The sequence below is a fragment of the Peromyscus leucopus genome, chromosome 8b (genome assembly GCF_004664715.2).
Source record: "Peromyscus leucopus breed LL Stock chromosome 8b, UCI_PerLeu_2.1, whole genome shotgun sequence".
Lineage (NCBI taxonomy): Eukaryota > Metazoa > Chordata > Mammalia > Rodentia > Cricetidae > Peromyscus > Peromyscus leucopus.
Window position 1 is genome coordinate 34,068,058 of NC_051086.1, and position 52,715 is coordinate 34,120,772.

Below are 52,715 nucleotides of genomic sequence, written 5' to 3' on the forward strand. Positions count from 1 at the left end.
GTTTTAGTGGCATAAAAAAAACAATGTTTTATTTTGACATTTTCATACGTAGATGTGATTGAACTTTGCTCTTATTGGCTCCTCCCCCTACCCTATTCACGCCTTCTTTCTGTCTCACCCTAGTTCCTTTCTTCTCTCCCAGTGGGGCAGAATTCTCAGAAGATATTCTCAGAATTCTCACAAGCTCATCAGTACTTGTAAGCATTCAATATCATTAGGCATCAAGGAAATTCAAGTTAAAACCCCACGGAGATTCCGCCTCACTCCATAGTTCTCTTTTTTGAGAGTCTGGTAGGTAGGTTCTGACACTGAGTCCCGGCCTCTTTATTAAGAGACTATGGCATCCTCCATCTCGTTGCTCATTATAGATCTGTTTATATTGTTTAGAGTCTCTTGATTTAATTTTGGCAGGCCACGTGTATCTAGGAATTTATCCATCTCTTTTACATTTTCCAGGTTTTGGGAAAAGGTTTTCAAATATTCCCTAACGACTCAGAGGATTTTATTGGTATGCGTTGTAACAGCCTTTCTTTATCTCTAATCTCATTAGTTTGGATCTTGTTCCCCTTTCTTTTGGTTAGTTTGTCTAAAGGTTTATGGTTTTTAAATTATTTTTCCAGTGAACCAATTGTTTCATTGATTTTTTTTTGAGTGTTCTTTTATTAGCCACTCAATTGATTTCCACCCTGATCTTTATTATTTCCTTCTGTCTACTATTTTTGGTTTGACTTACTTTTTTTTTAACGACCGTGAGATACATCATGTTACTTATTTGAACTATATAGGAAAATATATAGTTCCAGCTTTATTCTAATATTTTGCTTTTGTTGTTGAAACTGAAGCTACCCTAAACTACGCTTTTGGTAAAGGAGTCAGGGAGTATGCATACAGTTTTTATCTTACATCACCTTTCTTCCTCTCCTGCCTTACAACTTTCGTTGCACACAGCCCTAGGCAGTGATCCTCTCGTGGAACAGCCATCGCATGCACATAAAGTTCCTGCACAAGAGGGGATGCAGGGGGAAATGCTCGGATGCAAAATTGTTCTTCAATATCTTTCTGGGTGGTTGGATTTGGATTCCACAGCGTCTCTGAAGCCTTTAGTTTGGGGGCTATTGTACCACTCTGCAAGTGTAGTGGTGCAAAAATGAACACATATCAAGGTGTAAATAGTACCCCTGGAGCTTCAGTGAACTACTCTCCTCATTTTCCAAAGACCAGTGCTACTTCAGGCTACATAACCATGTCACTCGCCCTATTCGTGAGTCTCTTCTTTGATTGGCCCAGAATTTACTTCAACATCTTAATCATGGCCAGCTTAATCCTGAGTTTAAGAAATTTCCTTTGTTTATTTTCTATCTGAGAGAATCATCATTTTACTTCTTATCAAAAATTATTCTTTAGCAATAAACCACAGAGACATTTGTGCTGCTCAAATAATAAAACAAAACGCCCAAACAACTCCACTTCCTGTGTGTTTCCAGGAGGGCTGAGGGGTCACATGCTAGCAACAAAAACAGGATGGACGCAATCCACTTGGAAGTCGTCTGTGAATTATTAATCTTGAAACGGCAACAAGGAATTAGCACCTATGGCCCTCACCTTATTTCTAGAAAGGGAAAGACTTCTGTGTGCATGCTCATAGTTTTGGTGATCATAAATAAACTGTGGGCACAGTTACTTATGATGACTGGCGTTGTTAATGGGCAAGATCACTAAGTCAGGAAACTACTATAAATTATTTTTATATTCAAGTTTAGGACAAATTCACAGACAGATACCCCACACAGAACAAAGCACCTCTGTGTACACACCCTGAATCTCCTTCCTGGTACTGGAGCTTACTCTTCTTGTGTGGTCTTATTATTTTCCTTAATGTATATGTACTATAACAAACAATGCCATGATCATTTTTAACTTTAAAAAAAAAGTTGCATGTTTTAAAACTATATAATGATATGACAGATTGAAGTTTTTTTTTTTTTTTTTTAAAGAAACTTCTCCCTAGGAGACTTTTATAATTTAGATACACGCACATATATAAAATATATAAAATCCCCATTTGGGTTACAAATAGCAGATATATGTATCTACATAATTTATAAAGTGCCTTTAAGCCATGTCTTTTGTAAAAAGCAAAAGAACTTTCTTGGCTAGATGTGCTGGTGCACGCTTATAACCCCATCCCTGGGGAGGGAGGACTGAAACAGGAGGACTGAGAGTTCCAGGCCTGTCTGGGCTGCACAGCAAGTTCAAGGCCAGCCTGTGACAAATGATGAGACCGCAGCTCAATAAAGAAAGTCTAAACCAAACACCAACTTTGCTGAGAGACACAGAAGTCTGAAACAAATGACACGACACACCTTGTGTTTGGTTACAAGACCTTTAAAAGTTACCCAGGATTCTCACATTTCGGCTGTTGAACACTCTGGTTCTGGTACTAGAACAGAGAAAGGACTTGGTGGCTGCAGCTGTCCCATACACACACGAGAACCTGGCGCACAAAAATGTACACCCTTACAAAGCAATAGGGCAAAGTTACACCATCAAAGAGATGATACAGGAGTGACCCGCTAGCTGATCCAGGGTAAGCATGCACGGGACTATTTTACCGCGCATAGTAAATTTCAGGGGATTCAAAGCATCATGTTTTTATCCAAATGATGAAGAAACATTGGAGAAGCCAGGAAAGGCCACGAGTTCATCAGCTGGGCTCTTCTATAAAGCCTGAAATACAGAAAATGAACCAAACGGCTGTTTTCTAAATTCTACCAGTTCTATAAAACGGGCACAATTCTAGACATTTAAAACAAAAGTTAAGTCATTACATATGACAGGTGTCTAGGGAGTTGTTGTTTAGCTTTCTTAGGAAACTCTCGTTGAAAAAGGCAGAAAACAAGTAATGAACAGTCAAAAGGAGTTTCCACAGGTACAGGCAGTATCCACAGCATTCTCAGGAACCAGTAGAAAATGGCTACATCAGCCCACAGATACACTCAGGCTACAGAGAGAGGAAACAATGTAAATTTCCAATAAGCTCAAAACCTTTAGCTCTCACTAGAAATAAAGGAAACTTTAAAGATGAGTAAAAGTGACGTCATTCTCAATTGCCAAAAATGGTAAAAAACAAAAAACTCACTGACGACAATGGTACACGACTAATATCACTTTGAGACAGAGCCTGTGTAGCTGCGCTTCCTGTGAGTTCGAGCCAGCTGGCCTCGAACTCACAGAGATCCGCCTGCCTCTGCTCCGAGTGCTGGATAAAGTGTCGCCACACACGCCCGCAGTGATTAAAATTCTCTTTTTGTCAGACAATCTCTGTGTAGCACACCTCCAACTCACGTAACCAGCTCCTCGAACTCACAGAGATCGGCCTGCCTCTAATATTTTTGATGGACTCAGGACCAGCGGAGCCATCCTTAGCATCTGTGTGGGACTGGTTCTAGGCCCTTCCTCAGAGACCCAGATCTAAGAATGCTCAAGTATTTGCATACTATTTGCATAATCTATGCAATTCCCTCATGTGCATTTCTATCATAGCCAACCTGCAGGCCAAGGGCCTCCAGAGTCAGCTGGGAAAGCCTCCCAATACGTTTGTAGATACGTCATCTCACCAGTACCAAAAGGTTGGACACCCCTGCTGTTAGACTAAATTGCTAATACTGATAATAAAAATCTGTACATACTCAGAACACATGTACCTATTTTGGAATCTTTGGATTTGTTTTTGACACAAGGTCTCACTATGTGTCCCAGCATGGCATGAAACTCACTGTGTAGTTCAGACTGCCCTTCAACTGGAGACCCTCCCAAATACTGAAAGTATAAGCACCACCCACTATATCTGGCTGAGAATATTTCGGATTTGTAACTTGTTGAAGTGTCAGCTGCAGAACTGTGCATCTAGAATGTAACTTCAAAATCTTTCCCGAAGTTTGTCAGGCATAATGAGATAATCATCTAGATGTATCCTATAGGAGTTTTGACTGCAGGCATTTCTGATACATAAGCAAATATACAAGCATCATGATTATCCATCTGTGGAGGCCTGTTTTCTAAATGTCCTTCCATGATCCCACCAATAGTGAGTTACAAATGAAACAAGTCCAAGCTACACAAAAGAGACATGGTATCACCAACTAGGTGAGGCTATATTGTATTTCTTTGGGAAGGGGCTAAGACTAAGGTACCAAAAAAAAAAAAAAAAAAAAATCCTTTCCTGGGAATGACCTCTTAAGAGCCTCAGGTGGTTTGTCTGTGGACAAGTTTGCCTCAGGTCATGCGGTTTCTTTGTCACAATGTTTAAACCTGCAGCTGATTTTAAAGCTGAGTTGAGGCAGATGCTGCGGCTCCTGCAGACCAAGCTAGTCACAGCCATGTGCTCTGCTTCAGGCATTCCTTGATGTTCAGATTAGCAAAGGTGTTTTGGAGACGAGAAAAACTAAGAGAGGGAAACTTAAAGGAAGGAGGCTAAGTCTCTCTCTCTCTCTCTCTCTCTCTCTCTCTCTCTCTCTCACACACACACACACACACACACACACACACACACACACACACACACACCACACCACACCACACCACAAGCTGCATGCCTGCTGAAATGGAAAAGAAGTCAGGAGATGGTTTCAGAGCAACTGGAGTAAATTCAGCCTCCGTTCAGGTTCTCCTACCGAGATCTCAATGAATGAAGCTTCAAGTTCTCTTTTGATCATCCCTCGCCAACAGCATCCACTGGTCCCATCAACACTGCCCTCCTGTCACCTCTGTTGGAGTTGTTCAGCTTGTCTCTCCTACCGGTTAACCTCCTCATAGTCTCTTAACCCCTTACCCTGTTGACAGTTCATCAAGAGCCCCGCTTTTCCCATTTCCAGTCTTGAACTGCCCTTCACCACATTTCCAACTTCACTCTTAGGATGAAAAGAGAGCCCCGATTTTCTTGCATTTCGTGAAGTTTATGGATAGAGGGTGACCTTGTCACCACTTAGTTCCAGGGTTTTGGTGTCTCAAGACTGAGGGGAAACATGGGTGGGGGTGGGGGGCAGGGCAGATGACCAGGGGTTGGGTGTAAGGTGGGGTACCAGTCCTCAGGCTGGGGAGGGAGAGTGAACGGGGCACCTGTGGAGGGTGGGGAGGAGAGAGTGTGGTTGTAGGGGTGAGGGAAGCAGGCCACTGGGGGAGGTGGTGTTGTGTAGGGGTAGGGATAAGCGGAGGACTCTGGCAAGAAGCCAGAGAAGGAGGCGGGAGATAGACGGGCTAGCGGCTGGAGCAGCGCCCGCTCTTGCTTCCGTTCCTTAGCTCTGCGGTTCTGGAACCAGACCTGCGGAGAGGGAAGAGAAGTCACATCAGCGCTCTTGTCCTGAATGGGAGACTTCAGGACTATGAGGCTCGTGGAAATGTAAGGCAGTCTTAGAGGCAAGATTGCACACGTGTGTGAACAGTTAGAGTTGCCTGTTTGTTGGAGTTTGTGTCCACATGAAAGGCTGGGGGGTGGGTCTGGACTTCCTTTTTGTTTGTGTGGCATTGGGGATCAGCATGCAGGCATTGTGTATGCTTGGCAAGAGCTCTCCTCCTGCCCTACACCTCCATCTGAATGAGCTTAGAGCTGGGGTCAGGTGCACCTGAGGTCATGCCGACTGGTGGGTGGAACCTATTGAACTATGGTTGAACTATATTAACTATGTTGAATAGTTAAGTTCGGGTTAAAAGTCCCCCAAGCACCCAGGAAATGTTTGTTTCTTCCCCGAGTACCTTAGGGCATCATCACCTGGATTCTGGCTTCACTGAGGCCAGTGTCTTGGGCAAGTCCCTCTCGGGCCCAGATGTCTGGGTACTGGTTCTTCCCAAAGGCTGACTCCAGCTGTTCCAGCTGTGCTGGGTTGAAGGTGGTGCGGTGACGACGCCGGGAGTGGGGACGGCCCCTCTGCGGGCAAAGCTTAGGTCTCCCCAGTCCCGGACCAGAGAGTCTCCCAAAAGCCTCAGGGCTCGTGTCTGTGGAGGGAGGGGAATGGAGGGAGACCCACTTAGGAATGGGACCACCCAGCTATCCTTGGACCACTGGTGCTAGGCCCCGCATTCTGTGTAGTTCCTGAGATGGTGCTTCCTTGTGGGACGCCCTGTTTCCACAAGAGCTCTTTAAGGTTTCAAAACCACCGCTTCTGCCTCCAGCCTCTGCCACTGCTCTGGTTACGTGCCCCCGGTGTGCGCTTCACCTCCGGCCCATATGTGACCCACGGGGCGAACCTTGAGGGTCTTCCCTTTGCTGACTACCAAGGACTGCTTTGCTTGCCACTCACCCATGCACCTCCTTCATACACCCCTCCTTCTCCTCACCCACCCCTGCTCAGGAGGATGAAGGGTGCCCCCCCCCCTTACATGCAGACAACACGTTCTCCCCTCTGGGTTGTACTTCTTGACATGCCGCTTACCTCTGCCCTGGCCCTGCCACCAGCCTGCAGGAACTTGAGCTCGTGGGAAAGGCTTGCCTCTCCTCCCCAAAGGCTCCCTAAGCCCTCATATTAATTAGTCTAAGAGCTACCAGGGAAGAGAGAACAGCGAGGGAAGAGGAGACACCTGGGAAGATGGGCGCTAAGGGAAGGAGGGGTCTGGAGCGGAGAGACCCATCGGGGGGGGGGGGGGGGACGCGAGAGGGGGGGAACCAAGGGTGTGGCTCCCACTCGGCACCCAGTGTCCTCAGACAGGCCCTGAACTGCCCTCTCTGGAGGAGAACCCCGACCCCTTCAGCTCCCTCCTTCCAAGAAGGAAGCACCTTGGGCAAGAACAAGGCTTTCGCTTTGCCTCTGCCCTGGGCGCCTGTTCCGTAGCTCCCTCAGGCAGGGGCCCCACTTCCCAACCTGTAAAGCGAAAGACTTCTACTCTCTCACTTCCTAAGGTTCCCCAAAGTCTTGACAAGCCCCAATTCTGCTTCCCATCTCTCAGCCTTCCGTGGGACAAACCATTGCCCCAAAGCCAATCAGGTTTTGAGACCCACATCTGCTGCTCCCTCGGGGACCCAAGCCAACCCTGGGGATTCACTCACCTACTGTGGAGATCAGGGTCCCAGAGGTCACCTGCGGCTCAGGCAGCGGTCCGCCACAGGTGCGACCCTTCCTTTGTTTCTCCTGCTGGTTCCTTCTTTGAGCTTCCATGACTAGCCACCCAAACCAAAGATGGGCTAGCCTGCTGTCCTCCAGTCTCTGTCTCCCTGTAGTCTTTCTCTCTGTCTGTCCTGTCTTGTCTTCTGACCTTTCTTCTCTATCTTCTAGCTTTTTCTGGGTCTCTCCCTTACTGTGTGTGTGTGTGTGTGTGTGTGTGTGTGTGTGTGTGTGTGTGTGTGTAGCTAGATACCTGTCCACTCACTGTTTTCCCCTTTTTCCTAATCCCCCATCCTTCCTCCGGATTGACACCTCATCCTCTCTCTCTTGACTTTGGCCAGTTTTCTGCCTGTCTCTACTTCCCTCTCCCTGAGGCCGTTCTGTTTTCTCTTCGCCCTCCACTTTCTCACGCTACCTGTCTTTCTCCCTCCGTCTTGGAGAAGCAACCTCCTCCTGGCCCCATGGGCCTGTCCAATCATTTCTTGGTCACCAGAGCCCCCTGGCTTGGGGGAGGATCACAAGCCGGATGAGGGACGGTGCTCTGTCAGAGGGTCCAGGGGCTGAGGCCAAGAGCTCATATTCCCAGGGGACCAGATTCTTTTGTCCTGTTAAATCCCCCTTCTGGGAGCAGGCAGGGGACAGAGGAGAAGACATTCCCAGCAAGGCACCCCTCCTCAGCACCTCCCCTCCAGGGAGGGGGAAATGGAGAGAAAGATATTGGGGCCAGGAACAAGGCCTGACATCTCGGCATGTGAGTGATGCTCAAAAGACCTGTTTCCAGGGAACTCTGGGGCTGAAAAGTCACAACTGTGTCCTCTTGGATACCTTGACACCCTAGGACAGTAGGACACTCCAAGACACACTGAAGCCTGAGGACCTTCATGCTCTACAAGGTGACTCCTGGCATTGGCTCCCACACCTGCTGGCCTCTCCCTGACCCAAGTTCACCCCTGAATTCACTCAGCCATGAATGAGTGGCTTCACTCACAGCTAAGTCCCCACACATCAGAGTTCTCAATTACTCTCTGATTTCCTCACTCCGCTTTCATCTTCTCACTCAGAGCCCTCGGGGCATCATCATGACCTGTCGAAGTGACCTAGACCTTGAGGAAACGGTGATCCTCCAGAGCAACTCAGTTTCAAGTGCATCCTGCCCAACCCAGACCTCAGGTCTTACCTTGGAATAAATTCAGAACCCCAGAGACTTTCATTATGAATCTTCAAGGAAACTTGGACTCTCTGAGAGGTCAGGACAAGTTGATGCTTCCAGTACTGACTCTTGAGGTGATTTTGACTGTGGAAGTCCATTCTGGTACCCTTAAGATGTCCTCACCAAAAGATAAGGGCAACCTGACATCTTAGGGACAGACATTAGGGACACATTGAAACTGGGGGACTCTTTGCTATCCAGGATTTTCCATCCACACTATACGATTCCCACCCACACCCCTCCATAAAGTCCTGGCTTCTCAGGGCACCTAATTGATGACAGATGAGTCCCTTCAGAACTCACTGTCATTATAAGCCACTCTGATTCCCAAGGTCAGACTAAGTCCTCAAATACATCTCTTAAAACCATCATGACTACTCAAAACAGGATCGAGGTCCTTTTTAAAGATTAGTTAACTTATTATCATTATTGTTTGTGTGTGTGTGTGTGTGTGTGTGTGTGTGTGTGTGTGTGTGTGTGTGCAGATGCAGTGGTATATACATGGAGGTCAGAGGATAATTTGTGGGGAGCGGACTCTCTTCTTTTAACCTGTGAGTCTGAGGGATCAAATTCAGACCTTCAAGCTCAGCAACAAGTATCCTAACCCACCGAGCCATCTCACGGGCCCCAGTCCTCAGAGTCTCACACTTACAATATGGTCCAGAGAGCCACAGCAGCAGCACACAAGAGCTTTTCAGGGTCAATATCTTGGGCCTCACCTTTCTACTGCATCAGAACCTGTGACCTAACAAGACCCACAGCAGAACTGAGGGGACTCTGCTCCTGCAAAGAGCACTTTGTCCCCGTGGATCCCCGGTCCCTGGTTCAAATCCTGCTACAGGTACTTCCCCACCCACCTCAGTCAGTGGAAGGAACTTCGTGGATTTTAGTGATGACTGGTCTCAGGGTTGAGAATACAAATCTTCACTCTACTTGTCTCTCAAAGACTTTGTAGAGAGGGGGGCTAAATTTCCATTGCCATTAAATTTTTTTAAATTACTTTGAAAAATGATGTGGTCTTATGAAGACTAATTAGGAAGGAATTCAACATATACCATGAGGCTAAAAGGAAGACTTTTAAAAAAAATCACAGTTGTCATCTCTAAGTGAAAGATAAGCTTTATGGGGGCCGGGGAGATGGCTCAGCAGTTAAGAGCACTGGCTGCTCTTGCAGAGGACCCAGTTTGATCCTAGGGACCCACATGGCAGTGCATAATCACCTATAACTCCAGTGCCAGGAGATATAACGCCATCTTCTGGCCGGTATGGGTACTACAGACACATGTGGTACACAGATATACACAAAACATTCATACACATAAAGATTAAAATAAAACAAATCTCAAAAAATATGTTTTATAATGGAAAAAAGTGTTTACAAGGGAACTGCTAATTTAGCCTTTCAGGTTTCCTTGGAAAACCCACAGTGGAATGCAAAAAGCTTGTTCACTTTTTCTCTAGAAGCTTCTGGTTTTCTATGCCGGGGGATAGATGAACTGTTACAGAGATTAAAACACAGAACTGGCTTTCTATTTTTAGTCATTAGTTTCTCAGTATAAATTGGTAAATTGAACCTTAATCCTGAAGGCTTAGGGGTATTCAGAAGAAAGCCAAAGTAATTAGCAGAGTGTATAGAGCAAGGCTGCTGTGACGTTCTGTGACATTCAATTTCATCAGCTTTACAATGGACACAGGGCTGGGGACCTGTGGTGTGATATGGGCCTGAGAGGACAGTGAGGGTAAGACCCAGTGCAGGAACAGTCTCGTGTGCAGCTTTGCCCTGGAGAATGAGCAGAGCCGGCCATACCTCAAAGGCAGGCAAGTCAGGCCCCTGGTTTTGCTTAATGCTCAGCAGCTGGATTCCCAGCAGAAGTGAGAGTGGGGGGGCCTGGCAGGGGGCCCTGGCAGGGGGGACTCAAGGATAGGCAGCTTAAAAGAGACCCAGGCTTCCCCTACTATGAAGAGGAGCTGGCTTTCATCAAAGCTACAGATTCCATCCCCTGGGAAGAATGCTTCCCCAACAAGAGCCCCACCTCTGCCAGGAGCCCCTTTGAATCCTGCAGAGAAGACCAAGACTAATTTGGCTCTAAATTTTGGAACCTTTCCTTAAATTCGGTATGGCCACCCCATGATACCATGAGACTAAGTGATTGCCTCCTTCAGAGAACTCAGTCCAAGAATACAGTTTGGCAAACAGATATTTATATAAGATTGAATCGGTTTTATAAATATGTACTTGATAGAAATAAACAAACACTGGATATACTGTGGAATCATAGGCTTATGAAATAATAAAGACACAGAGGGCTGAGAACACAGCTCAGTTGGTAGAGCTCTTGTCTTGCATTCACGAAGGCCTGGGTTTCATCCCCAGTACCATGTAAAACCAAGTGTGGTGCTCATGCCTATCATGCCCGTCCTGGAGGGATGGAGGCAGGAAAGTCAGCAGTTCTAGGTCACCCTTGGCTATCTATGTTGTGAGTTTGAGAACAGCTCAGGCTGTGTGAGATCCTGTCTAAAACGGTAAAAGAAAAAAAAAGCTTTGATGTCATGAAACTGAACTTTGTTCACCTTCTGCAAATTCATATTTCTCAGATGGAGACAAATTCAGAAAAACGAAGTCGAATGTCCAAGTCTGAACACCGAACTGTCCTTTTCATCTTGGAGTATCTCCGCGTCCAGGGTGCCTAAGAACAAAGGATGGTTAGCATGTGTGCCTCTAATGAGGAGCTGTGGGGAGTCAGCCCTAGGGGCCCTCAAGGTTGGCAACTGGAATCACACCGCCCCATCCTCAAAGATCTCATAGTTTCCAGGGAGGGAACGTCTATTTATTGGTTCTCATTCTTCTAACTCTGACCCGGGAAAGACCAATGCCTTATAGGGTGTTCCCGGTGAGAAAAATTTCCCTCAGTTCTCAGCCTCGGCTGTGAATTTTCATCATCCGGCATAAGCAGGGAGTGGACAGGGACGAGAGGATCTGGCAGTAGCAGAAAGCATCAGATGAGAGGAGAAGTTACGGAGCCGCCATCTCCAAAGCGCACAGGTTCACACAAGCACGTGGAGTGACAGCAGGTAGCACAGCCCATCCAATCCCTCTACATCCAATCAAGTTCAAGCAGGTGGGTGGTGGCGGGGTGGAAGGCGGGGTGGAAGACTGGGTGGTGTCTGTTAGCATGACTGACTGTGTCCCAGCATTCCCTGCTTCAGGATACACTGTTCACTGCGTTCACTGCAGATCTGTGCGAGCTCGCTTCCAAAATGGACGGAGAAAAAAAGCTCTGGGAAGGGATCAGATGGCAGATGTGGCATTCTAAAATGCTTGTCCAGAAGCTCAGAGCCAATAGCCATCCTTCTTTCACCCCAAAAGACAGACACTGTTGAATGTCTAGCCATTCAGCCCTTATCTCTACCACATGTCTACGCACTGTGCTCTGTGGTTGTATAACATTGTATCTCAAGCGAAAGAAAGAAGGAAGGCAGGCAGGCAGGCAGGACAGGACAGACGAAGCTATTTTAGTGTGCCTCTCTAGACATAGCATCTGGAATATTTATAGCAGATTTTCCTGCATTTGACCTTACCTACCATTCACAGATAATAGGAACCCACCCCTGTTGCTCAAAATTTAAATGGTCTTTTAATAAAAACCAGGGCCAATGCTGAAAGACTAGACAGCAAAGGAACAAGCCACTAGAGAAACGTCTCACCACTACCAACTCCTCAGGCCAAATGGAAGGCGAGATCCTCTGTCTTCTCACGCCTTCTATACCCTTCTCCACCCAGCCGTTTCACTTCCTTCCTAGTGCTGGGATTAAAAGCATCTGTGCTTCCCCAGTACTGGTAGCAAAGGCATGAGATCTCAAGTACTGGGATTAAAGGCGTGTTAAAGGTGTGTGCCACCACTGCCCTGCCTCTGTTTTTCTCTTAGACTGAGCCAATCTCATATAGTCCAGGGTGGCTTTGAACTCACAGAGATCCAGATGGATCTCTGCCTCCCGAGTGCTAGGATTAAAGGTGTGTGCCACCACTGCCTAGCCTCTATGTCTAATCTAGTAGCTGGCTCTGTCCTCTCATCCTCAGGCAAGCTTTATTTGCTACACACCCCACCCTGCCCTCCTGATTCTTCCACCTTTGGCCACCGTTTCCATGACAGGAAACAGCCTGTTATAAAGAACCCACTACGTACACAGGCCACAAGGACAAAGGCTGCACGGGCATCCCATGAGCATCTCTTGACGCGGCACCTGCCCCCACTCCTACATTCTGCGGTAATGTCCCGAGAGTGCCTTTGTGCCGTTCTGCAGGGCTGTCTCCATGCTCTCTAATCTGGTACAAATCGGTGAGGAACTGTCTAAGAGAGCAGCAACTTTGCACTTGCTTTAGAATTTAACCCTCAAAATGCCAGGGCACCCCCTGTCTGTCTCCATATTAGCATATCTTATCATCGATCTCCTGAAAGTATTGCTTACAACATTCTCTGCCCAGCCAATCAGTCCTGAAACACCTCTCCTTCCCCTCCTCATCCTTTTTGCTCTCATCAGAAAGCCTATCCCTCCCCCGTGCTACCTACCATCCAAACGCTGACTAACCCCGCGATTGCAGCTACAGCCTTTTATTCAGTGTTTTCTGTGTATAAGGGTTTGTTAATTTCCCAGTATGCTTCATCACCTTGCTTCCTGGCAATTTCCCCTCTTCCTTCTAAATGTAGAACCAGGTACCACATTTAACTGAAGGGGAGGGGCAACACGTGTCGGCCTGGGAAGAGTGGTGTTAGTGAGACATTGGTAGTGAGTAGGCTTTTCCCGGCTGGAAAGACAAACTGGGTATTTGGACAGCTCATCAAATAGGGGAATGTTTGCAGTAGCAACATGGCCTAATTCAAGGTGTTTTAAATGTGGAAAGATAGAACATTGGAAAGGGGAGTGCCCAAGGAACAATTCAACTGCCTTTGAACCCCTAAAACATCTGCCCTCCCTCATTGTAGGAAAGGCTTTCACGGGAGGAAGAACTGCAGAGCCTTAAGTGACAAAGAAGGCAACCCCCTGCCGCCTTTAAACTCCACAGGAGGCAGCCCTCAGGCCCACCTTTAAGAGGGAAAGGCCCAGGAGTCCACTGGATCATTAACATACTTGAAAATTCTCACCCCAAACTTTCAATTAAAATTGACAATAAAAATTTCAAATGTTTGGTAGACACAGGGGCAGACAAAACTATCCTAAGACAAGCTGAGGTCCCCACATTTGACCCTCCTACCTGAACCGCAACTAATGGAGGTCTCTCCCAAGCATTTATTACCCAGACTTATACAGATGAGAGGACCCAGATGAAACGCATGGGACCATTAGACCCCTAGTGGCCGATGCAACCACTAACTTACTAGGAAGAGATGTCCTAGAAGACTTAAATGTGGTCCTTGCTACTGGGGAAAAAAAGGAGAATGTCTCCAAATAAAAGATTATCAGAAATATTGAGATCAAAGAACCCCCAGTCCTAAGGCTCACTGTTGAATACCTCACTCCCTGCCTGTCCATTTCACTGCTCTGAATCTCCTCCAGGACTCTTGTATGAAGTGAGGATCATTATTTCTTACACTTTAACTCTTCCCATGCTCTTTCTTTTTTCCTTTTGGGACTGACATTTAAAGTGACATTGGTTAAGTCACTACTCGACTGGAGACAGCAATCAGAAGCCTCAAGGATTTCAAATAGCAAAGAACAGCAAGTTAGAAAAATAGTTTATAAAAGTAATATGTAGTCAGCTCTGCCATCCTCAAACAACTGAAGTAAGAATGACTGTCAGGAATAATACAGTGTGTAACTACATCCCAGAGACATGCCAAAGGAAATTAGAATTGTTTCTTAAAACAGCGCATCATGTAGCTCAGGGTGTTCCTGAATCTGATTTGGGGATGACCTTGAACTTCTGATCCTTCTGCCTCTATCTCTCCAGTGTTGGGGTTACAAGTGTCTTTCACCTGATTTTTGTGGCTCTGTGCATCAGACCCAGGGCTTTGTGCATGTTAGGCAAGCACTCGAAAGTTAGCAGTATTATTCCCATTTCTACTGTGATAAAATTAGATGAAAAGAACAATTTCCAGGGAAAAGGAAAACTATCAAAAAGTGCCCAACTAAATAAAAAAAACCAACTTATTCACTCTACTAGTGGAATTTTAATTATATCTTCTAAAGTCAAAACCTCAGACTTGAATGATTCTGTTGACATTAATAATGCTATTTCACAAACTGAGAAAATGCAGTAGCACAAAAGCTTCTGATACATATATGAGGCCAGTATAATCTTAATACTGTAAATTTAAATACTACAAGAAATCAAACCACAGAATCACCAATATCATCAGCATTAATATGGACTAAAGGAAAAAAAAATTAAAGAATGGAGCCTATATCAGGGGCACCATTCATTAGAGGAACTAGTCAATTACCAAAGCTATCTATGTAATGGATGGTATTAGGATCATAGGAATGGATGCGGGAAAGGAATGTAACAAGAGAAAAATGCATAATTTTAGAAATCCCTGATACATTCCAAATCAAAGGCCTCCTCCACGGAACAAAGAGTCTTTACTGAACACATAGAGCTAGAGCTAGGAACACAGCTCAGTGGTACGGTGCTTGCCTGGCACACCCAAGGCTCCAGGTTCAATTCCCAGCACCACAAAAGAAAAGACAACAACCGTCTAAACAACAGCCACAAAGTACAGGGCTAAACTTATCTAAGATGAAATATTGAATATGCCTCAAGGGAAAGTGATGTCCACAGCTCTGCTCCTATAAAACGTTGGAGTAGAAATATTAGCCAGTGCAACAAGGCAAGAAAAGATACCCACATGAAAAGAAAAAAATTAAAATCTCATCCTGTCTATGGATAATGTGACTTCCTATAACACCTTAATTTTTTTTTAATACTTCAAAGAAAAAAAACCATAAACTTTACCAAATATCTAATTCTGTAGTTAGGCAGGTATCCTCCTTTAGTTTCTGTTGCTGTGATAAGCACCATTGTTGGAGCCAGCCGAAGTTTCCTAGTGGTTTTACCCAGCAGGACTGCATAAGAGGATGACTGGACCATGGGCCTGAGTACCAGGTGTTTGAAAGGGTCTACACTTGGCTGTATCTAGCAAGGGGGAGGTCTTTTGCCTCATCCCATGGCATTGTTATAAAAAGCCCTTTTGAATAAAGTTCTGGGCTGGTGAGTTTTGACCCAGGCCCTCCCGAGGCTATCCTGTGTGTCTGTCTTCCTCTCATCATCTAGGTATCTCTTTCTATCTAAACATTCCCACTTCTCCCTGCTCAAGAGTATCCTGGTCATAAAAGTGGGGGCTAGTCCCCCCCACACCATGACCAAAAGCAACTTGAGGATGAAAGAGTATATTTCATCTTATGGGTTAGAGTCCATCATTAAGGGAAGCTAAGGCAGGAACTCATGGCAGGACCCTGGAACAGAAAAGGAAGCAGAGGCCACAGAGGACTGCCACCTGCTGGCTTATTCAGCTTGCGCAGTTTCATCTGCCTAGGATGGTGTCCATGAATCTATGAACAATTGGGAAAATGTCATACAGGCATGCTCTCAGCTCCTTCTGATCTGGGCAGTTCTTCTGTTGAGATTTCCCCTTCCCAGATGACTCTGGGTTGTTTCAAATGACAGCTGAAGCTAACTATACCAGACCATGGCAGGACATAAATCAAAACTCAACATTCATCATCGTGCTATACAAGCAACGGTGAGCAACTGGAAATCCATAGTTTCTTACGTGATTCATTACAATAGCATAAAATTATTTGAGCTGGTGTAGTGGTGCAAGCCTTTAATCTGCACTTGGGAAGTAGAGGCAGGAGGATCTCTGGAGTTCAGGACAGTCTGGTCTACATAGCAAATTTCAGGCCAGCCAAGTCTAAACAGTGACACTGTATCTCAAAAAAAAAATTAAAATATTAAATCTAACATAACCCATGCAAAGTCTATATCCAAAAAAACCCCCAAAAAACAAAAAACAAACTAATAAAAAGGAAACCTGAAAAATGGAAGAAAAGAGGAAGACTTGAAAACCCCTTATCTACAGGAAATCAGTGGTTCTTAAGACAGCATACAGATTTCCCACAAGCCAAATCACATTACACAGAAGAATTTGTTTTTCAAGAGACAGAAAAACTGATATTACTTTTGCTGTGGGAACTAATATTGCACAACTTGAAAAAGAACAGGGCTGGGGGATTCCTATCATGGTATCTCATGATTTACTAGAATGTCACAAAGGGTTAACAAAAGCATAGACACGTAGATCAATGGGACACATTTAATTCACCTGTATGCCCACTCACACATGACCAATGGACATGAGGCAAAGCTGCCCAAGCAATTCAATGGAAGAATATAATTTTTCCACAAATAGTCATGATAATTAAATAACCATATTAAAATCACGCAACACAGCTTAGCTTCACATTATATACAAAGTTAACTCAAAGTGAAACAGATATAAGAAGAAAAGTAAAACAGGTATAAGAAGAAAAGTTAAAAGGATACATTTCTAGGAGAAAAAAATATATATATATATATGACCTGAAAGTAGATGAAGACTACTTGAGGGAGGGGAAATTAGCAAGAAGTTAAGACCGGGATATAGAGGACGATAAGGGAGTGGACATGAGCAAAGTATGGTGATATAGTTTGTAGCTGTTGCTACAAAATCTTTGCCTAATCCAAAATTTTAAAAAAATGTATTTCTATTTTTTCTCCTAGAAATGTATCTTTTTAACTTTTCTTCTTATATCTGTTTTACTTTTCTTCATATATATATATATATATGATATATATCAAAATGAAAGCAATTATTTCACTAAAACTAATAAATTAATAAAGCAAACAATTAAAAACATCCAAGGGTAAAAACCTCTGTAGGTCCAGTTTCCAAATCTGGGAAGGATATAAACAACCAGTTCTTAGTACGTGCCCCTAATGAGGACTTCTGAGGGCTCAGCCCAAGGGGCACTCTAACTTGGCAGCGATCTTTATGGAAAGCTGGATCTCAAGGGATGGAGGATCTGCTTATTAGTTCCCAACCATCCAAGCTTGACCAGAGGGAGCCACGTGTTTCTCCGGCGAGGAAAGGCCCCTTGGTTTTCAACCCTAACTGTGACTTTCTGTCCTCCAGGGTAAAGCACAGAATCAGCAGAGATGGGGACTCTGGGAAGGCCCTGAAGGCAGCAGAGAAAGGCAGGTGAGAGGGTGGGGAAGCAGTGAGGGAGAGCACCTTCACCTCCAACAGCACATGAATCCAAACACATGAAATGATACTGAGGAAAACGAAGACAGACCTACCGAGTTCCTCGGCATCTGACCAGGCTCGAAGGAGAAAAAGCCCGCTCTCCCTCATACATGCCAGCCTTTTTCTTACTCCCTGCCGAGAGTGAGAAAACACACCCAGGGCAGAAACAGAAAGGTACAAATTGCTAAACAGAGCACACAGCTACCAGCAAGCATGGCTAGAAGCCTAGAGCCCAGAGCCTCACTTCCCTATACCCCTGGATATTTCAGGCACACAAGGCAGCCTTATTCATCCTCTCATCTCCATGTTTGTGCCCATTATTTGCCCCCTTTTACCCTCTTTAGTGCCAACTATTCAACATAGTGTCCCAGAGTTGGGCCACTTAGACATCCTGCCCATCCCCACAGAGGGGTGTTACTTGCACCCAGACCCGGGGATTAAGCAGACTTGATTTTATGGTCCAGGATCACAAACAATGACACAGATATGCCAGGTGTCTCATATAGATACCCACTAGCCCAGCTCATAAGAGATAATGGATGAAGTCAGAGTCAATGTACTGAAGTCACACAGAAGCACTGTCTCCCCACCAGGAGGCTGCGGAGGTGGGGGTAGTGGTGGTGGTGCAGAATTCCATTACAGGGGATGCCCAAAGAACATACAATTGTTGAGAGGAGTTAGGTACATGATGTGCTGTGGTGTGTGACTTTCTATGGAGGGCCAACTTGCTTAGGGTTTAAACCATGAAACGATAATATATTTTTCAGCAACAGCCTCCTACAGCCAGTCCGTATATCAACAGATGCTGTGCCAAGAGCATCCAGGCTAGTGTCAGTCCCACATGATTTTCAAACACAAGAACCCCCCACCCCTTGAAATCCTGCTACCCCTCTCTATCTCTGAAACCACTATGGGATCTGTCCAGAAGACCAGAAGGTAATGTATACTGAACCAATACCCTCCTGTGTGGGGTGATGCCACCCATCACTCCCTCATGCCTCAAGTTCTTTTAAAAAACATTCTCATAGTGTTTATTTGTATGTAAGAGCATGTGTGCACATGCCATAGTACACATGTGGAGGTCAGAGAACAACATGTAGGAGCTGGGTCTCTGTCTAACACATGGGTCCCGCTGATTGAACTCAGGTCACTGGGCTTGATGGTAGACACTTTACCCACTGAGTCTTCTCCCTGGCCTTCATCCCTCATATTCTAAAGAGGGCTAGCCATGTTCCAGCTTTTTCTATTACTCCTCACCTTGTCTCAGGTCTGGGTATTAATCCCAGCTAGATGACTTCACAGTTCAGCACCGTGGCTTAATTTCCCTGGTATGACTCCCTTCAGCGGTCGAATCATTACTTCCTGAGCATCTCCACACAAGCCAATCCTCTCAAAATGTTCACTAGAGCACCCTCTGTCCCAGCAGGCAGACCGGATCACACACAGTCATCCCTCTCACTTCCCTTTCCCAGGCCTTTGGTCACCGAGGGAACAGCTCCCCTCTCTCCCTATTTAAGTACCCCGAATCTTCACAGAGACGCAGCAGACACGGTTTTCAGCTGCCTCCCTTGACTGTGCTGGTTTCTTCATCCTGAAGTTTATTTTTAGATGTGAGTTGGCTCTTTTTCAGTCTGTGAATCTCTTTCTTCCAATAGAAAAACATCCCAGTTGCTTGAGTATCTGCACCGTCCTTTTCTGACAGCAGGAAGGAGAACTATGCCTCTCAGGCAGCTCAGTGCATCCCAACAGCTGATGGAGGACAACTGAAGGGCAGGTAAGACTCCGAACAAAACTGTTCATCTGGCCTCTTGAACTCCACAAAGAGAAAATTAGAAAAAGCCACAGATAAAATCTTCAGGATTCTAGTGTGGCATCAGATATAGGATTTACCTCTGGGTTAAATTTTTAATAAATGATAGTCATTTAAAGCATAGCATAAAGAAAACAACAACAGCCCCACAACACGACACTTCCACTGATTTAAAGCTATCGCTTTCACCAGCTCTGTGAATGTGGATAAATCACCTCATCGCCTCAAGCCTCAGGTGTTTCACCTATAAAGTGCAATATAATTCCACAATTATTAGGCGAAGGGAAGTTTTGCACAGGAAAGAGCCTATATATGCAAGCAGGAGTGAACAAGAACACAACTATTGTAATCAAACCCTATTAAAATTAACTAGGCTCTTCTGTAAAATTGCTCAGCGGGACCACTCAGTTTTAGTAAATTCTCAACCAACAGTTCAGCTCTCCCAAATTTATGATCTTTTTGCTTAAGTGTTGACATCCAATCTTACCTTGAAATGGAACTTTCTTCCCCAAAGATATGGACAAAAAGAACCAGACATCAGCCACAGAATTCCTCCTCCTGGGACTTGCTGGGCAGTCAAAGCAAGAAGAGGTCGTCTTTGGGCTGTTCTTGGGGATGTACTTGGTCACCATCTCTGGGAACCTTCTCATCATCCTGGCCATCAGCTGTGACCCTCATCTCCACACACCCATGTACTTCTTCTTGGCCAACCTCTCCAGTGTTGACATCTGCTTTTCCTCAGTCACCATCCCCAAGGCACTGGTGAATCATGTTTTGGGAAGCAAGTCCATCTCTTACGCGGAGTGTATGACTCAGATCTATTTCTTCATCACATTCATCAACATGGATGGCTTCCTGCTGAGTGTGATGGCCTATGACCGCTATGTGGCCATTTGTCACCCACTCCACTACACCCTGATGATGAGGCCCAGACTCTGTGTCCTCCTGGTGGTCATATCATGGGTCATCACAAACCTGCATGCTCTCTTGCACACTCTGCTCATGGTTCGCCTCACCTTCTGTTCCCACAATGCTGTACAACATTTCTTCTGTGACCCCTACCCTATCCTGAAGCTCTCTTGTTCTGACACCTTTATCAATGACATCACAGCCTTCACTGTAGGTGGGCTGACTTCTATCACACCATTCACATGTATCACTGTTTCATATGCCTATATCCTCTCCAATGTACTGAAGTTTCCATCCATTCAGGGAATAAGAAAAGCCCTGTCCACATGCGGGTCTCACCTCACTGTGGTCTGCCTCTTCTATGGAGCAATCCTGGGGGTCTATATGCACCCTTCATCTACATATTCGGTACAAGACACAGTGGCCACTGCCTTTTTCACAGTGGTGACACCCATGGTCAATCCCTTCATCTACAGCCTGAGGAATCATGATGTCAAAGGAGCCCTAAGGAAACTCATATTTAGGAGATTCATTTCATCAAAATTCTACAGCTAGACAATTTTAGGACAGAGAAGACTAATTATGGAGCAACTGAGGCTGCAGTAAGTATAATCTTCATTGTTGTATTTCTTACTGGCGTCATATGTTCATGTTGCTGTCTTTAAATACGACACTGATGAATGCTCATAACTATAAAATTATGAATTTATTGTCTACATATAGAATGCATCCTGTGACCTTTATTTTAGAGATAAACGTGAGAGAAGTTTAGGTGAGTCTGTTTGCTGAGCTCATGTGACACCTCAATGTGCTTTTCATGGTTGTGTCTAGCAGTATTAGAAAATGCTAGTAGGTACAAGGACTTTGGGCTCATACCATCTGAAGGTCACATGCAATAATGAAGCTTTACAAATGATCTTTGCAGCATAATGTTGAATGAAATATATGATAATACTTACTGAATTATTATAATATGTTACAGATTATCTCTGCATCAGATTTTTTTTTTGTTTTGAGACAGGGTTTCACTATGTAACTCTGGCTGCCCTGGAACTCACTATGTAGATGAGGCTGGCCTTGAACTCAAAGAGATCTGCCTGCCTCTGCCTCCTGAGTATTGGGACTTGAGGTGTGTGCCTCCATACCTGGTTTATCTCTGCCCCATCTTATTTAAGGCTCGCACATCCTTGTGATATAATACTCCCATCTACAGCTCAAGGAAATTGAATCAGAAAGAAATTAACCTGCCCAGGCCCACAGAATCACTAATGATCCTTAGAAGTATCCAAGACCTTATTGAAATAGAGAAATAAACTTCCAAATGCTGGGAAGCATGAAGAGAATAGACAAACATGTCCTATTTTGTTCCTGCCACCAGCCTGGAGTGAAAGAATACATGGTAGTTGCTTCTGCAGGAGCCTCAACTGTTGAGCAGTCTGCTATCAGACATCAGTTCTGTCTCCATTTCTGGTCCTTTGATGAGCTGTATAACAAGCCATCCATGAAGATAGGGGGCCAAGAATACATCCTAGGAACACTCCCTGGGTCCATGAAGAGCTTCTGAGGCGGGCACTTGGATGACTGTGAAGGACAATATGCTTGGCTCTTGCTTTCAATCACCTCAATGATTACTTAATAAATGAATACTTTTTTTAAATGTTTGTGTGTGGTGTGCCAGCACAGAGTGTGACTTTAATATGTAATCACTGTGATCACAGTCTCCAGATTTCATGATATTCATCCAGATGTAACTGGTCAGCATGCTGGGTATCAGCATGGAGGTCTGACAAAGGTACTTGGATTTCGGTTCTTCCAGACTCGCTTAGCAATAGCTTCCACCATGAGGAGCTCCTCTTCTGCTGCCAGCACTCCTGGGATGCACCCCTCTCTCTCCCTGCCAGACAATTTCATGAAGAATTAATTCACCATTTAGAGACAGCTCTTTAGTTGCCATACAGAGTTCCCAGGGAGCCAGTTTAATGCCAGCTTTCCTTACATTTCCCCTCACATTCCTACATTCATACAACACAAAGCCAGGTGTGGAGGCCCATGCATGTGATCCCAACACATAGAACACTGAGGCAGGAGGATGCAAGTTCATTGCCAGCCTGAGCTCCGAGGCTCTGGATTTTACCTCTAGGGCTGGAAGGGAAGAAGCTGTAAATAATAAAATACCAGCAAAAAAGTCTGTCAGGAACCATAAAGATTGGTACTAAATTTTCATGGAAATGGATGTTTATAGTCTATTCTGATATAACACAAACTATTCAATACATATAACGTTTTTGTAACCAATTTAGTGAGTATGCAAAAAGTTTGGTTGATTTGAATAGAAAAGTTCAGAATTAGAACCAGGTGTAATAAAAGTGGGTTAGAAATCTCTAAGGGTTGACATCCTGCCTCAAACAGTAGGTAAAACAGAATTCCAATCACACTAACCAATTTAGAACTCCATATCCTGCTTCAACAATGACAAAACCCAGCGTCACTTCATGAGAAATGGCCGTAGTTCTTTGGTAAGAGGGTGGCAGGCATGAGCCACCCACCTTTCTCCATTGCTCAGCCCTACTATATTCGCAGGGATAGCAGTCCACTTGCCCAGTGGGGCTGGCTGATGTCACAGAGGCCATGGGAATGCTGTTCTACCAAAATCTGGGGCTCAGTGCTTTGGCTGGTCTGGTGGATCCCTGAGGGAAGGCTGTAGGTAACTACTTTGTCCCCCACATAAGATGCAGAGACTCCCCTCCCTGAGTGGCATTCATTAGGAAGCTTAATGTGACAGCAACGTTTCTCTATTATTTCTTCCAATTCGTAACAAGGGCCTTGTCAGTCCACTAGAAGAAAGATTTGCTGCTGCACTAACTGCAGAGAAAGTGGACCAGCTCCTTCGAGGACTACACATAATTAGGGCTTCAATGCATACATGCACACACACATGAACGCATGCACACATGGACATAAATGTTACACACTGAAGAGGCCTGATGGTCACCAATCAATCAACTAGCTTGGAAAATTAACAAGTGGACAGGTCCACTCTAAAACAAGCAGAAATATTAATCACACCCATAAGTCAGGAGGGTTAGCCTAATACCACTAACACAACATAGTACTCAGACACAGATTTGTTTTTGAGACAGGGTCTCACTATGTACATCAGGCTAGCCTGGAACTAACAGAGATCTTCTTGCCTCTGTCTCCCAAGTGCTTGGATTTAAAGGTGTGCTATACCATGACTGGAAGAAATAGATCTTTAATAAAAAGTATATCCTAATGAATCTCAAGTTAGCCTTATCACAAGTCAGTTGTTATAATTTCAAGACAGCCACTAAGAAAGTAACTTAAAATAAACAGTGTAAGAGAGAAGAAAGAATCTTAACTGGCATGCTACAACTAACTTCTAAAAATATGACATTGATGAAAGATATTATGAGGAAAAAAACCTATAAAAGTTTATATTTATATTTCAATACCTAATGGCATGAGTAAATGATTTTTGATCAGTAACCACAGTCAATGTAAGTGGATTAAGTGCTCATATTAAAAGGTAGAGGTTAGCCTAGTGGGTAAAAATATGATTCACTTGAATATGTATGTCATATATGAGGGAACTTAAAAGATAGAGGAGATATGGAATAACTCTAACAGGTTTGTTATTGCCTTGAAAACAACTTTTAAAACTAGATAAGAGTATCTAGTGAAACTCTATCAGTGATCTGAAGGGAAAGGATGGAAACACATAAACCATACAAACATCAAAATTATAAAAAAAAAGCCGGGCGGTAGTGGCGGCGCACGCCTTTAATCCCAGCACTTGGGAGGCAGAGCCAGGAGGATCTCTGTGAGTTCAAGGCCAGCCTGGGCTACCAAGTGAGCTCCAGGAAAGGCACAAAGCTATGCAGAGAAACCCTGTCTTGAAAAAACAAAACAAAACAAAAAAATTATATTAAAAAAAAACATAATTAGGTTAATGTAAGGATGAAATACACTTTGAGAATACTTCCTAGCATAAAAGGGACATTTCTGTTCATAAGAAAGACAGTGCAATCTGAAAATGTATGTGCATTCAAAATAAAGCTCAACATTCATGTGAAATAAAAATTGGCAGAAATAAAACTCTCTCAGGAATTGTACACATAACTTAAAAGGCCAGCGAACTGAAAAAGAACTGAGCACATTATTACCCAATTCATTATCACTTGACATTAAAGTGTATTGTACTTTGAAGCAGACACAGATCACGTGACATTCCCAGGCTCGGGCAAGGTGGATGGCTCAGAGGGGAAGAGCACTTGCTCTGCATGCCTGAGGACTGGTTAGAATCTCCACATCCCCACACCTCACATAAACAGCAGATACGGCTGTGAATGTCTATAACCCCAGGGTAGTGAGATGGTGGTAAGCGGATCCCAATGGCATGCTGGCCAGCAAACCCAGCAGAAATGGCAAGCCTCTGGTTGAGTGAAAGACCTTGTCTCAAGGAAATGACCTAGAGATTTATAAAAGAAGGCACTGGACATCCTGCTGTGGCTTCTGCATGTGCATATGCAAAAGCGCATACCTGGATACACATAAGTGTTTGCAACACACACATACAGAGCTCACAGATTATGATTTTTGACCAAAACAAAAGTCAATCAAGAAGAAATACCAATAACATATCTAGAAAGTAATCCCAAATATTGGAAATCAAACAAAACACTTCTAAACCATGCATGAGACAAATGGTGCTTTATAGTAGCATTGCCAGGGATCCCAAACAAACCCAAGAGAGCTGCCAGAGGTCTGAGAAGGAGAGTTTCTCCTCACATACCACATGTCAATGGGGTCTTATTATTCTCAGTCTCCAACCAATGAAATGACACCCCCCTTGTTTCTGAACACGTGACAGGACCATACTTCCAACAAAAATCTCTGTGTTCAATGACTACAACAAAGGCAAGAGCAGGAGCAGGAGCAGTAGAGAAGTATCGTTTGAATTATTAGGTGGATGGGAGTGCCCCACCAGCCCTGGCAATGCGCTTAAGACATAGTCTTCCCCTCCTAACCTGCACAGGATGTGAGGACAGAAATCTGAATCTCCCTGTGCTCAGAGATGAGATCTGTACCGACTTTTCTGATGCTGTAATGAGACACAAAGGCCAAAGGCAACTTAGAGAAGCAGCAGTTTATTTTGTCTTCCAGTTCAGGAGGGAGAGTCCTTAGAGCCATGAAGGCCCAGCATGGCAGTGAGAACAGGAGGTTGGCTGATCTCATGTTCATCCACACACAGGAGGCAGCAAAGAGAACAGGAAGTGGGGTGAGGCTAGAAACCCTCAAAGCATGTCCCCTGTGATGCACTTCCTTCAGCAAGACTGTACCTCCTAAGGTTTCCCACACAGCACCACCAGCTGGTGACCATGGGTTCAAATCCAAGAGGCCATTTCTCATTCAAGTCACAGCATGATCACTACCACTTACTTCTATGCACTTCTTTCTTGACCCTAACTTGTAAACAAGAGTGAGCCAGACATACAAAAGGAATGTCACAGGATTTCCCAAAGGGTCCTGGGACCTGAAACAAACCTCTGAATGCTCAATGAAGAAGTCTGGGAATGCATAGACTCTTGGAAACTAGCTTAGTTCTCTTTATAGTCAGTGTTCTCCTTCCTGAAACATAGAAGTTGCCATGAAACTGTGAAGCGTTTATCTAATTGTTCTTTATCAATAAAAAAATCGGGAGTCAGATAGCAGGGTAAGAACCTGAATGATCAGAGAAGTGATGGAGAAGCCACCAGTGACCTCCTTAATCCAAAAGGGCTGAGATCCTCTCTCTGCCCCGCCTCACTACTTCCTGTCTCCTATCTGTCCTCAGTCCCCCAGACCTCTATTGTTAATTTTGGTCAGCTAGTGGCTAGCTTGGCCCTCTAACTCAAAGCAAACTTTATTATCAGAATGTGATCAAAATATCACACAATAAAACTGACTGTGATTAACTCTGCCTCTTGCATCTCATGTAGCTTCTCTCACTGGCATGACATATGGATGGCAACCCTATGAGCTCCTCACCATTGCTGCCTTAATGGATCATCACCAAAACCTACTTGTGGTGATATTTTATTTGTGCTCTAATAAATAAAACTTATCTGGGGATCAGAGGACAGAGCCAGACACTAGATTAGACATAGAGGCCAGACAGTGGTGGCACACATACCTTTAATCCTATCACTCTGGAGGCAGAGATCCTCTGGATCTCTGTGAGTTCAAGGCCACACTGGGAACAGAGCCAAGCATGGTAGCACGCACGCCCTTAATCCCAGGAAGTGATGGCAGGAAGCAGAAAGATACATATCAGGAAATAGAGGCTTTTAGCAATAGTTCAATTAAGATCTTTTGGGTGAGGACTCAGAGGCTTTCAGTCTGAGGAAACAAGAGCTCTTGAGACTCTCTTGGGCTGAGGATTTCCTAGAGGTAAGATGAGGCTGGCTTGCTCTCTGATCTTTCAGCTTTCACCCCAATTCCTGGCTCTGGGTATTTTTAATAATAAGACCATTTAGCAATTTGTGTTACACCCACTGAAAGTTACTGATGATGTGACTGAAGAATGAGTGAAAAATCCATCTGGAAGAGAGAAAAGGGTGATAGGATCAGTGATGCTAATGTCTGTGGTGGGTAGGTCTAGGCAACAGGAATATGAGCCATGAAGGTGTGTCAACAAACATCCTTCTGACCACTTCAACTGCAACTGATGACAGAGAAGATATCATGCACCTGTATTTAAAAAGATTTTAAGGAAGAAATGTGGTTGGAAAAATGTTCCATCACCTACTTAGTGTCCTGACATGATATCCCTGATGCTTTAGAAATGCATTTCCATTGTGTTCTCTTGAGGATGCTGGAGTGTATACCACTGGTTACACAGGAGGACAACTCTTCGTCTTGATCTTCCCTGGGCTCATAGTCCAGACACATGAAGCTCAGAAGTGGAGCCCTAGCTATAATCACCTCTGTATTGTTTTGTGCTCAGTGATCAGTGCTCAGTGGCATCAGTGGGAGATGCATTTGTCCTCCTGGGTCTTAGGGGGCACATGTGAGAAGGTTTATGAACCATGAACATTGGGTGGAACTTGTAAATAAGGCACATCAGAGTAGAGGAAAGTAAGTCCCGTATGGTCTAAATCCCAGACCCCAGGCTGGAAGGGGCTCCAGTGCAGGGAAGATGCTGCCCTGGTTACTGTGGACCAGATTGCAAGCTTGGTACAGCTACACCAGTGAGGAGATATTGTGGCTGGGTTCAAGTAAGCCTCTGCTCTCAAGGATGGCAAGGGCTCCAATGTGAAACAGAAAACAGGTAGAGGGAGACCCCTCAGATAGGGACCTGATATGTTATAAAGAATAAAATGGTCCTGAATTTGACCCCATTATTAAAGGCTCAGATGCCAATGAAGAAATGGCCTGAGCAATGCTGCATGGGACACAGCTGAAACCAGATGAGTTTCACCACACAAACAGTTTCAGGATGGCCACATTCACTGTGAGGCTTACTGTTAGCTGTCAGCTTGTCAATCTAGAGTCCCCTGGGAAGGGTTTTTCACTGAGGGATTGTGTAGATTAGGTTGGCCCATGAGTGTGTTTGTGTTGGGTTATCTTGAGGTGGGAAAATCTGCTCATGATGAGAGGCAACTGTTCCCTAGGCAGATGATACTAGATTGCATGAGAGTAGAGAAAGGGATTCTCCTCTCTCTCTCTCTCTCTCTCTCTCTCTCTCTCTCTCTCTCTCTCTCTCTCTCTCTCACACACACACACACACACACACACACACACACACACACACACGCCATCTAGTTATCTGAATCAGCAAGTCAGAGACATTGTCTCAAAAGACAGGATGGAAAGCACCTGAAAAACAACACAAAAGGCTAGCTAGCTTCTGGCCCACACATGCGCAGATGTACACAGTCACACAGACACTGATACAGATACACACTTACAACTCACACACAAATACTAATGATAGAAAGCCAGGGCTGATGTCTGACGTTTGTCCTGTTAACAACTCAACATGTATTATACATTGTAAGTTTTAGCTTCAGTCCCTTGTGACTTTACTGTGTGTACTGTAGACACCTGTGGTACTGGGATCATATTGTAAGTGAATTGACATCTTCTCCATACACACTAAAAGAAAACTCACAGTGAAAAGGAGTGAGGATTTTAATTGAGTGATAATGGAAATTAATCACAGAGACACATGTGAAATGTTTACAGGGAGAATGTGTCCTTTTAAATGCTTACATTAATAAAAATACAAAACTGAATATGTACTTATGCAGGAACTAAGTTTGTTCCCACTCTTATTTCTTTGGCCCAAGCAGACAGAATGCAAACACTGAGCACTGAGCACATACCCCTAATGAGGACCTCTGAGGAATCAGCCCTTGGGATACCCCAGGGTGACAACAAACCTCTCACCCTCTTGGAAGTCCTGATCTCCAGGGACAGAACCTGCATCTCTTCGTTTTCTCTCCAACACCTAGGCTTCACCAAAGACAGCCAGACATCTCACTTAGATGTCCTTGTGAGGAGAACGCCCTCAGTTGTCACCCTACGTTGTGAATTTCCCCTCATCCAAGTCCAGGATGGGAGCAGTAGAGACCTGGATTCTATGAGAGCCTTGGAGAGCAGCAGGTGAGATGGCTGGGGACACAGGCTAGGGACCAGTCCATCCAACAGCACTGATGCCCAGAGACACCTCCATAAGGAATGGCATTGGGAGGGGGCACCCTCAAACCTTTCTGAAGCTAGCCAAGTTCATAGGGAAATTTTGTCCTACAAGTGGATAAGGAGGAGACATCTAGAGTTAGTGATGCTGTGAGAACAGGCTCCTATCAGTCTTTACTGGAAAGAGATTCCCTCTCAGACATGCAAGCTTGTCCTATTCCATGCCAAATTTCCTGTTTATGACAGTTTCTTCTCTGTGTTCATTGACTGTGACCCGTGAGTCCATAACAAAGGGGTCTGAGACTTAAGCTACTTTGGATGCTATTCTGAGCCCCATATGGGGAACTGGGCAAGTCTAGGAACCACTCAGTTTTAATTGTACAGTCCATGGATCCAAGCTCAGGGACACAGCTACATCAGAGATTTCTGATGAAGTCCTTCGCACGGCTCACAAGAGGCTGGTGGATGAAAGCAGATGTCAACTTGCTTAATTCCTCAAACCAAGCATCACTGTTGATGATAGCAGCTCTGTCTCTCTACAAGGAAGCTGCAACGGAGGCTGCCTTCTCCCTGAGAGCATGCCTGCCACATATCCAGTCAGAGTGGGCGCAATTAAGGGTGTGACATGTCTGAACACACTGCTTTTCCAAGGAAGTGCAGTTTGCTGAAGTATCACTATCTCTTTCCCGCAGGAAACGTGCCTATGCTGAGCCACCTCCTGTCACAAGTGCTTCAGTAGGAGAGCACAGGAGATTTTCACCTTGTTTTAGAATGTGATCTTAGCACCAATTTCAAGTTTGAATGCAGATCCCCTTCAAACTGCATTTCCTCCCTCTCTTCGTCTCTGCTCTGGGAACTCTGTCCTCAGTCTGGCACTCTTACATCTGTCTGACTTACACGAAGGAATGCTGTCTGTCCTTAGGACCCACCAGTCTGCTTTCTTACATTTGTCTTGGCAGCAGGGGTCGAACATCCTCCTTCGCCCCTCAGCATGTGCTGCAGCCATAAGCCAGCAACACTGCAGGACCGTTGTCTAGGTTACTCTACCCCTGGTCCAACCCTGTGGGTCTAGGAGTTACTCTAGGTTTTTTTTTTTTTAAGCATTTTTTGGGGGGCTTGAGAGACAGCTCAGTTAAAGGCACTTACTGCTCTTATGGGAAACTGGAACTGGGTTCCCAGCACCTACATGATATGTGGTCCACATGGTGACTCACAGTCATTCATAACTCCAGTTCCAGGGAATCCAATGCCTCTTTCCTACCCTGCCAGCAGAACACTTATACACAAAACATATGAATGAATAATCTAATGACTATTTTAACGACTTCTTATCTCAGCACTTTCTCCTTAATTTCAACAATTAGTGCCCCCTAGGACTAGTCACCACACCTAGAGCAGGCACCATCTATAGCCAGTCCCACCAGATACTCCTTGTATCCCTCTCTAACCCAACAGTCAGGTCTTATCACATAGAGTGGTGGTTCTCACCTTCCTGAGGCTGTGACCCTTTAATACAGTTCTTCATGTTGTGGCGACCCCCAATGATAACATTATTTTCATTGCCACTTCATTACTGTAATTTTGCTGCTGTTAATGAATTGTAGTGTAAATGTCTGGTATGCAGAATGTCTGACATGCAGCCTCCAAGGGGACATGACAGACAGGGTGAGAACAACTGACCCGATGCCTCTGCCTCTTTGTTTGCCTTTGATCAGGTAGGCAAGCAGTACTCTGCTTTCCTGGGCAAGCACCTTGAATTCTCCCAGGAGCATTGCAGCCCAGATGTCTCACCTGACCCACCCATCCACTCTGCAGAAATGCTTTGTCAGAGTGTGCATGACTTTGAGATAGACTGATTAGATTTTTTTTCCTTAGCACTTGGTAATTGCTTTTCATCTCAGAAAAACACTCTGCTATACTTGAAGCAGGCTTTCTTCTCTGACTTCAGGGAGGAGGTGGGTAAGGCTCACATTGGGGCCCTTGCATGAGCTCAGTGACAGATATAATGCTAAACCACCAGGCAGGTCTCTCAGAGTCCACATACTTCCCAACTCTCTGAAAGTAGGAAAGAGTAAAAAACTTGGAGATGATAATATAATCAATACAGCACTTGCTCCTTAGTTAAAGTTTCCATGATGAAAGCTATTAACATGTAGACTAAAGAAAAAAAAAAGCACTAAGCTTGACTTGAACTTTTTATTCACTTGGTTCCATGAATGGAGTTAAATGACCTAAAGGTCCCATCCTAAATTTCATCATCTATAAAGTAAATTCATCACCTCAATTATTAGACAAAGGTAAATATTGTGTAGGAAATGTCCTGTGTGTGGAACTTAGCAGCAGGAATGTAGTTCAGAAAGTAGGGGCACTAGAATAGCACCCTGCTGAATTTATCAGGGGTTTTATTGCAAGATTCTACAATATTGGAAGTGTGTTCGTATTTATTCATCACCAACCAGGAAACCATTGCACAACAGAAACTGTTTTTGCCTAAATGGTGGCAAACGATCTTACTGAATGATGATACTTCCTTTCCCCAGATATGGGTGAAGATAATGAAACTATGATCACAGAATTCCTCCTCCTGGGTCTCTCTGGAAAGTCAGAGCAAGAAGAGGTTGTCTTTGGAATGTTCTTGTGGATGTACTTGGTCACCATCTCTGGGAACCTTCTCATCATCCTGGCCATCAGCTGTGACCCTCATCTTCACACACCCATGTACTTCTTCCTGGCCAACCTCTCCACTGTTGACATCTGCTTTTCCTCAGTCACCATCCCCAAGGCTCTGGTGAATCACGTTTTGGGAAGCAAGTCCATCTCTTACACGGAGTGTATGGTCCAGATCTATTTCTTCATCACATTCATCAACATGGACGGCTTCCTGCTGAGTGTGATGGCCTATGACCGCTATGTGGCCATTTGTCACCCACTCCACTACACCCTGATGATGAGGCCCAGACTCTGTGTCCTCCTGGTGGTCATATCATGGGTCATCACAAACCTGCATGCTCTCTTGCACACTCTGCTCATGGTTCGGCTCACCTTCTGTTCCCACAATGCAGTGCACCACTTCTTCTGTGACCCCTACCCTATCCTGAAACTCTCTTGTGCTGACACCTTTATCAACGACCTGATGGTCTTCACCGTGGGAGGGGTGATATTCCTGACACCATTTTCATGCATTGTTATTTCCTATGTTTACATTTTCTCTAATGTCCTGAAGATGCCGTCTGCCCGTGGGATCAAGAAAGCTCTATCCACATGCGGGTCTCACCTCACCGTGGTCTCTCTCTTCTATGGTGCAATCCTGGGGGTCTATATGCGTCCTTCATCCTCGTATTCACTACAGGACACGGTGGCCACTGTCATCTTCACAGTGGTGACACCGCTGGTCAATCCCTTCATCTACAGCCTGAGGAATCGTGACATGAAAGGAGCCCTGAGGAAGACAATTCTCAGATGCTAAAATGTGAATTATTTAGAGCTGAGAGGACTCCTGGACACCACGAATCTGTTCATCTCTACAGAGAAAAGCACGTGCCTATTGGTATAGAATTAATGCACAGCTTTTCCTGTGACTAATGACAAATGATCATGGTTGTATTTGTAAATTTGAAGCTGGCAGATGCTCATTTTAATAAAAGCAGTAATTTGTCTTCTCTGGAAAGGGCTTATTGTGAGGAGCACATTTCTCAGACAGAAACACTGGGATAACTGTGTTGCTGTGCTTTGAGATGGTCCCTCCCAGTCTGTCCGACGCCTGCTCCCACAGAGAACTGGTGCTTCTCCAGCACTTTAGAGCTGACATCCCTTCTCTGACCTCTCTCTGGCCTCTGATGAGGAGCATCTAGTCCACCTGCAGGTGGGAAAATGGCAAGTTTTTTTCTGCCCGAGGCTTAAGCATGTCTTCTACATTTCACAGCTCAGAATGTACCCTTTGCAGACCCTCTCATGGGCACCAGTCTGGAACTGGTACCACCCAGGAATGGATACTGGAAGCTGCAGACAGTAAGCAAAACTATCTTTACAGGCAGAGCATATGGTGGCATAATAAAGATTTTTAAAGAAAACAACGTAAGACTAAGTCAAATGTTGTATAGTATTATTTTAAGATGTGTTACATTTGTTTGTGCTATGGAACATCTGTTTAATGATGCAAAGATGAGCTTCATTCTTTTTTTTTTTTTTTTTTTTTTTGGTTTTTCGAGACAGGGTTTCTCTGTGTAGCTTTGCGCCTTTCCTGGGACTCACTTGGTAGCCCAGGCTGGCCTGGAACTCACAGAGATCCGCCTGGCTCTGCTTCCCGAGTGCTGGGATTAAAGGCGTGTGCCACCACCGCCCGGCAAGCTTCATTCTTTTATGTTGTATTTGTTTAACTCTGTGAAGCTGTGTTACTTTTCCTGTCTAAAATACCTGATTAGTCCAATAAAGAGCTGAACGGCAACTAGCAAGGTAGGAGAAAGGGTAGGTGTGACTGGCAAGCAGAGAGAATGAATAGGAAGAGAAATCTGAGAGACAGAATTAAGGAAGAGCAAGAGAACAAGGAGAGGAGAATGCTAGGGGCCAGCCACCAAGCCACCCCGCCACCCAGCCAGCCACGGAGTGAAAGTAAGAGTGAAAGTAAGATATACAGAAGTAAGAAAGGGAAAAAGCCCAGAGGCAGAAGGTAGATGGGATAATTTAAGTTAAGGAAAGCTGGCTAGAGATAAGCCAAGCTGAGGCCAGGTATTCATAAGAAAGAATAAGCCTCCATGTATGATTTATTTGGGGACCAGGTGGCAGCCTCCCCCAAAGAGTAAAAGAGCCAAAAGAATAAAAAATAAACAAACTGCAATCAAATGTAGAAATGATCCAGCAAGTTATGAGGATTTGCAATTAACAAATAGTTATCAATAGCCTTCATATGCATGGACAATGTCCATTTACAAGATAGAGTGGGCAAAGAGATCACACTTGTGATAAGAACACACTTGTGGAACACACAAGAATACAGTTAACAGTAAACATGAGCAGCTTAAGGATACTGTAAAGCATAGAGACAGAATTGCACAAGGGAATGCTTCTTCCTAATAAACCATCGATTCTAACATTGCAGAGATGAAGTTGTCTGTTTTTCTCTAACTGAAGAGCTGTAAATGATAATAGAAATACAAGACAATTTTATCTGGCTATAAGCGTTAGCACTAGAGTTGCATAGAAACAGATATATGTCTCTATTTATATATAAATCCTCATTATAAACTTCTGTAATCAAGCCAGAGAACAGTCCAAACACTCCACAGACTAGAGCATGAAGTACAGAATCAGACACTTGTGCACAGTGATGGGCAGGAACTTATGGGATTGGTCACCTCACATGGCAACCTCAAAGCAAAGAGCCAGTGATAATTAGCTGTTTCAGAGCTCCAGAGCCTGCTCACAGCGTGACAGTAACCTGGGGCTCTCTGGTGAAAGCTGTAGCTCTTTGGTGAGAAAGGCCTTGGCATCCGTGAAACACTCTCCCCAATTTCTAAGCATGGAGAACAGTCTACTTTCTGAAACTGCTGGTGCTAGAGGTGGCCCTGGGCTTTTGTCTATGGGATTTAGCAGGTGGATATTGTGGAATATTAGTTTAAGATGTGTTACATTTGTTTATGCTGTGGAATATTTGTTTCCTGCTGCAACGATGTGTTGCATTCTTTTATGTTGCATTTGCTTAACTTTGTAAAGCTGTGTTACTTTCCCTGCCTAAAACACCTGATTGACCTAATAAAGAACCAAAGGGCCAATAGCGAGGCAGGAGAGAGAAATAGGCAGGGTTGCTAGGCAGAAAGAATAAACAAGAGGAGAAATCTGGGTTCAAGAGGAGAGCAAGGAGCAAGAGAAGTTGGAGAGGAGGATGCCAGGGGCCAGACACTCAGCCACACAGCCAGCCACGGAGTAAGAAGGAAAGAAACATATACAGGATAAAGAAAGGTAAAAACCCCAGAGGCAAAATGTAGTTAAAGAGAAACAGGATAACTTAAGTTAGAAAAGCTGTCCAGAAACAAGTCAAGCTAAAGCCAGGCATTCGTAAGTAAGAATAAGTCTCCCTGTATTTATTTGGAAGCGGGGTGATTGGCCCCCAAAGAGTAAAAAAACAGACAAAACCAAAAAAACTACAGGTGTAGGTTTTGACTGATCTGGAGGACCCCTGAGAGAAGGGCAAGGATGTTAGCTTCACTAGAACCAAGAGCGACAATGACTTATCGGAACACGAGAGGATTATCAGCTTTCCCCCTGTTCCAGTGTTTGCAATCAGACACTTAAGGAAGTCAAAGGGAGGGTCCTCCACCAGGGAGGGCTTTTTCCAATCAATCAATCAATCAAACCCCAAACCTTGCACCAGCAAACATTATATATAAGACGAAAGAAAGACTAAACCATCTCTCCTCTGAACCTGGGGACAAGGTTAGAAGTATGTTCTTACCAAGTCATTTCATCTTTGCACTGGAGTCCTATAATGGTGCAAGAACAAGAAGATGTAGAGATTGAAATGAAAAATAAAAACACTGAAAGCATTTGCTGGATACAGAAAATGCCAAGGGACATGCCAAAAGATAACCAAAGCAAGCAAACAAACACAGAAAACCCACAAAGGAAAATATGGCCAAGTTTTAAAGATCACAGTGTGTAATGTCAATACTCAAAGCTAAATTGTTTTTCTATATGCCAACAATGAAATTTGGAGTCAATATTTTTTGAAGTACACTTTATAATAGTATCGTATACAAAGCCAGTCCTGGTTGTGTTTCAAATCCAAATGAAACCCCAATTTCCCAAACTCTAAAAGGCTGTCCATATATGCAGATATGAGCTCAAGCTGGACTACAGTGTTTCTGGTAGTTAGATAAAAGCCAGCATTCCTCAGGAATTTGTGAAGTCAGTTCTCATCTGCTGAAAGCTGTAATTTCCTTTATGTCTAGCTGAAGGGTCATATGACTCCCCGTGGTACCTATCAGCATATCAAAGCTGTGCTGACTGCCAGGCCCCCTTGGTATCACAAGTACTTGTTACCCATGTCCATGCTGGCATCCTGGCCCTCTCACCTCCTCTACCCCAAACTCCCTCCAGCTCAGGGGCTTCCCTCCCCACAGCTCCTCATCCCTCTTATAACTCAGAGATCCTCCCAGCCTCACTATTTTCTGCTCTGGCTAGTCTCACTATGTTTCTCTGTTCTGTTTCTGGTTGTTCTCTCTTCCCTCACAGACAGCCCTGGCCATGCCCAGTCTGTTTCTTTCTCTGTCTGCTCTGAACTCTTCCCGATACTCTGGCTCTCCTCTCTCAGATCAGCAATAGAAACCTGGCTTCCCTTTACCCACACCATGGCGTGGTCATGTTTGCACCATTTTTTGCTGTGCCGCCTGTATAGAGTGAGATCTTTAATCCCAGCTCTTGGAAGCCTAGACAAAAGGATGTGATTTCCAGGTATTCATGGGCTATGTGGTGAGACCCTGTCAGAAAAGAGAAAAGAAAGAGAAAAAATAAAAAAAAATGTATGCAATGCTTTATTTTTTAAGACTTTTTTTAAGAATTACATTTCTCTGTCTGTCTGTCTGTCTCTCTTTCTCTCTCTCTCTCTCTCTCTCTCTTTCTCTGTGTGCGTGTGTGCGTGTTTGTGTGCATGTGTGCTATGGTGTACATGTGAAGGTCAGAGGGAAACTTTTAGGAGTGAGTTCTCTACTCTGGCTGTGTATATTCTAGGGTACAAACTCACACTTAGTGTCAAGTGTCTTTACTTTCTGAGCAATCATGTTGCCCCTACAAGTCATTTTGTGTTTTGTTTTGTGTTTGACAAGCTGAAAGAAGAAAAAGAAGAGTCGAATGGTTAGAGAAATACATGGTATTGAAAGTTCAGAGGAAATAAATTATTTTTAAAAACACTGAATGTATTTATTGCTGTCAAATCAAATACTTTAAACTTTTTTTAAAATAGATGAGCTTAGTCTAACAGTTATATGAATAGGGAATGAGTAGACTAGCAGAGTCATTCAGAGAAAACAACGACAGATAAAGATTAATATTGGGCACCTTACTGGTTGCCATGAAATCTTTTTGTAAAAACCTTTCATCAAGTTGAGAAGCCCTTTGATTTGGATTGGTTGAGAAGTTTTATGCTAATTAATATTTTTACAATTTTTTCAAGTGCTTTTCCTGCATCATTTCTATTCTTGTTATAGAAGCCACTGCTGTAGGGTTTGGTAACTGATTAATACTTGACAGAGGGCTCCAATTTTGTTTTTGGGCCAAACCTAAAATAATGATGTCTTTATTTGGTTTTTAGTGTTATTTCTAGTAATGTATTCATTAGATTTGGGCATCAAGTTTCTGTTCACCTTAACTCTACTGTTACTTGACAAACTTTTACATTGTATTGTTTGTGATACATAATATTTATATATTGTGATACTACGTTTTATATATATATACATATATATATATACATATACATTTGTAAGCACCATCTTATCAGACATGATGAAATATAAATAATTAACCAAGGATAGAGCCCTAGCAGTGAGCACCTGTTCAAGAACTGACTTTTTGAGAATCCGAATTTTCAGTGCCCAGACGGAATACAGAGTGAGAACACTTCGTCCTTGTCTCTAATTAGAACCTCTGAGAAATCCACCCTGGGGGAACACAAACTTGGCAGCCACCTTCATGCAGGCACCATCTCCAGGGATGGAGAATCAACATATTCACTCCCAACCATCCAAGCTTGACCTGAGAGAGCCACATGCCTCATTCTAAATGTTCTCTTCTAGGGAGGAAAGGTCCTTCCTTTCTCAGCTTCAAGTGTGGATTTCTCAAAACTCAGCCTCAAACATGGCAAGAGCAGAGACAGAACTTACCTGAAGACACCTGACAGCAGCCCAGAGCACCCAGGTAAGGTGGCTGAGGGAGCAGCAGAGGGCACCCCCACATCAGGCAGACTCCCAAGGACTTGAGCACGTGGGTTGACAGAGAAAGAACTTCATTCAGTCCCTCTGCCTCTGACCAAGTTCAAAGGAGGAAAAGCATCTCACTCCTACATGTCCATGCCTTGTCCTCCATGAGGTGCTCAGCACTAAGACATAGTGGAAGCCGCAAAGTGGGCAGAGCAAGCAGAAGGACATAATGGAGGTTAGTGTGTTAGGAGCTGTACTGCGGGCTGTTACAAAGCCTGTTCAGAAGCAGGGGTGGGGGGCAGAGAGGGAGTGAGGGAAAGAGAGAGACAGAGAGAGAAACACAGAGTGACACACACACACACACACACACACACAGAGAGAGAGAGAGAGAGACAGAGACAGAGACAGAGACAGAGATAGGGACAGGGAGAAACAGAGACAGAGAAAGTCATTATTGTACCCTGGTCTTCATATTTGTTCTCTGCCCATCCCCTGGCGTGTCCCGGTGTATAATGAAGGTGTCTCAGACTGTGGCGGCTTGGATGCTACTGGAACCAGCCGTGGACTGTTGACTCCAGCTGGATTCCAGAGACAATGCCGCCTTTAAGGTGCAGGGTCTCCAACACCCAGTGATGCAGACAAAGCTGCACATCTGGCATCTCAGACACTCTGGACACATCCACAACTCCCGGAAACCAATGCAGCAAAACAGACACACATTAGGATATATACATACACACACATACACATACACACACACACACACACACACACACACACACACACACACACACACACATATATATCCCGGAGGTTCTTTTTTTTTTACAGTCATAGCAACAGAATTCTGTCTTTAAACAGAAGCTTAAGGGGAAGTGGAATTGAAATCCAAAAGTTAGAGTTGAAAGCCAAACAAAGGGGCATCCATGCATGACCTACCATGATGCACTGGTGTCCCGTGGAAGCCGTACACCTAGGGCTTAAACCATGATGTTAGTATTATTTCCAGCAACTGACCATTCCAGTGCCTACCATCTCTTAATGAACAGCGTAAGAAAGTATGGAATAACTACAGCTTAATGCTCTCAGGACTGAGCCTTAACTGTGGTCTTGCCCCACAGAAACAAGTTGTCTTTACATCCCTTGGTGCATCTTTTTCTATTTCTTTGATAGGAAACTATCTGGCTTCTAGAACACTAACATCTACAGTCAAAAGATACTTTTGTTGGTCCCTATGAACTATTGATCATTCTGTCTCATCTCTGCTTCTGCAGTCCACTGACCCTGTGACCCATTGGAAGCTTATTCTAGGTTTTTAAATTCTCATTTCACCATGAAAGCACTGGGATAGAAGACATGTCTATGGTGCGGAGTTTTATGTGGGTTCTGGGGATTTGAACTCAGGACTTCACACTTACATGGCACATGCTTTACCCACTGAGCCATCTCCCCAGGCCTCCTTCTAGATTTTACTGTTGTTGTTACATTGTTCTACATCCATTGTAACGTTCAGGAAGTTAACTTGGATTTCACAAGTCAGCTCTATGCTCCATTTCCCTCTCACATTATAGTGGCCTCACTGTGTCTACCATACAGGCATCCTATAAACAACATTATCAGTTCCCATGTCCTGTTCTGTCCTAGCAGCCAGGCTGTTTCACATGACAGTTGCCACCTCTCTTCTCTTTCCCTGGGCCTTTGATCACCCCCAGGGTGACTCTCCTCCCTTTCTCAGCTTAAATTGCCTGGCATCCCTCCATGGGCACTGCAGTCCAGATGTGATCCTGACCTCCTGGCCATGGTGATTTCTTAGCCTTGGGATTGTCTTTTGAGATGCCCATGAATCTTCATTTTATCCACCTGTAAAACCTTTTTTCTCCAATAGGAAACCATTGCACTTAGACTCTGTATGCGCCCCCCTCTTCTAAGTGCAGAAAGGAGGGTACACTGCACACAGGAGTCTGGCCCATAGCACAGGTGAGCAGACAAACAGCTGTGAGCTGTGGAGAAAACATCTTAGTATCTAACAGAATGTGAAGACACAACAGCCAGTCAAAGCCTACTGGCCTTCTCAGTTGTGAGGAAATAGAAAAGCCACAGCACAACCTCTGGGTGTATAATATATGACACTTAGTAGTGACTTTTCATTTGATTACAATTTAATCAATGGTAGCTAATATAACATAAAAATTGTTGGGGACATTATACCTGCCTATCCTCTCAGCCATCTGGAAGTTGACGCAGGAGGATTACTTACACTCAGAAATTCCTGATCAGAAAAAAGAACATGTAGGAAAAAGTGTGGTTGTGTGTTGTGTTACATAATATCTATGTGCATGTTTGTGTATGTATGTGTGTTGTGCATGGTGTGTGTGTGTTCATGCACCTATGTGTGGTTATGTTTGTGTATGTGTGAGCGTGCATGCCCATGTGTGTCTATGTGTAACATAGAGAACAAGACCATTAGCTTGTTTTGAACTCTCACTGACATCAATCAGCAATTTTTGATAAAGCATCTAGTTGCCCACTCCTCAGTTTCTTCATATATACAGTGAAATGCTGTACATCAATTCCTAGACTGCGTTAATTCTTGTATAAAATGCACATATATATGTCACTAGGAAACAAGAGCAGAGTCAATAAAATCATAGATTTTAGAATTCAATTCTTTAACAATGGCCCACTCGTTGCTATAAAAGTACATTGTAAGTCATTTTATTAGCAGTTAATTCTCAAATAATAAGCAAAATTTTCAAAAGTTCATAACAGTTTTCTTCAAGTGTTGGTGAATGATTTCACTATATGGGTCTCACTCTCTTTCCAAAGACATGGACGGTGACAATCAGACAATCACTACAGAATTCCTCCTCCTGGGACTCTCTGAAGAGTCAGACCAAGAAGAGGTTGTCTTTGGGCTGTTCTTGGGGATGTACATAGTCACCATCTCTGGGAACCTTCTCATCATCCTGGCCATCAGCTGTGACCCTCATCTCCACACACCCATGTACTTCTTCCTGGCCAACCTCTCTACTGTTGACATCTGCTTTTCCTCAGTCTCTGTCCCCAAGGCTCTGGTGAATCACATGGTGGGAAGCAAGTCCATCTCTTACACAGAGTGTATGGTCCAGATGTACTTCATGTTCATATTTGGCAACATGGACAGCTTCCTGCTGAGTGTGATGGCCTATGACCGCTATGTGGCCATTTGTCACCCACTCCACTACACCATGATGATGAGGCCCAGACTCTGTGTCCTCCTGGTGGTCATATCATGGGTCATCACAAACCTGAATGCTCTCTTGCACATTCTTCTCATGGTTCAACTCACCTTCTGTTCCCACAATGAAGTGCACCACTTCTTTTGTGACCCCTACCTTGTCCTGAAACTCTCTTGTTCTGACACCTTTATCAATGACGTCACAGCCTTCACTGAGGGTGCAGTGATATTTATTACACCATTTGTATGCATTGTTGTTTCCTATGCCTACATCTACTCTAAGGTCTTGAAGATGCCCTCTGCCCATGGAAAAAGGAAAGCCCTATCCACATGTGGGTCTCACCTCACTGTGGTCTGCTTATTCTACGGGACGATCCTAGGAGTTTATATGCACCCTATTTCCTCCTATTCACTACAGGATGCAGTGGCCTCTGTCCTCTTCACAGTGGTGACACCCATGGCCAATCCCTTCATCTATAGCCTGAGGAATCGTGACATCAAAGGAGCCCTAAGGAAGATAATTCTCAGATCCTAGAATCTGAAATTTCTAGAGCTAAGAGGACTCCTAGTCGTCATGCATTTTTTCATTTTTATAAACAGACACTCAGACTGGTCTAGTGCTAACATGACCTTGCCTTGGATTAGTGATAGATGATGGTGATTATGCTTTTGATTTGGATGCTGACTAATATTCTCTGTCACACACTTTGAAACTTATCTCTGTGGTGATATTTGTAATCTAAGTAATAAAGCTTGTCTGAAGATCAGAGAACAGAACCAGCCGCAGAGTTAAACATAGAGGTGAGGCTGTGGTGACACACATTTTTAATCCTGGCACTCTGGAGGCAGAGACCTGTCTGGATCTCTGTGAGTTCATGGCCAAGCTGAGATTGATCCAGTCTAGGAGAGAAACAGAACCAGGCAGTAGTGGCACCCACATTTAACTCCAGTTTTGGGAAGCACACATGCCATTAATCCTAGCACTAGGAAGGTTAAGATGGGAAGTGAAGTGGCCGGGCAGAGAAAGGCGAATAAAGAGTGAGGAGACAGGAGCTAGAGAGCCTTTCCAGCTGATGATTTAGGGACATTGGGTCAGAGGATTCATGGAGTTGGCAAGGTGAGAAGTGGGTGTGGTTTGTTCCTTTGTCTCTCTGATCTTTCAGCACTTACCCTAATATCTGGTTCCAGGTTTTTATGTAAGACCATTTAGGATCTGTACAACATATCTCTTCAAAGGGATGATTCGAAGACTCTTATTTCACAGACAAGAAAGATTGAGAAAATTTGGAATCATTCTGAACTGGGATGTGTCCCGGCTGCCACAGTGATCAGGGGATTTTAAGAGATGATGGAGTCACCTGACCCTATGGCCTCAAACAGAGCTGTGGTTAGCCTGGTGAATGACCCACAGGAAGTTTAACTCACCCATGCTAGAAACTAGAGGTTGGTTATAGAGTGCTCCACTCTCAGAGGCTCTGGTAACTGAGGAGTTGTTGATTCCCTTTTTTCCCAGACTGGGGTCCCTTTCCTACTTTCTACAGCTCAGAACACTACCTCTCACCTTCTCTTCCCACCTAACATTTCAGGGTGTGGGTTTTGTTCCTCAGCATGACTCTTAGGGCTGCTTAGGAGGCATCATGAAGCCTTGGATAGCAGCTCTGCTCACCCATAAAATGCACATGTCCCTTCTTGTTCTCGTGGGCTCCAGGAAGCAGAGATTTCCTTACAAAGCTGAAGTCTAGACTCACAGTCATGCCTAGGGACACGGGGACATAAATTAATGTCAGGATTATAATTGGAACTTGGAACTTCAGAGTCCAGTCCAAGCTTATTCTGGAACATTGGTGGGAGTGTCCAGAGTTCCAGCCCTCGTGTCGTGTGTACTGAAGGCCAGATGTCCAGAATGTCAGCTGTCATATTTTCTCATATCCAGACAGTTCTGACTTCCATCTTCTGGGTGGGGACCAGTGGTCAGTCTTCAGTAGCTCTCCCTCATGGTCTCTGGGGTCCTCACTTCTTTTCTTCCTCCATTCAGTTGGCTTATGGGTCCTTCCTGTTCTCACCAACAGCTCTGTCCAGAGTCGGTCCTGAATATAGTGATGAATATAGGCTCTGAATATAGTGATGTTCATCTTGGTTAATCTCACCACATCTTTCTCTCCCTGCACATCTCTTTCTTCCACACAGGCACCATTTGTTCCTCCTCAGGTGTCAAATGGGTCCTGTCACCCAACTCTTAGAGACACACAGGAGATGTAAAATATTCTTTCTTCATGTAGTAAAATGAATTAGTGATTTGGCTGCAGGATTTCCCTACAGACACCAAACTCTCCTCCTGGCCCCTCATGGACCCAGAGTCTAGGACCCACAGGTTCCTGGTGACTCTGGGAACAGACTATAATCTCCCCACAGTCTCCTCTACTCTGGCGGCAGGAATGTCTCAGCCTGTGTCTGTCACTGTAACAAATAACACTCTTTGCTAACATAATGCTGGAGTCAGAGTTCCCGGGCCAGATGGTTACTGTTGTGGTTTGAATCAAAATGTCCCTTGTAAGCTCTCATATTGGAACCCTTGGTCCCCAGCTGGTGGCACTATTGGTTTAGGGGTTTAGGAGGTGTGGCCTCGCTGGAGGAAGTATGGCAGTGTCAGTTCACTCTCTCTGCATCAGGCTTGCCTTTGAAGATGAGTTCTCAGCTTCCCCATCCCGCCGCTCGCTGCCATGGTTCTCTGTTACGATGGACTCTTACCCCTCTGGAACCATAGGCCAAAATAAACTCTCTCTTCTATAAGTTGTCTGGTCACAGTGTTTTATCACAACAACAGAAAAGTAACTAATACAGTTACTCTTATATAATGGTCAGATTTCTTTTTCTTCTTAGCGTCAGATATTGATAAAGTAGGCCAGGAGTTCAAGAATTGAGAGAGCAGTCAGATTCTCAAAGGGGCAACTTTAAAAGTTAAGACTAACTTCAGATTTATTTGGTAAAGTCCCCAAACAAAACTGAGCTGTGGGCAGACAACAACAATTTTAAATTAGGTTCTATCTATCAGACCTATTTGATCTGGTTTCTCGGGGATTCAGGTTTTTGTTTTTGTTTTTGTTTTCTTTTAAATCTTTATTTACTCTTTGGTAACTTCACACATGAATATGGTGTGCTTGGGTCATAAGCAACTTTAAAAAAGGAAAGTTAACATTCTGTCATGGGTCCTCAAAATAAACCAGTGAACAACAGCTGGCCACACTAAACGTCCCCAAGGCTGATGGGTAAACAGAGGACAGTAACTAAGATTAGCTGTGATATTACACATATATAAATATAAATATAAATCTAATAGGAAGATATAAAGCTGAGAAAATCCAGAAAGGGCAAACAGACTGCATATATGTGATTGGCTGCCTCCTGTTCCAGGCACGCATCCTGAGTTAGGGGCCACAGCCAATAGCCCTGAAGTGACCACAGAGGTAAATTATCAGTAATGGACTGTAGTTATTTCTTCATGTGGCCAAGGAGGTAGAGCCTTTTTCCACATCCAAGGATCAAGTCATTGAGGGCAGAACATACTTGTCATTCTAAGACCCCATAAACTGGTTCTTTACTCTTTTCTTAAAAATAAAGAAGTTTATTTTTTTTTATGTATTTACCTTTGCCACCTCTGTCTCTCTGTCTCTCTGTCTCTGTCTCTGTCTCTCTCTCTCTCTCTGTGTCTGTCTGTCTGTCTGTTTGTCCTTATGCATGTGGAAGTCAGAGGACAACTTGTGGGACAGTTCTCTCCTTTCGTGAGAAATAAATCATTCTGGTCCATTTTCAGTATGATCGAGCACACATCAGGGACTCTCAGGCCAGCAGGAAGCTCTAGGCACATATCTAGCAGCTGGTACCTGCTTGCCTGAGTGCTTCTGAGTTCATCCTAGGATTGAAAAGTTGTAGCCGACTATATGACTGAGCCCTCATATCTGGAAGCTGAGGGGTGCATCTCAAGCCCTAGGAGGATGGGGTGTTTGGTTGGGACTATACTATTATTGTATCTCCCTGAAAAACTCAGCCAATGAGAAATTCAGGGACAGGGAAATAGAATCAGGAACTTAAGAACCAGTGTTCTTGCCTCATTTTCTCAGGGCTGATGCCTGCTTTGTGGGGTCATAATAGTTCACTGTGCTGCTCTGCGTCTCCAGTGCTCTCCTTTACATTTTTTTTTGTTTTGCTCATTTTATTTTATTTGTATGGTGTTTTATCTATATGCATGTCTGTGCACAATGTGTGTGCAATGTTCAAGGAGGCCAGAAGAGGACATCAGATCCCCTGAGACTGGAGTCACCAACAATGAGTGCATGGGGGTTCTAAGAATCAAACCTGGGTCCTCTGTTAGAGCAGCCAGTGCTCTGCACCACTCAGCCATCTCTCCAACCCTCCTGGACTCTTATTATGAAGTGATGATCATCATTTATCACACTGCTGCCATGTGGGTGCAGGGGATTGAAGTTGGGTCATCAGGCTTGATAGCAATCCCCTTGAACCACTGAGCCACCTCACTTGCCCTGGTTCTTTGGTTTTGTCCAAGTTCGCCTGTCCTGTCTATTTGTGAAGTTTACTATTCCCCTGGATTCTTTTTTGATTATAGATCCTTGGCCTACCTTCTGATCTCATTGGGTAGGTTCTTCAGGGGACAAGTCTTGAATCTTAGGCAATCTTACCCAAGGACCAGGTATGTTTGAGCATTCCTGTGTGTTTCCCCTGCTGGTTTTTCTTTTGTGGGTGGAATCCATCCAAGTTAAGGGCCTGTGAGCATTAAGAAAAGGCATTAGATTGCTCCCTTTATAGTGTCACAAACAAGAGATTGACGGGTCATTTAGGTCAACTCAGATGGAAGTGGTGACCAGGAAGGAACAGCCCCCTTTGGTTTATCAGCCTAGGCCCTGGAGTGCTTGTGGCCTACAGACCTAGACACTGTTCTGGGACATGAGAACTAGAGGCTTGTTGACAAACTACTTTAAATGATTTATTTGTTTGGGCCTTTTGGAAGATGCCTTTAATTTGAGCACTCAAGAGGCAGAATCAGGAGGATCTCTGTGAGCTCCAGGCCAACTAAGGCTACATAGCAAGACTCTGTTTCAAAAACAAAAACAGAAAACAAAAATTATTTTTATCTTGTGAATGTGAATGTTTGACCCTGTCCCAAGGCAATAAATTGGAGATTGATAGAAGATGGCCCCAGATATCTTGTTCTGCCTTCCATATGTCCACATGCAGGGATGCACACCAATACCCATATGTGTATGCAACAGACACACATACAGAGCTCACAGATTATGATTTTTGACCAAAACAAAAGTCAGTCAAGAAATACCAATAAAATATCTAGAAAGTAACCCAAATATTAGAAATCAAACAAAACACTTTTAAATCATGCATGAGACAAATGGTGCTTTATAGTAGCATTGCCAGGGATCCCAACCAAACCCAAGAGAGCTGCCAGAGGTCTGAGAAGGAGAGTTTCTCCTCACATACCACATGTCAATGGGGCCTTATTATTCTCAGTCTCCAACCAATGAAATGACACCCCCCCCTTGTTTCTGAACACGTGACAGGACCATACTTCCAACAAAAATCTCTGTGTTCAATGACTACAACAAAGGCGAGAGCAGGAGCAGGAGCAGTAGAGAAGGATCGTTTGAATTATTAGGTGGATGGGAGTGCCCCACCAGCCCTGGCAATGACCTTAAGACACAGTCTTCCCCTCCTAACCTGCACAGGATGTGAGGACAGAAATCTGAATCTCCCTGTGCTCAGAGATGAGATCTGTACCGACTTTTCTGATGCTGTAATGAGACACAAAGTCCAAAGGCAACTTAGAGAAGCAGCAGTTTATTTTGTCTTCCAGTTCAGGAGGGAGAGTCCTTAAAGCCATGAAGGCCCAGCATGGCAGTGAGAACAGGAGGTTGGCTGACCTCATGTTCATCCACACACAGGAGGCAGCAAAGGGAGAACAGGAAGTGGGGTGAGGCTAGAAACCCTCAAAGCCTGTCTGCCCCCTGTGATGCACTTCCTTCAGCAAGGTTGTACCTCCTAAGGGTTCCCACACGGTACCACCAGCTGTGGACCATGGGTTCAAATCCAAGAGGCCATTTCTCATTCACGTTACAGCATGATCACTACCACTTACTTCTCTGCACTTCTTTCTTGACCCTAACTTGTAAACAAGAGTGAGCCAGACACACAAGAGGAATGTCACAGGATTTCCCAAAGGGTCCTGGAATTGAAACAAACCTCTGATTGCTCAATGAAGAAGTCTGGGAATGCATAGACTCTTTGAAACTAGATTAGTTCTCTTTATAGTCAGTGTTCTCCTTCCTGAAACATAGAAGTTGCCATGAAACTGTGAAGCGTTTATCTAATTGTTCTTTATCAATAAAAAACCGGGAGTCAGATAGCAGGGTAGGAACCTGAATGATCAGAGAAGTGACGGAGAAGCCACCAGTGACCTCCTTAATCCAAAAGGGCTGAGATCCTCTCTCAGCCCCGCCTCACTACTTCCTATCTCCTATCTGTCCTCAGTCCCCCAAGACCTCTATTGTTAATTTTGGTCAGTTAGTGGCTAGCTCTGCCCTCTAACTCAAAGCAAACTTTATTATCAGAATGTGACCAAAATATCACACAATAAAACTGACTGTGATTAACTCTGCCTCTTGCATCTCATGTAGCTTTTCTCACTGGCATGACATATGGATGGCAACCCTATGAGCTCCTCACCATTGCTGCCTTCATGGCTCATCACCAAAACCTACTTGTGGTGATATTTTATTTGTGCTCTAATAAATAAAACTTATCTGGGGATCAGAGGACAGAGCCAGCCACTAGATTAGACATAGAGGCCAGACAGTGGTGGCACACATACCTTTAATCCTATCACTTTGGAGGCAGAGATCCTCTGGATCTCTGTGAGTTCAAGGCCACACTGGGAACAGAGCCAGGCATGGTAGCACACACCTTTAATCCCAGGAAGTGATGGCAGGAAGCAGAAAGATACATACCAGGAAATAGAGGCTTTTAGCAATAGTTCAATTAAGATCTTTTGGGTGAGGACTCAGAGGCTTTCAGTCTGAGGAAACAAGAGCTCTTGAGATTATCTTGGGCTGAGGATTTCCTAGAGGTAAGATGTGACTGGCTTGCTCTCTGATCTTTCAGCTTTCACCCCAATTCCTGGCTCTGGGTATTTTTAATAATAAGACCATTTAGCAATTTGTGTTACACCCACTGAAAGTTACTGATGATGTGACTGAAGAATGAGTGAAAAATCCATCTGGAAGAGAGAAAAGGGTGATAAGATCAGTGATGCTAATGTCTGCGGTGGGTAGGTCTAGGCAACAGGAATATGAGCCATGAAGGTGTGTCAACAAACTTCCTTCTGACCACTTCAACTGCAACTGATGACAGAGAAGATATCATGCACCTGTCTTTAAAAAGATTTTAAGGAAGAAATGTGATTGGAAAAATGTTCCATCACCTACTGAGTGTCCTGATATGACATCCCTGATACTTTAGAAATGCATTTGCCCTGTATTCTCTTGGAGATGCTGGAGTGTACGCCACTGGTTACACAGGAGGACACCTCTTCGTCTTGATCTTCCCTGGGCTCATAGTCCAGACACATGAAGCTCAGAAGTGGAGCCCTAGCTGTAACCACCTCTGTATTGTTTTGTGCTCAGTGATGAGTGGCATCACTGGGAGATGCATTTGTCCTCCTGGGCCTTAGGGGGGCACATGTGAGAAGGTTTATGAACCATGCACATTGGGTGGAACTTGTAAATAAGGCACATCAGAGTAGAGGAAAGTAAGTCCCGCATGGTCTGGATCCCAGATCCTAGGCAGGAAGGAGCTCCAGTGCAGGGAAGATGCTGCCCTGGTTACTGTGGACCAGATTGCAAGCTTGGGTACAGCTACACCAGTGAGGAGATATTGTGGCTGGGTTCAAGTATGCCTCTGCTCTCAAGGATCGCAAGAGCTCCAATGTGAAACAGAAAACAGGTAGAGGGAGACCCCTCAGATAGGGACCTGATATAAAGAATAAAATGGTCCTGATTTTGACCCCATTATTAAAGGCTGAGATGCTAATGAAGAAATGGCCTGAGCAATGCTGCATGGGACACAGCTGAAACCAGATGAGTTTCACCATACAAACAGTTTCAGGTAGGCCACATTCACTGTGAGGCTTACTGTTAGCTGTCAGCTTGTCAATCTAGAGTCCCCTGGGAAGGGTTTCTCACTGAGGGATTGTGTAGATTAGGTTGGCCCATGAGTGTGTTTGTGTTGCGTTATCTTGAGGTGGGAAAATCTGCCCATGATGAGAGGCAACTGTTCCCTAGGCAGATGATACCATATTGCATGAGAGTAGAGAAAGGGATCCCCCCCGCTCTCTCTCTCACACACACACACACACAATCACACACACTAGCCATCTAGTTATCTGAATCAGCAAGTCAGAGACATTTTCTCAAAAGACAGGATGGAAAGCACCTGAAAAACAGCACAAAAGGCTAGCTAGCCTCTGGCCCACATATGCACAGACGTACACAGTCCCACAGACACTGATGCAGATACACACTTACACACTCACACACAAATACTAATGATAGAAAGCCAGGGCTGATGTCTGACGTTTGTCCTGTGAACAACTCAACATGCATTGTACACTGTAAGTTTTAGCTTCAGTCGCTTGTGACTTTACTGTGTGTACTGTAGACACCTGTGGTACTGAGGTCGTAATGTAAGTGAATTGATGTCTTTCCCACACACACTAAAAAAAAACTCACAGTGAAAAGGAGTGAGGATTTTAATTGAGTGATATTGGAAATTAATCACATAGAAACAGAATGTTTAGAGGGAGAATTTGTCCTTTTAAATGCTTACATTAATAAAAATACAGGACTGTGGATATGTACTTATGCAGGAACTAAGTTTGTCCCCACTCTTATTTCTTTGGCCCAAGCAGACAGAATGCAAACACTGAGCACTGAGCACATACCCCTAATGAGGACCTCTGAGGAATCAACCCTTGGGATGCCCCAGTATGACAACAAACCTCTCACCCTCTTGGAAGTCCTGATCTCCAGGGACAGAACCTGCATCTCTTTGTTTTCTCTCCAACACCTAGGCTTCACCAAAGACAGCCAGACATCTCACTCCAGATGTCCTTGTGAGGAGAACGCCCTCAGTTCTCACCCCACGCTGTGAATTTCCCCTCATCCAAGTCCAGGATGGGAGCAGTAGAGACCTGGATTCTATGAGAGCCTTGGAGAGCAGCAGGTGAGATGGCTGGGGACACAGGCTAGGGACCAGTCCACCCAACAGCACTGATGCCCAGAGACACCTCCATAAGGAATGGCATTGGGAGGGGGCACCCTCAAACCTTTCTGAAGCTAGCCAAGTTCAGAGGGAAATGTTGCTTGTCCTACAAGTGGACAAGGAGGAGACATCTAGAGTTAGTGATGCTGTGAGAACAGGCTCCTATCAGCCTTTACTGGAAAGAGATCCCCTCTCAGACATGCAAGGTTGTCCTATTCCATGCCAAATTTCCTGTTTGTGCCAGTTTCTTCTCTGTGTTCATTGACTGTGACCCTTGAGTCTGTAACAAAGGAGTCTGAGACTTAAGCTACTTTGGATGCTATTCTGAGCCCCATATAGGGAACTGGGCAAGTCTAGGAACCACTCAGTTTTAATTGTACAGTCCATGGATCCAAGCTCAGGGACACAGCTACATCAGAGATTTCTGATGAAGTCCTCGTACGGCTCACAAGAGGCTGGTGGATGAAAGCAGATGTCAACTTGCTTAATTCCTCAAACCAAGCATCCCTGTCGATGATAGCAGCTCTGTCTCTCTACGAGGAAGCTGCAACAGAGGCTGCCTTCTCCCTCAGTGGATGCCTGCCACATATCTAGTCAGAGTGGGCGCAATTAAAGGTGTGACATGTCTGAACACACTGCTTTTCCAAGGAAGTGTAGCTTGCTGAAGCATCACTATCTCTTTCCCGCAGGAAACATGGCTATGCCGGGCCACCTCCTGTCACAAGTGCTTCAGTAGGAGAGCACAGGAGATTTTCACCTTGTTTCAGAATGTGATCTTAGCACCAATTTCAAGTTTGAATGCAGATCCCCTTCAGACTGCATTTCCTCTCTTCTCTTCGTCTCTGCTCTGGGAACTCTGTCCTCAGTCTGGCACTCTTACATCTGTCTGACTTACACGAAGGAATGCTGTCTGTCCTTAGGACCCACCAGCCTGCTTTCTTACATCTGTCTTGGCAGCAGGGGTCGAACATCCTCCTTTGCCCCTCAGCATGTGCTGCAGCCATAAGCCAGCAACACCGCAGGACCGTTGTCTAGGTTACTCTACCCCTGGTCCAACCCTGTGGGTCTAGGAGTTACTCTAGGTTTTTTTTTTTTAAGCATTTTTCGGGGGGCTTGAGAGACAGCTCAGTTAAAGGCACTTACTGCTCTTATGGTAAACTGGAATTGGGATTCCAGCACCTACATGATATGTGGTCCACATGGTGACTCACAGTCGTTCATAACTCCAGTTCCAGGGAATCCAATGCCTCTTCCCTACCCTGCCAGCAGAACACTTATACACAAAACATATGAATGAATAATCTAATGACTATTTTAACGACTTCTTTTCTCAGCACTTTCTCCTTAATTTCAACAATTAGCGCCCCCAGGACTAGTCACCACACCTAGAGCAGGCACCATCTATAGCCAGTCCCTCCAGATACTGCTTGTATCCCTCTCTACCCCAACAGTCAGGTCTTATCACATAGAGCGGTGGTTCTCACCTTCCTGAGGCTGTGACCCTTTAATACAGTTCTTCATGTTGTGGCGAACCCCATTTGATAACATTATTTTCATTGCTACTTCATTACTGTAATGTTGCTGCTGTTGTGAATTGTAGTGTAAATGTCCGGTATGCAGAATGTCTGACATGCAGCCTCCAAGGGGACATGACAGACAGGTGAGAACCACTGACCCGATGACTCTGCCTCTTTGTTTGCCTTTGATCAGGTAGGCAAGCAGTACTCTGCTTTCCTGGGCAAGCACCTTGAATTCTCCCAGGAGCATTGCAGCCCAGATGTCTCACCTGACCCACCCATCCACTCTGCAGAGAGGCTTTGTCAGAGTGTGCATGACTTTGAGATAGACTGATTAGATTTTTTTTTTTAACCACTTGGTAATTGCTTTTCATCTCAGAAAAACACTCTGGTATACTTGAAGCAGGCTTTCTTCTCTGACTACAGGGAGGAGGTGGGTAAGGCTCACATTGGGACCCTCGCGTGAGCTCAGCAACAGATATAATGCTAATAAAACCACCAGGCAGGTCTCTCAGAGTCCACATACTTCCCAACTCTCTGAAAGGAGGAAAGAGTAAAAAACTTGGAGATGATAATATAATCAATACAGCACTTGCTCCTTAGTTAAAGTTTCCATGATGAAAGCTATTAACATGTAGACTAAAGAAAAAAAAAAGCACTAAGCTTGGCTTGAACATTTATTCACTTGGTTCCATGAATGGAGTTAAATGACCTAAAGGTCCC

General features: G+C 44.5%; 4 protein-coding genes across 5 annotated transcripts; 3 read left to right on the plus strand and 1 right to left on the minus strand.

Annotated features, from left to right (window-relative positions):
- Positions 1 to 4,535: 4,535 nt before the first annotated feature.
- Prop1 (PROP paired-like homeobox 1) lies at positions 4,536 to 20,135 on the minus strand. 2 transcript variants are annotated; one of them, XM_028862710.2, is made up of 5 exons: positions 19,886 to 20,135; positions 10,876 to 10,991; positions 7,040 to 8,451; positions 5,768 to 5,991; positions 4,536 to 5,320 (listed from the first exon to the last, which is right to left on the minus strand). In XM_028862710.2, exons 3-5 carry the CDS (start codon positions 7,146 to 7,148, stop codon positions 4,985 to 4,987), a joined length of 669 nt encoding a protein of 222 aa, XP_028718543.1. In that variant the 5' UTR covers positions 7,149 to 8,451; positions 10,876 to 10,991; positions 19,886 to 20,135; the 3' UTR covers positions 4,536 to 4,984. The 2 variants fall into 2 exon arrangements, with proteins under 2 accessions (XP_028718543.1, XP_037056967.1); XM_037201072.1 differs by adding an exon at positions 18,846 to 19,395 and having other exon boundaries at positions 7,040 to 10,991.
- On the plus strand, positions 19,915 to 21,351 carry LOC114688107 (olfactory receptor 1361-like). The gene has a single exon (XM_028862721.2). It carries the CDS (start codon positions 19,915 to 19,917, stop codon positions 20,860 to 20,862), a length of 948 nt encoding a protein of 315 aa, XP_028718554.1. The 3' UTR covers positions 20,863 to 21,351.
- Positions 21,352 to 31,549: 10,198 nt separating this feature from the next.
- LOC114688103 (olfactory receptor 1361-like) lies at positions 31,550 to 32,473 on the plus strand. Its single transcript, XM_028862714.1, has one exon. The coding sequence runs from the start codon at positions 31,550 to 31,552 to the stop codon at positions 32,471 to 32,473; it is 924 nt and encodes a 307-aa protein (XP_028718547.1).
- An 8,271-nt stretch (positions 32,474 to 40,744) lies between these two features.
- Positions 40,745 to 41,668, plus strand: LOC114688108 (olfactory receptor 1361-like). Its single transcript, XM_028862722.1, has one exon. It carries the CDS (start codon positions 40,745 to 40,747, stop codon positions 41,666 to 41,668), a length of 924 nt encoding a protein of 307 aa, XP_028718555.1.
- Positions 41,669 to 52,715: the final 11,047 nt, after the last annotated feature.

What these genes read in the sequence shown, in the direction of transcription:
- LOC114688108 (XM_028862722.1), top strand. Translation starts at nt 40,745, where the DNA reads ATGGACGGTGACAATCAGACAATCACTACAGAATTCCTCCTCCTGGGA.
- LOC114688103 (XM_028862714.1), top strand. Translation starts at nt 31,550, where the DNA reads ATGGGTGAAGATAATGAAACTATGATCACAGAATTCCTCCTCCTGGGT.
- Prop1 (XM_028862710.2), bottom strand. Translation starts at nt 7,148, where the DNA reads ATGGAAGCTCAAAGAAGGAACCAGCAGGAGAAACAAAGGAAGGGTCGC. An exon ending in GACCCTGATCTCCACAGTAG is followed by an intron (nt 5,992 to 7,039) that starts GTGAGTGAATCC and finishes CTCCCTCCACAG; the next exon opens with ACACGAGCCCTGAGGCTTTT. An exon ending in TCAGTGAAGCCAGAATCCAG is followed by an intron (nt 5,321 to 5,767) that starts GTGATGATGCCC and finishes CCCTCTCCGCAG; the next exon opens with GTCTGGTTCCAGAACCGCAG.
- LOC114688107 (XM_028862721.2), top strand. Translation starts at nt 19,915, where the DNA reads ATGGACAAAAAGAACCAGACATCAGCCACAGAATTCCTCCTCCTGGGA.